Consider the following 72,089-nt stretch of genomic DNA (forward strand, 5'->3'; position numbering starts at 1 on the left):
AAAATCACCATTTCATGCTAAAAATGCAAATGAATTCACTTGAAAAATGTCATTTTGCTATGAGAGTTTTTAATGAAATGTGATTATGCACCATGAAAGTTCATATGAAATGTGGTTTTCTCAAAGAAAAATCAACCAATTTGGCCTTTCCATGTGAAAGTTATGGCACTTTGAATTTGGGCATTTTCTGAAAATGATTGGACCATATCTTGCCAACCACACATGGGAATTTCAAGTTCTCGGACTTTTTGGAATGGTGAGATCAAGATATTCAACTTTCATGTTGGACAAAATTCCATTTGAAGCTTGTATGATGAAGTAATTTTGAGGAGAACAACTTTCCATTTTGGGCAGTTGAAATTACAGGTCACCTGCCATTTTTGGAAACTTTTGATCTGACCTCCAAATCTTCAACCTTGGTCTTTGGTATGTCAAATGAGACTTGTATGGACATGAATGAGGCCTTTCAAACCATCTCACACCTTCCAATCCATAAAATCAGGCACAGTTGACCATAGTTGACTGTTGGGCTTTGATCATCCAATCTTTGGCCAAATCACTTCACAATGATCCTTAGACCATATGAACTTGATAAATCAAATCTAGGGCTTTGTCCCAATGAAAATGGCACTTGCTTGCTTGTTTGACCTGATCTCCTGACCAGTTTGACCTAATTTGTCAGTGGGCTTGCACTTGGGCAAATGGACAATGCAATGTTATGCAGTGGACTATGTTATGTTAATGACCTAACATGAAATGAATGTACAAAATGTAGGGTGCAAATTTGAGGTGCTACAGATGGTTGTTATTTCAATTTCCTCTCCCGTAAATTTTCAAGATGGAATTATTCCCCTTGAGTTATGTCCTCAATGGGTTGAGTTTTGATTGATTGTGTCTTTCTAGCTCTTACCTAGATAGATATTTTGGTCCCCTAAGTGTCTATTACCTAGTAGCTGGTAATATTCTTCTTAGTTTTCAGTTTGTTACTTCTTCCCCAATACCCGGAAAAAGTACCCTTTTTCTCCTCAATGGAGACCCCAGGAAGTATATCCTTGATATTTTCATCGTAACCGGTGACGAATATCTTTCTTTCCCTCGCAGGAGTCTATCCTTGATATGTTCACTTTAACTAGTGATAGATATTCTCTTCTTTGGTCTTCTACCTAGTAACCGATAGTTGTAAATCCTACTTTGTCCCCTCGCCGAGATAATCCTTGATATGTTCATCCTAACCGATGACGGATTTTCTTTCCGACGGTTTTCTATCCAGATTTCGATAAATGTAATTCCTACCCTTTTTGTTTAGTTCGTATATCCTTGATATGTTCATCCTAACCGATTACGAGTATCCTCCTTGACATTTTCCAGGCAAGTCTATCCTTGATATGTTTATCCTAACCGATGACGGTTTTTCTTCCCTGTTGAGTTTAACCTTGATATGTTCATCCTAACCGATGACGGATACTCTCATCTTTGGTTTTTTTCCCAGTGACTGGTAGTTGTAAATCCTATTTTCCGCAGTCTTCCCCAGCAAGGCTATTCTTACCTAGTAACAGGTAATGAATATTTCTTCCTAGCATTTCCTTACCGAGTCATCCTTGATATGTTCATCCTAACTGATGACGGATGGTTTCTGATAACACTGAAATTTACCGTATTTTCGACTCCGATTTGACATGCATTCTAGTTGTTTTATTGTTATTTTGTTGTATTATTACTATGTTTTTCTTTGTTTTCAGGTTTTTACTTTAATCGGAGCCCCGATCGAGAAAAGAAGCGAAAAAGAGCTAAAAAACCCTAAAATTTCAGCATTTTGTACTTGTGGCTTCCACCGTGGTTGGCGCCATAAATCCTGCCATGACGTGTCCAATCTCAACCTCCCTTAACTTCCATGTTCCCCACAACGTCCTCAATTTCATGCTAAAAATGCAAATGAATTCACTTGAAAAATGCCATTTTGCTATGAGAGTTTTTGATGAAATGTGATTATGCACCATGAAAGTTCATATGAAATGTGGTTTGCTCAAAGAAAAATCAACCAATTTGGCCTTTCCATGTGAAAGTTATGGCACTTTGAATTTGGGCATTTTCTGAAAATGATTGGACCATATCTTGCCAACCACACATGGGAATTTCAAATTCTTGGACTTTTTGGAATGGTGATATCAAGATCTTCAACTTTCATGTTGGACAAAATTCCATTTGAAGCTTGTATGATGAAGTAATTTTGAGGAGAAAAACTTTCCATTTTGGGCAGTTGAAATTACAGGTCACCTGCCATTTTTGGAAACTTTTGATCTGACCTCCAAATCTTCAACCTTGGTCTTTGGTATGTCAAATGAGACTTATATGGATATGAATGAGGCCTTTCAAACCATCTCACACCTTCCAATCCATAAAATCAGGCACAGTTCACCACATTTGACTTTCTAGGGTTTCTGAAGAAATTCAGCTTGACTGTTGGGCTTTGATCATCCAATCTTTGGCCAAATCACTTCACAATGATCCTTAGACCATATGAACTTGATAAATCAACTCTAGGGCTTTTTCCCAATGAAAATGGCACTTGCTTGCTTGTTTGACCTGATCTCCTGACCAGTTTGACCTAATTTGTCAGTGGGCTTGCACTTGGGCAAATGGACAATGCAATGTTATGCAGTGGACTATGTTATGTTAATGACCTAACATGAAATGAATGTACAAAATCTAGGGTGCAAATTTGAGGTGCTACAGCTGCCCCTATTCAATCAACTGGGAACCCGAACGGATGAGAGCAACGATTGTCAGACTTTCAGGGTAAACAGGGATTGAATACCAAGAACCGTAGAAATTTGCACACTGCTGGGAATTTTTTCTGTTTTCTTTCTCTTCAGAGGTACAACATATCCAGACATCGACACACGATGAATGGGAACAGAAATCTCAACTAGATGCCAACGGACAACTAGGAAAAACTCAACGTTTACCAAGACCAACGGAGAGGTAAATCAACTCTACTGGGGACGACCAGGAAAGGGTACAACCATACGTCTGCGGACGTCATGGGAAAAACTCAACATTTACCAAGACCAACGGAGAGGTAGCCAGACATCAATGGATAAATGGGAAGGCTCGACCAGACGTCATCGGACGAAAGGGAGACGCTCGACGTTTATCGACACCAACGGAGAAGGAGGATCAACTGGGACGACCAGGAAAACTCGACCAGACGTCATCGGACGAAAGGGAGACTACAACCGGACACCAAATAGGACGTCTACTGGGGATTCTGGCTGGGAAATCAACCAAACATTAATGAATGACTGGAGAATAGGGTATACAATCAAACGTCATCGGACGAATGAGAAAAACTCAACGTTTATCGAAACCAACGGAGAGGTAAATCCACACGGGGAAGGGTACAACTAGACGTCATAGGACGACTAGGAAAAACTCGACGTTTATCGACACCAACGGAGAGGAGGAAACTCTGAGGGGAATCATCGGGTATTACCAAATGATCTGTGGGGAATAAGCAACTAGACGTCATCGGACGCATAGGAAAAACTCGACGTTTATCGACACCAACGAAGAGGAGAAATCTTCTGGGGACGACCCTGTGGGGAAAGATATCAACCATACGCCAACAGACGCATAGGAAAAACTCGACGTTTATCGACACCATCGGAGAGGAGTAACTCTTCTTCACTAGGGAAGGAAAACGACGTTACGAACATCGAAAGATGAGGTTTACAGACATCAAAAGAAGACCAGACACTTACGCATGACTGGGAAAGCACCGAAAGATGGTGTTTACCGACACCAAAGAATACCAGACACTTACGCATGACTGGAAATCACCGAAAGATGGTGTTTACTGACACCAAAGAAACAACACACGTGGGTGCTGACAGGATACTGACACCTACATGTCAGGGCAAGGCTGAACACTTGCTGGGGGTCTCACTGGAAAGAAACATGCTTTCCTTTCACCAACGGATGAGGAAATAAACCTCTGTGGGGATTAATCCTGAATCTCATCAGGAGCAACTGTAGCAAACGTGCCGTACAGGTTGAACAAAAATCCGCCTCTGCCGGGGATACTGTCTGATAGGTTTCGAACACATGAATGCATATGTTTGAATTTTTCTATGGCGTAATGCTCCATTTCGAATGGAAATGCTACGCATTTTTGAGGATGCAATGAATACTACATGCAAAATGCAACACTGGCTAAGGATCCAAACTGATCAGATACTCCAACTCTGCAGGGAGACTCTGTTTGAAGAATACTCTGCGGGGAGACTCTTATTGGGGAATGCTTTGCGGAGAAAGCACCGACTTCTCACTCATGCTGGAGAAAACAACACTATTGACAGGACAGGATAAACTCCGCTGGGGAACATCCTTCACAATCCAAATCCACTCGGGGACTCTGCTCGGGAAGCAAACGATACTCCGCTGAAGAAGTAAATCAGGCAACTCTTCGGGGATAGTACTCGCCAGGGAGTAACAAGGCATCTTTACCAGGGATGATAAAGCGACTTCACTGGGGAAGATTCCACCAAACCTTAGGTAGAATAGATCTGCTTTGGGGAATAACTGTTACTCCACTAGGGACGACCCACACAATCCGCAAATTGGAATAAACTCAGCTGGGGATGCCACTCTGCTGGAGAAATATTTCATTGAAACCCGCTCCACTTGGGGAACTTGCTGAGGAAAAACCCGCACCCTCCTGCTGAGGAGAACAACTCTGGTGGGGAGATTAATAACTCTGTTGGGGATAAATTTCCATAATCATGCTGGGGAAGAAGCACTCACGACCACGCTGGGGATAACAACGCCACAAACCCGACTGCTGGAGAACAACATCCTCATGACAAACTCCGTTGGGGAAACCCTGGGGGACCACATCTACCAGGCATTCAGCGGGGATCTCAGCTGGGGAAATCTGCAAACACATACCTGCTGAGGATAGGAGGTACCACCCACAGACACCTCTGCAGGGGAACACAGCTCTGACGGCTCTCAAACTTGCTCTGAGAAGGACCTGCTGGGGAAATGCTCACAGATGACGACCTACAATACAGCAAAACACAATGCCCCAGGGGTACGGACAAAATACGCTCAAGCGTCCTCAACATTCAAAATGATTTTCAAATGTTTCATCATTCTACAAGTTATTGTCAGCCTTCATGTTTTATTATATGCAATGTTTATCAAAAATTCGGACGTTTTTGCAAACAAAACGGTAAAAATAAAAACAAGAGAGCTATTTATCTGAATAACGACTTTTATTGATTAAAAATATGCCTGAAAAGGCGAGTACATGGGGAAGCAATTCCTAGAAAGAGGTAATTGCGCACAAAAGGAAAATAAACTATCCTAATGGCAATGTGAATACGGCATCCACTATTTCCCAATTCTGTTATAACTCACAGATCATCAGTTTTCCTCCCAACTCCTTGCTTTCTGAGAAGACTGACTAGACCGATCACATCTTTTGCGATGGCAGCTGACGAAGCGCGATGAAGTACAGATAACTCAGATTGTAGCCTTCTCATTAATCTCTCTTTTGGCTGGATTGCCCTTTCGGGTTTTCAATCCACCGGGATACCCATTTTTGCCTAAGTCGCCCTCGCGGGTTTTCGACTTACCGGGTGTACAAATTCTTTTCATTTTATCCCTAATTTTTGCCCGAACCTTTTCTTTCTGTTTTTTGGTTCGTCGGAATGCCCTTTTTTGCCTGGACTCTTTTATTCTTTTTGTCCAGCGGGTCAATTTATGCGAAGTATTTTTTGACTACATCTGAGTTAACAGGGGACGGAAAATCTTCACCATCCATAGTTGTAAGCATCAAGGCTCCACCAGAGAAGACCTTCTTCACAACATATGGACCTTCGTAATTAGGAGTCCACTTGCCCCTGTTATCTGTACCGGGAGGAAGGATCCTCTTCAAAACCAGATCGCCAGTCTGAAATGTCCGAGGACGCACTTTCTGATCAAAGGCTAGCTTCATCCTTCTCTGGTATAACTGCCCATGGCACACAGCTGCTAGCCGTCTCTCTTCGATAAGGCTTAACTCATTAAACCTTGTCCGAATCCACTCGGCTTCGTCCAGCTTAACATCCATCAATACCCTCAGAGAAGGGATCTCCACTTCAACAGGCAGGATTGCTTCCATACCATACACAAGGGAGTATGGGGTTGCCCCGGTCGACGTACGCATAGAGGTACGATACCCATGCAAAGCGAAAGGCAGCATCTCATGCCAATCCTTGTACGTAACGACCATCTTCTGCACAATCTTCTTGATATTCTTGTTTGCCGCCTCTACAGCACCATTCATCTTTGGTCTGTAAGGAGAAGAATTGTGATGTTCAATCTTGAAATCTCTGCAAAGCTCTTTCATCATCTTGTTGTTGAGATTTGAACCATTGTCAGTGATGATTCTCTCAGGAACTCCATAACGACAGATGATTTCTTTCTTGATGAACCGGGCAACCACTTGTTTGGTAACATTAGCATAGGAAGCTGCTTCCACCCATTTGGTGAAGTAGTCAATCGCAACCAAGATGAAGCGATGTCCATTAGAAGCAGTAGGCTCAATCTTCCCAATCATATCAATGCTCCACATGGCGAACGGCCAAGGCGAGTTCATGACATTCAATGGGCTTGGTGGTACATGCACCTTATCAGCATAAATCTGGCATTTATGGCACTTCCGAGCGTATTTGAAACAATCGGATTCCATAGTCATCCAGTAGTAACCGGCTCTCAACAGTTTCTTTGACATTGCATGACCACCTGCGTGGGTACCAAACGAACCCTCGTGCACTTCCTGCATCAACATGTCTGCTTCGTGTCTATCCACGCATCTGAGCAAGACCATGTCAAAGTTCCTCTTGTACAGCACATCATCCTGATTCAGATAAAAGCTTCCAGCCAGCCTTCTCAGGGTTTTCTTGTCATTCTTTGACGCACCTTCAGGATACTCCCGAGTCTTGAGGAAGTTCTTGATGTCATAATACCACGGCTTCTCATCAATCGCCACAGACTCGGCTGCAAACACATACGCAGGCCTCTCGAGTCGATTCACTACAACATGTGGCACATGATTCCACCAATGAACTTTTATCATAGAGGATAATGTAGCCAAAGCATTAGCCATTTGATTCTCATCCCGGAGGACATGATACAACTTCACCTTCTTGAAGAACGTCAGTATCCTTCTGGTATAATCTCTATACGGAATCAAATGCGGATGGTTCGTATTCCAATCTCCGTTGACCTGATTGATCACTAGAGCGGAATCTCCAAAGATGTCAAGCGTTCTAATCCTCAAATCAATGGCTTCTTCTATCCCCATGATACAAGCCTCATACTCAGCTTCGTTGTTGGTGACATCAAACGTCAATCTGGCAGAAAAAGGCATATGAGCACCTTTAGGATTGATCAACACTGCACCAACACCATTACCATTCACATTTATAGCCCCATCAAACATCAATGTACACTTGTCATCAGGATCCGGTCCTTCCTCGACAAGCGGCTCTTCACAATCTTTCATCTTAAGATACATGATGTCAACATCAGGGAATTCAAACATCATAGGCTGATAATCGTCGATCGGTTGTTCGGCGAGATAATCTGACAATACACTACCTTTGATAGCCTTCTACGACGTGTACTGGATATCATATTCAGTTAAAATCATCTGCCAACGAGCAACACGTCCGGTGAGAGCCGGCTTCTCAAAGATGTATTTCACTGGATCCATCTTAGAAATCAACAAAGTGGTATGGTTCAACATATACTGCATCAGTCGGCGAGCAGCCCAGGCCAAAGCACAGCAAGTTTTCTCAAGCTGTGAATATTTGATTTCACAGTCGGTAAACTTTTTGCTAAGGTAGTATATGGAATTCTCTTTTCGACCAGACTCGTCATGCTGTCCCAATACACACCCCATCGAGTTCTCGGTCAGTAATAGGTACATTATCAATGGTCTCCCTGGAACTTGAGGAATCAGGATTGAAGGTTTCTGTAAATACTCTTTTATCTTGTCAAAAGCATTCTGACAATCATCATTCCACTTGATTGCCTGATTCTTTCTAAGCAATTTGAATATCGGTTCACACGTGGCAGTTAGGTGAGATACGAACCTTGCAATGTAGTTCAATCTCCCTAAAAACCCACGAACCTGCTTTTCTGTTTTCGGTTCAGGCATTTCCTGAATAGATTTGACTTTAGCTGGGTTAACCTCAATCCTTTTTTCACTGACAATGAAGCCTAACAGCTTCCCTGATCTCACCCCAAACGTACACTTGTTCGGATTCAGCCTCAGTTTTAACTTGACCAATCTGTCGAACAACTTCTGCAGATTTACCAGGTGCTCCTCTTCTGTCTGCGACTTCGCAATCATATCATCCACGTACACTTCGATCTCTTTGTGCATCATGTCATGAAAGAGAGTCGTCATTGCCCTCTGATAGGTAGCACCAGCATTCTTCAGCCCAAATGGCATCACTTTATAGCAGAATGTGCCCCAAGGTGTAATGAATGTCGTCTTTTCCATGTCCTCTGGCGCCATCTTGATCTGATTATAGCCCGAGAAACCGTCCATGAAAGAGAATACCGAGGATTGAGCTGTATTATCCACCAATACATCGATGTGAGGTAATGGGAAATCATCTTTCGGACTCGCCCTGTTCAGATCCCGATAATCGACACACATTCTGACTTTGCCATCCTTCTTCGGCACAGGAACAATGTTGGCTACCCACGGTGGGTAAGTTGTTACTGACAAGAAACCCGCATCGAACTGCTTCTGAACCTCTTCCTTGATTTTCACTGCCATATCAGGACTCGTTCTACGAAGCTTCTGCTTGACCGAAGGACAATCATCTCTGAGAGGTAGTCTGTGAACCACAATATCAGTATTCAGCCCAGGCATATCTTGATAAGACCAGGCGAATATCTCCATGTACTCTCTCAGCATCACAATCAACCTGCTCTTGACCTCAGGTTTCAAAGCAGCCCCAATCTTGATATCCCTTCTGGCGTCCTCAGTACCAAGATTCACAATCTCCAACTCTTCCTGATGAGGTTGGATGACCCTTTCCTCCTGCTTCAACAATCTAGCCAATTCTTTCGGGAGTTCACTGTCTTCCTCACTCTCCTCTTCAGCTTGGTAGATGGGATTGTCGAAATCATACTGAGCCATAACAGATTTGTTCATAGTGGATGCCATAAGATCACTTCTGCATGTTAATGCTTTATTTTAGAAAAAGAGTTCAATAAAGTCACAAAAAAAACAAAAACCTTGCCATTTTTATTTTTTGAAAATGAAAAACAAAAATAGAAAGACAGGGATCACAAAATTGTTTGCAAAACGTCCTTTATTAATGATAAAAATTGAAACATGAGGCCCTACAATGAACCGTTACGCCTTGGGCAGAACGTAGGGTTTTGTGCAGAATGAAAAAAACAAAAGAAAATTACTCTGTCTGAAGAGTAACTTGGACTATATCCTCTGCAGTCCAGTTGTTGATCACTTCCCCTGGTGCACTTGGGCGGACCCAGCAGTCGAGATCACAATCACTGTCAACATCTTCACCCTCAGTAGCAAAGACATCACCATGATTCATCAGCCAGGCGCTGGTGAAGGTACTAGGACCTGCTGCCCCCTGCTCTGCTCGGAGAGGCTCATACCCGATGCCAAATTTATCTTCTTTGACAGGCAAGTCCACCATCTTGCCCCAACCTTCAGCTCTACCAGAGTCAACCACCTCCTTAGCCTGCTTGTAAGAAGTAATTGAAGCACCTGGCTTCCTCTGTTCAGCACACGCCACTTTCTCAATAGCCACCGTCTCGAACTCCTGGCACAAACTTTCGTGGATCTCGCCATCCACCTCGACATATTTGAACGAGGACAGATGACTCACCAGAATATCCTCTTCACCGCACACGGTCACGATCTGACCGTTCCAGACGTACTTGAGCTTCTGATGGAGAGTCGACGAGACTACCCCCGCTGCATGTATCCATGGACGTCCCAGAAGACAACTATAAGCAGGCTGGATGTCCATGACATAGAAGACGATGTCAAACTCTTCGGGACCTATCTTCATGGGCAAAGTGACTTCCCCAAACACAGAACGTTTGGATCCGTCAAAAGCACGAACGATAAGATCACTAGGCGTCAGCACAACCCCTTCAATAGGTATCTTCTTCAAGATCTGCTTAGGCAGCACATTCAACGAAGAACCCGTGTCAACCAACACATGAGCAGCACAACCCCCTTACACTCCATAGTGATGTGCAAGGCTTTGTTGTGATTCCGACCCTCGGGCGTCAAATCAAGATATGTAAACCCCACACCGTGTCTGGTGCTTACATTAGCAATTACACCCTCAAGTTGATTGACAGAAATCTCCTGAGGTACATACGCCATATTTAACATCTTCAACAAGGCGTCTCTATGTGCCTCAGAGCACAACAGCAGGGAAAGGATAGAAATCTTGGAGGGAGTTTGATTGAGCTGATCTACGATCTTGTAGTCACTCTTCTTGATTATGCGCATGAACTCCTCCACGTCCTTCTCAAACGAGCCACCAGGCACATTCGTTTGAGCAGGCGCTTCATCAACTGCGGCCTGTTTGCCCTTAGCTCTGGCAGATGCCTCAGCATTGGCATCCCTCAATGGTTGAGGCGCAAACAGCCGACCACTACGAGTAAAGCCTCCTGGTCCACCCACATTGTCCACAGTTGGACTCACAACCGCAGGAGCTTTACTGACAGGCACACTAATAGTCACGGGCGCTTGATTTGAAGGCTTGACCCTGTTCTCAGCCCTTCTGTTGCTTCGATAGGCATTGTCGTACTTCCAAGGCACAACATTACTGTTCACGACCCTTCTTACTGGAGCAACGATTGTTGTTGGAGTGTTGGCAGAAACTGGTGCAGATATGGTAACTGGATTACCATTTGTTGTAGGCGCCCGTCCTTCGGACGACTTGAAGAAGATTGTGACAGTAGACACTGCCCCATGATCTCTATTGTCAGCCCGACCAAATTGCACACAACCCTCATCAATCAATCTCTGAACACCAGTCCTTAACAAATCACAACCATTATCAGACTCTGCACAACCCACACAGTCTTCACCACAGCCCGGATGAACACCACTACTCAGGAGACGACCTTTAACCCCCAGTAATGAAGTCTGAATCTCTTCGACACTGACCACCAGATCTTCAGATTCGACCCCTTCAACACAATTCACCCGATGAGCACCATGTGCGGGCATGGGGTTGTTCACAACATTGGGCACAGGGGCGAAGTTGATCGTCTTAGCATCGATCAAATCCTGGACTTTATGCTGGAAAGCCCGACACTTCTCAATATTATGCCTTGGTGCTCCAGAATGGAAATCGCACCGGACATTTGCATCATACCCAGGTGGCAAAACAGTTGGCGGAGCCATGGTTCTCAATTCCACAAAACCTAATCTGAGCAACTCAGGCAATAGCTCAGCGTAAGTCATGGGCAATGGGTCAAATCGTCTATCAGGATGCAGCCTCTGCCTTGGCTGATAAGGACGTTGCTGTTGTTGTTGTTGCTGTCTAGGTTGTTGCGGAGGTTGACGTTGTTGAGGTGCAGGAATGGTCACTGCAGCAACCTGTCTATATTGATTCTGGTTTCTATTCGTCCCTCGGCGGTGCTGAACAGCGTTAGTCTCACCCTCTCTACGGCGAGGTGCCCCAGAGAAAGGTTTCTTGGATGAAGAGGAACCCACATCGTTGATCTTCCCGACCTTGATTAAACTCTCGGTTCTTTCACCACAAATTCCAACATCAGAGAAGCTTCCAAATTGGCAACTCCCATTCGGTCCATGAACACTCCCTGCAGTGTGCCGATGAACATATCAATCAACTCCCTTTCCAGCATAGGGGGTTGAACTCTTGCAGCAAGTTCACGCCACCTTTGGTCGTACTCTTTGAAGCTCTCATTATTCTTCTGGCACAGACTCTGCAGCTAAGTCCGACTCGGTGCCATATCCATGTTGTGCTTGTATTGTCTGAGAAAAGCTTCTCCCAGATCCCTCCAACATCGGATAGAATCTCGTTTCAATTCCATGTACCAATCCAGAGATGCCCCAGATAGGCTATCTTGGAAGAAATACATCCACATTTTCTCGTCATCTGTATATGCCGAGATCTTCCGATAATAGGCCTGCACATGGGTGCGAGGGCAAGAAGTACCGTTGTACTTGTCAAAGGTGGGCGCTTTGAATTTGTGGGGGATTCTCAGACCTTCAACCAGCCCCATGTTAGTGACATCGAACCCCAGAGAGTTCTGGCACTCCATTGCTCTAATTTTTTCAGCCAGGGCATCGACCTTCCGATCTCTGTCCTCAATTCTGACAACATCACCATCATCTTCACTCAGCATCGTGAACATGTCCTCTTGTCTGTCGACAATAGGAGCTAGATGACGCACCGGAGCCCGGGTAGCTCTAGCATTAACCTCTGCAGCAAGAGGCTGGCCATTGATTCTGATACCTCGGAGTTCATCCCCCACAGCATAGTCATGCACGGGAGCAGCAGCAACATTCACAGTCTCATGAACAGGTGGCACGAGAATACCAGCAGGTGAACCACGGTTAGACGCCTGAATAACCGTCTCTTGCCTCTGAACCAAAGCACGGAGCTCCTCCTGACCCTGAGCAACCCCTTGCATCATAGTCAAAAACTGGGCCATGTTCGCCCTCATCTCAGCTAATTCAGTCTGAACCCGATCCATGCTTCTGCGCTGATTAAGTCTTGTAGAATACCGGTGTGGTCGGTGATCAGCTATCCTGCCTGACACAGGAACCAGAGTGAGAAGTCGGCACAAGAACACCTGTTATGCAAATGTTATGATTATAATGCTAATGCATATGATGCACATGATAATGATCATCTCTCAAGCATTCAAAGAGCCTGATTCATCCTCAAAAGATGGCAACCTGCAACAACACAAAGCAACAGGGAGATACAGAAAACATCATACAACAGGGTACTGAGTACAGAAAAAAAATCTAATCTATAAATGAGCAACAGGATCATACAACAAAGATCCAAATATCCAACGAAGTACAACGAGTGAAACCCACCCAACAAGCCTGGGGGTGATGCACAACGTTAACATCAGGAAATACAAGCTAAGACAAGTTACTTCCAGGAACGAGCGTCTTCAAGTAGTGACACTGGTCTATCAACAGTTCACACTCTGAATATTCTGGCAAGGGAGTGATCTTCTCCTTCAACTATCTTCTAAGCTCGACAACTTCTGCCCCAAGCTGGGTCTCTGATGCAAGTCTCTGGTCGACTTCTTTCTTCAACTGGATATCTCTGTCTCTGAGTTGCTTCTCCAAGTCCCTGATCTTCTTCAGGTAATTGGCTTCAGATCTCTGCAATCTCAAACACTCTCTGTGCTCTGCCTCTAACAAGTTCTCCATCTCCGAATAGGATCTCTTCTTGCTCCTCACCCCACCAACACCTGCACCCTGGGCATATCTGAATTGATGAGTCAAATTCAGCTTATCAGCTTTGGCTTGATACAACTCCATCTGGGCATCTTGCTCTTTCTCCTTCAGGCGACGATTCTCCATCAGGGCTTGCTTATACTGCTCAGCAGGCACAGTATCAGCAAGAATCAAGGGTGGTTGCACTTGCAACGAATTCATCCTATCATAGGGCAACAACAAAGTTTCCACTCTCTTCTTTACCCAATCAGTGTAATCAGGCATAGCAATGGCGAAGTTCTTCCCTAAGACAGATCCATCTCTAACACCAATAGACTTCCAAGCTCTCCCAATCTGCTCCAATCTAACAGGGTCAGTACGCTTCTCAAAATACACACTCTCAGCTATCTCAGCCTCAAGCGGTCTTCTACTCATCACGAACCCTAACTGGCGAAGAGAAAGAACTGGGTTGTAATTGATGCAACCCTTGGTCCCCACAAGTGGCACGTTCCGGAATTCTCCACAACTCATAATAACATCTCGCACATCCATCCGGTATGACTGCCATCTGATGTCATATGAAGTGAGAGACATCACCCTCTGAGTCCACCTATAAGTGCTCTGAGCATCGACAAACGGCCCACTGACTGGTAGGAGAGACATGAACCATCTGAGCAATAGTGGGAGACAACACCTGATAGCTCCACCCTTACCGTGCCTACTTTGGATAGCATAGTAAGAGTCAGCTAACAGAGTAGGGACTGGATTCCCTCCCATAAAGATGCAGACTGCAGCATAATCCACAAAGTTGGGCATACTCGGAAACAGAACGATCCCATAGATCATAACAGCAAGTTGGGCACGAAAAGCTTCCCAATTCCCCTTCTCCGCTTCTCCTCTAGCAGCTCTCAGCAGAAACTTCAAAGGTAGACCCACAACATCTCCACTGGTCTTCCAACTATCACTGATCTCTCTGATGCTCAGATGAAGAGCTCTGGCAATAACCCCAAAGTCAAATTCCTTCGGTACGTCCAAGAAAGGAATCTGATGCTGGATCGGGACACCCAACAGGATGGAATACTCCTCGAGAGTAGGCGCCAACTGATAGTCCTGGAAAGTGAAACATCTAAGCTCCGGGTCATAAAACTGAAGAAGAGTCTGCAACGGCACCGGATCGACTACCATCTTCAATAGAGTCAAAACATTCCCATACTGGTCAATGAACCCCTTCAGATGATCACTGGTCACAAAACTGCTCAACTCGATTAGAGACGTCAGAGGCTCACGGTGAAAACTATAGGAACAGGTCTTCCGCTTCGGCTCTGGGACTGTTGCCATCTCTATCAATGAATCAAGCTCTGGAATGTACCTGAGAAATGAGATGCATGCAGGGATTAGTTTTTTCTTTTTTCTTTTTCTTTTTTTCAATTTTTTTTTTCAAATTTTTTATTGCATTTCTTTTGAAAAATAAACATGCTATGATGCTCATGATGCAGACACGACTGGCAAGCTGTGCAATCTCTGAACACAAGACCGAAGCTTCGGCTCGAACTCTGATCATAATCATCTGAAACCCAAAGTCAATTGGTCAACTGTCATCTGAACCCAATCTGAGAAACTGAGTCACCAACAGAACCCTGAGTCACCATCAAGTCACCAACCGGTCACCAACAGTCACCATCTGTACCTATTAAAATGATCATTCCCTCCCCACTCACCGGTGTCGTCTAGGCCAGGGTAAGGTCGAAAGAAACACAACATAAATAACCTTTCGCAGAATACCATCATATACACACCTGAAGCATGTAACGATGATACCCCACCAGGGTCTGAACTGCTCGTGATGTCGATGTTCCGCTAAGTGGCGCATACCACCCGCTTCCCATGAATCACTCTATTCCTAGGTTTTCTAGATTGCACTCATAGCCTGGGTATTGGGCCTTTTACCTCGAGTAATTCCCACCCCCAATCAGATAAAACACAGCCAGCACAGCAGATGAAATGAATGAATGCAAACATTAATGCACACATTGAATGCAAACAGTAAAATGAAATTAATGCAATAAATAACAGCATATAGCAACCAAAGCCCTAACCTAGAGAGCGCTAGGAGAGACTCGCTTAGGGAAGATGGACCAGCATAGGTCAACTTCTCTATTCCCCAGCAGAGTCGCCAGCTGTCGCATTGCGCGAAAAACCGGCTGGAAAACAAGAACAACAGAGCCGCCACCGTGCGTTATTTATCCCAAAAGAGGGAAAGGAAACGCTCAGAGTAAACCTTGAAAAAGCATGGTCTCACGACCAAAGAGAATGGGATCGGGAGTCGGTTATGCGAAGGGAAGGTATTAGCACCCCTACGCATCCGTCGTACTCGACGGGATCCACGCACAATAGGAAGGAAAATGGTTGCTAAAACACTGCTCACACACACACAAACATCGGCTGAAAGAGACACAAGAGACAAACAAGACTGACTCGGCAGGATATCGCATCCTGGGCCTACTTAGTCTATCAAACATAGACATCAGAGTCTAAGTAGTTCGGACTGGGGAAACAACACATGCTCGCTAGGATATCGCATCCTATGCATACGTATCTCCTTTGGACGAAGGAGAATCAGAGCATCCGTAGCTCGGCTAACACGCACACAAACAAACACAGGCAAAGGCAAACGTGGAGCCTGAATGCCAATCACTGGACTTACATCAGCATCCGAACCCAAAACACACACAAAAAGGAAATCGTGGAGCCTGAATGCCAATCACTGGGCTTACATCAGCTTCCAAGCACACAACAACACAAAACAAAGACACAGGCGCCCGGAGAGATCTGCTCATCTCCTGCCTACGTACCTCATCTGGTATGAGGATCAGGGCGACGTAGTTCCCCTACGGAGGGACACAGGACTAGCCTAACCAGATGACAGAGGGAAACACAACTAGGGAGACTAACTCGAACCTAGATGTTATCATGCAAGATTGTCCCTAAGTCAAGGTTTCTAACTAACTTGCACAGGAAGCAAGCCTATCCTATTCAACACAAGCAGTAAATCAAGCATTCACAAGTAGCACACACTATATGCACACAAATGGGGCTCAATCAAAGGGTAAGACTGCAAGAGCAAGTCATCTGTACAGGGGTAGTGTTAGCTCTTAATCTTGCCATTGAGGGGCTAAGGTGAAGCAGATGAAAGGAGAGTGAAGATAAGACTTCACAGCTCTTATCCCTGGTCAGGGAGAGCTTAAGACAAAGGAGCGTGGGTTCAGAAAGGAGGAACCCTTCTACACTCAAGACTCTGACAGAACTGTACATTGTACAAGATCTTGGGTTTGTATCCCAATGCATCAACATAGTGGTGTGAGCAGAGGGAAGACTCAACAGAAGAGCGGGAGATAGATTGCTTATCTCTTTTATCCGCCAATTGCCTTAATTAAGGACTTTTCCTGCTTGGGGAAAAAAGTAAACAAGCACAAACATTGCCTCTTAAGGAGGACTTCAGACAGGTGCCTGGCCAAGTAACAGGCCAGGTCTTCCAGACTACATGGAGACAAGAATGTTATACCTCAGTGCAAATTGCTTATCAAGCAAAGCAAATCAATATTAGCAACTAATGTACCTGAAATCAATCAAATACAATCAGTATACCAATCACAGAATTAAACAGCAAATGGTTCACAATTAGCTATACACAGACAAACACAAGCCAATGCACCAAAGTGCAAGCCATTAAAGCTCAAACTCAAATATCAAACCCTGCAAAACAAAGCCAAAATTAGCTATACACAAGCCACAAGTCAACTCCAATGGAAGCACATCATCAAGCATAGGCCATTTGTGCTATTAACCTGAAACATAACTCAGAAGTGAGATCACAAACCACTAGTCCAAGACTAGGGCCAAAATGAAATGAAAAATCCAAAACAGCAAGTGAAAAATGAACAAAACCAAGATAAATCAATTAAGAAGCAAATCCAATTGGTTTCCTGTTCATACCATTCATCATTATCATATCATGAACAAAATAGCACAAGACATGGAAATTGGAACCTCAAAGGACCAAACAGAATGAGCACAATCAAATTCACATCAAAACAGTTCAATAAATTCTCAAAAAAATCAAGATCACACAGCATCCATAACATGTTAATCATACCAAATTTCAGCTCATTTGGACAAAGGGAAGTAGGTCAATGGAAATCATAAAGTCAACAGAAATCCAAGCAAGCTCATACATGGTAGCAAAATAAGCATCAACTTCAATCAAATGTAAAACAGAGCCAACAACTAAGAAATGAATGGGACCAAAACCAAAATGACATTGAACATGTTAAGAATCACTGCATCAAATTTCATCTTCATATGATAAGGTATGAGCATTTCACATAGCATGTAAGGCAATCACTCAAGCAAAACCCTAAAATGACTAAACAGCAAGCAAAAATCCCAATCAAATAGGAAATGGTTCAACAAGTCCTACAAAAAATCATGGCAAAACTAGACATATACAAGATATCACATGCAAAATTTGAGAGCAATTGGCAAAGCATAGGCATGGCAACAAAATTCATGAACACAGCATAACATAGTGTGACACACATTGTCACACTCAACTTGAGCACATCATATCTTGCAAACCATAAATTCAAAATTAGCCAACTACACATCAAAATCACCAGAAAAGAGTCAAGAACAAGCCTATAAAATTTCATGCATTTTGGCTAAGGCATCAAGATTTCATGTTAAAAATGGTGAAACATACACAAAATGTATACATGAACAAGATCAATAGGCAAAGTCAAAAATTCTCCAGGCACAACTTTGACTACTATGCCTAAAAAAAACTAGAGACAATTTGGAGATCATCAAAAAAATTCCCACTCAATTTGGATTAGAAATGAATTAGATGTGATTTTTTGAAGTTTATTGTGAAAATGAAATAAACATTTAAGTATTTAAATGAAATAATGTGAAGCAATGGCATTTTGGTAAATAGTGACAAGCGCGGTCAAAACGCTGAGTTCAAATAAATGGCGTGGCACGCTGCAATTGGCCAGTTCCGGCGGTAAACACATTTTCGAAATTGGAAGCGAGGAAACAAGATCAAACAACATCTGGTGAATGATCTTGAGTGTTCTTCACCATTCAATCTCTAGAAATCACACATGAACAAAATTCAACCAAAATTGACAAATGATACATGGATAGAACCATGTAAGCACGTACATTAACAATATACACATGAAATCATCCAATTCCTACTGTACAAAACGGATCGATCGAAAATAGGTTTTACATCAAATCTTCAATTCACGATTTCTCTCTCAAATCTTAATGGATTTTAATTCTATAACTTGCAACATGTTCTACGATCTACACTCTACAAGAACCACATCATGATTTTGAGAATAGTGAGAATTGAATTCCAACCATCGATGATGGCAGCTATGGATTTCGCGCGTTTCAGATCTCCAATGGTGAAAACAGCAGCAGTACAATGCCTAGGGAGATGATTGGAACACGTGTGGTAGCTCAACAATGCTCCAGGTTGAAGAATTCTTCAGCTGTCATGAACTGGTCCTTGCTTCAACAGTTGTGATTTGGCACGATTTTCCCTCCAATTGCTTCAAACAGCACTCCTAATACACCTGCAGATAAAGATTCAACCAAGAAAAGCCACGAGTATTGATGAATTATTGGTGAAAATGATGAAAACCAGTGTATGTGAAATGGTGAGAAAATGAGAGAATTGTGAGAATTTTTGTTTTGGATCTGAAAAAATGAAATGTGATTATCCATTTCTGTTACAATTAGGCTCTTATACCTCACACTAATCCACTTGTTAATCTTAATTAAGCAAATGGAAGTGATTAGCATAAAATGCATTTTCATGCCTTTGGCCAAAAATGCCCTTTTCCAAATCAGTCAATGTATCAGTCCAAACTTGGTTCAAACAAGTCCTAAATGTCATTTTGGATGTGTATGAAAAGGTCCCATGTGCATATGGCTTGTACTTTTGAAAATCACCATTTCATGCTAAAAATGCAAATGAATTCACTTGAAAAATGTCATTTTGCTATGAGAGTTTTTAATGAAATGTGATTATTCACCATGAAAGTTCATACGAAATGTGGTTTTCTCAAAGAAAAATCAACCAATTTGGCCTTTCCATGTGAAAGTTATGGCACTTTGAATTTGGGCATTTTCTGAAAATGATTGGACCATATCTTGCCAACCACACATGGGAATTTCAAGTTCTTGGACTTTTTGGAATGGTGAGATCAAGATATTCAACTTTCATGTTGGACAAAATTCCATTTGAAGCTTGTATGATGAAGTAATTTTGAGGAGAACAACTTTCCATTTTGGGCAGTTGAAATTACACGTCACCTGCCATTTTTGGAAACTTTTGATCTGACCTCCAAATCTTCAACCTTGGTCTTTGGTATGTCAAATGAGACTTGTATGGACATGAATGAGGCCTTTCAAACCATCTCACACCTTCCAATCCATAAAATCAGGCACAGTTGACCATAGTTGACTTTCTAGGGTTTCTAAAGAAATTCAGCTTGACTGTTGGGCTTTGATCATCCAATCTTTGGCCAAATCACTTCACAATGATCCTTAGACCATATGAACTTGATAAATCAACTCTAGGGCTTTGTCCCAATGAAAATGGCACTTGCTTGCTTGTTTGACCTGATCTCCTGACCAGTTTGACCTAATTTGTCAGTGGGCTTGCACTTGGGCAAATGGACAATGCAATGTTATGCAGTGGACTATGTTATGTTAATGACCTAACATGAAATGAATGTACAAAATGTAGGGTGCAAATTTGAGGTGCTACAGATGGTTGTTATTTCAATTTCCTCTCCAGTAAATTTTCAAGATGGAATTATTCCCCTTGAGTTATGTCTTCAATGGGTTGAGTTTTGATTGATTGTGTCTTTCTAGCTCTTACCTAGATAGATATTTTGGTCCCCTAAGTGTCTATTACCTAGTAGCTGGTAATATTCTTCTTAGTTTTCAGTTTGTTACTTCTTCCCCAATACCCGGAAAAAGTACCCTTTTTCTCCTCAATGGAGACCCCAGGAAGTATATCCTTGATATTTTCATCGTAACCGGTGACGAATATCTTTCTTTCCCTCGCAGGAGTCTATCCTTGATATGTTCACTTTAACTAGTGACAGATATTCTCTTCTTTGGTCTTCTACCCAGTAACCGATAGTTGTAAATCCTACTTTGTCCCCTCGCCGAGATAATCCTTGATATGTTCATCCTAACCGATGACGGATTTTCTTTCCGACGGTTTTCTATCCAGATTTCGATAAATGTAATTCCTACCCTTTTTGTTTAGTTCGTATATCCTTGATATGTTCATCCTAACCGATTACGAGTATCCTCCTTGACATTTTCCAGGCAAGTCTATCCTTGATATGTTTATCCTAACTGATGACGGTTTTTCTTCCCTGTTGAGTTTATCCTTGATATGTTCATCCTAACCGATGACGGATACTCTCATCTTTGGTTTTTTTCCCAGTGACTGGTAGTTGTAAATCCTATTTTCCGCAGTCTTCCCCAGCAAGGCTATTCTTACCTAGTAACAGGTAATGAATATTTCTTCCTGGCATTTCCTTACCGAGTCATCCTTGATATGTTCATCCTAACTGATGACGGATGGTTTCTGATAACACTAAAATTTATCGTATTTTCGACTCCGATTTGACATGCATTCTAGTTGTTTTATTGTTATTTTGTTGTATTATTACTATGTTTTTCTTTGTTTTCAGGTTTTTACTTTAATCGGAGCCCCGATCGAGAAAAGAAGCGAAAAAGAGCTAAAAAACCCTAAAATTTCAGCATTTTGTACTTGTGGCTTCCACCGTGGTTGGCGCCATAGATCCTGCCATGACGTGTCCAATCTCAACCTCCCTCAACTTCCATGTTCCCCACTACTTCCACTAAGGCACCTCAGATTAGCCTTGTGGCGGACGCCATGGCCTTGTGGCGGGCGCCACAAGAGGAAAAGTTTTCCCTCCCATTTTCAAGTTTAAGGGCATCCTTGTCATTTCCATCTTTTTACTTGCTTATAAATAGAAACTCGAAATCATTTTTTCAATCATCCAAACTTAGAGCAGAGGCAAACTCAGAGCAACTTTGTTTCACATAGGCATATATTCAGTATTTTAAAGTGGTAATCGCTTCGCATTGGAGTGTTACCACAATTTTGTAATCGAGTCTGTGATCGAGTCTGTAATCGAGTTTGGAGCACTGTGGAAGGAAGTTAATCCTGCCAACATTTTCATTTCCGCTTTGCAATTTATTCAACCCTCCGATTGGAGCAGGTTTTTATTACTTGTCTTTATCTTATTTATTTTCCCGCACTCACTTTACTTTTATTTATTTCCTCGCACTCGTTTTACTTTATTTATTTCCTCACACTCGCTTTACTTTATTTATTTCCTTGCACTCGCTTTACTTTATTTATTTTCTCGCACTCGCTTTACTTTATTTATTTCCCGCACTCGAACTACTTTTATTTACTTTCCGCACTCGCACTACTTTTATTTTAATTAATGCACTTTTACTTTACCATGTCTAACTAAATTTATAAGGTTAGAATGTAAGGATCGTAATTGAACCGATAATCCGTACAATTGTTTGTAGAAGCACTTAAGGGCTATTTTAACTTTCAACTTAAGTTTTCCCACACTTCAATTCTGTTGGGTAAGATCGAAAGACGTCCAACGTCTATCTAAACTTAATTGTTTTTTACTATTTCAGAAACAGCGAAAGTGCTTTGTTTAGTTCATTAGGAGATTTTAACTTAAGAAGAAAAGAGATTTTAAAACTATTTTCGGACGCGTTTATAAGTTTAGAGTCTGGTTCATAAGAATCTCTTTTGGTTAAGAAATCCAGGTTATAATACTTTTCAAATTAATCAAGATACTATATTTCTTAAAAATAGGTTTACTACTCTAACGCAATGCGCGCCTTTTTATAAGTGACAATAAGAGGGGTTGATTAGGGACTACAACTCGGTTCTGAATACACGAAAGCGACAGTTCCCGTTAAATTAGTTCTTTTCAAAGTAGGAAACATTGCCCATAAGTAGTTCTATCAGCAAGTACTTGGATTATTAATTGACTATGTGAATTACATTCGACCCTGTCTTTATTAATTAAACTTTATTCAATACTTTACTTTTCATTGCACACTCTAAAAACACCTATTTTGATTGTCTTTGGTAAACACCATAACAATAGATAACGATAGATTGACACTTGGTCTTTGTGATTTCGACAATGTTTTATATTACTCTGACGCGTTCGTATACTTGCAAAAAGCACGCATCAAGTTTTTGGCGCTGTTGTAGGGGACCAATTTCGTCAAATTTCATTTTCCTATTGTTATATCGTTTAGACTTAGGCTATTTCCCACCGGTCAATGCGAAGAACTTGCAGCACCGGAAGTTTAAGCTTAGTATATCCTCTGGCAGAAGCTGAACGTTACGCTCGCGCACGTTTATTCTTTCATAGAATTAAGAGAGCTATCTCCGAAGATCAAAACCAAAGATCTCTTAAAGATTTCGCTCAACCAGCAAATGAAGAACCTATTTCTAGTATAGTAAACCCAACCATCCCAGCTAATAATTTTGAACCTAAACCATCTCTGTTGCAACTAGTGCAACAGAGACAATTCGCAGGTCTCGCTACTGAGAACCCAAATCAACATTTAAAAATATTTCTTCAATTAGAAGACACTTTTAAAACCAATGGAGCTTCTCCCGAGGCAATACGTTTAAGATTATTCCCTTTTTCCCTCAGAGATAAAGCCCTATCATGGTTAGATTCCCTTCCACCCAATTCCATTACGACTTGGGATAACCTTAGAAGAGTTTTTCTTGCTAGATACTTTCCCCCGAGACCTAGTTATCAATCCCCAAGATCAAATCAACCTATGCAACCTGTACCACCAAAGCCGAGCCTTGAGAAAATAATGGAAAATTTTATCACCGCTCAAACTCAACAAAATAAGGAGTTCATGAACCAGAACATTCATGTTAACGAATTGATTACTCAGTTAGGAACCAAGGTTGACTAAATAGTTACTCATACTAAGATGCTTGAAACCCAGATCTCTCAGGTAGCTTTAAACCAAGCCCCTCAAACTACACCTGAAGGACAATTCCCTGGACAACCTCAACAAAATTCGAGAGGACAAGCCAATTCCATTACCCTACGGAGTGGGAATGATTATGATGAGCCACCAAACCCTAGATTGAGTGAACCCGAAACTTATAAGGAATGTACCGAACCCATGGACAATGTAAAGGAACCAGAGGAACCTGAAAACCAGGAAGGTCGAGAAAAAGTAGAGGAACCTAAAGATAAAACTTACGTACCACCCCCGTCATATAAACCACCTATACCATATCCGCAAAGACTCAAACAAACCCAGATCAATAAACAGTATCAAAAATTTATTAAAGTTATAGAAACACTTCACGTAGAAATCCCTTTCACAGAATCCATCACCCAAATACCTTCTTATGCAAAGTTTCTCAAAGACATCCTTACCAACAAACGTAGACTTGATGATCCGAAGCCTTTGGAATGTAATGCAATTTCCGAGGACAAATTAGCAAAGAAAGATAAAGATCCTGGAAATTTCTCCATTCCTTGCCTCTTGGGTAATTATGTCATCGAAAAAGCTTTTCTAGACCTAAGAGCTAGTGTGAGCTTAATGCCTTTAGCGGTTTGTGAGAGGTTAAACTTAGGAGAATTACAACCCACTAAGATGTCACTTCAATTAGCCGATAGATCTGGTAAGTATCCGATAGGAATTTTAGAAGATGTCCCTGTTAGGATAGGTCAGTTATTTATCCCTACTGATTTTGTTGTCATGGACATCAAAAAGGACAATGATATACCAATCCTTCTAGGTAGACCATTCTTATCGACTGCAGGAGCCATAATAGATGTCAAGAAAGGAAAGTTGACATTTGAGGTAGGTGACAAGAAAATAGAATTTATACTTTCAAAATTTCTTATGGAACCTGTGATGGGAGACGCGTGTTATGCCTTAGATATCATTGATGAATGTTTTAGAGAACTAGAACAAGAAGAAACTATAAAAACAATTAAGTTACCATCAACTCTCATAAGGGAAGATGATGACTCTAAGAAACCCTACATCGATGATAACCTTTACGAATGTTTATCCCTTAACCCAGATCCTATGCCATGCGCTAAGAAACCAACCTTAGAACTTAAGGAACTAGCTAAGAACCTGAGATATGAGTCCCTCGATGAAAAGATGAACCGTCCAGTTATAGTCAATGCTACCTTGAGCCAAGAGGAAACGAACCAACTTTTTGACGTTTTACGAAGATATCCCTCAGCCTTAGGATATAATATCTCTGACCTGAAAGGTATAAGCCCATTCGTATGCATGCTTCGGATTTTGCTCGAAGAAGATTCAAAACCCTCCAGGGAACATCAGAGAAGAATAAACCCTATAATGAGTGATGTTGTTAAAAAGGAAGTTCTTAAGTTACTTGAGGCAGGTATAATCTATCAGATCTCGGATAGTAAGTGGGTAAGCCCTGTGCATGTAGTACCTAAAAAGGGAGGTATCACAGTCGTGCAAAACGATAAAGGCGAACATGTAGCAAAACGTTTAGAAGGAGGATGGCGGATGTGTATAGATTATAAAGCAACCAGAAAGGATCATTTCCCTTTACCATTTATAAGCCAAATGTTGGAGCGTCTAGCCAGACACCCTTACTTCTGCTATCTAGATGGATACTCTGGATTCTTCCAAATACCTATCCACCCCGAAGATCAAGAAAAAACTACCTTTACATGCCCCTATGGAACTTTTGCCTACAGACGAATGCCATTCGGCCTCTGTAATGCCCCAGCTACTTTCCAACGTTGCATGATGTCAATCTTTGCAGATTTCCTAGATTGTATCATGGAAGTGTTTATGGATGATTTCTCGATTTGCGGATTTAATTTCCACAATTGTCTTGCTAACCTTGAGAAAATCCTGGAGAGATGCGTGGAGGTGAACCTCGTGCTGAACTGGGAAAAGTGTCATTTCATGGTGACCGAAGGAATAGTTTTAGGACATATAGTTTCTGAAAAAGGTATAGAGGTAGATAGAGCTAAAATAGAAGTTATAGAAAACCTAAAACCACCAAAAACCATCAGAGAAGTCCGAAGCTTTCTTGGACACGCAGGATTCTACCGACGTTTTATTAAGGACTTCTCCAAAATAACCAAACCTTTAACTGGACTTTTAATGAAAGATGCTGAATTCATTTTTGATGAAAAATGTAATGACGCATTTAATCTTTTAAAGCAAGCGTTAATCTCAGCACCCATTATGAAACCACCTGATTGGTCAGAACCTTTTGAGATAATGTGCGATGCTAGTGATTATGCAGTTGGAGCCGTTCTAGGACAAAGGAAAGATAAAAAATTACATGCCATTTATTATGCCAGTAGAACCCTAGATGTTGCCCAACTTAACTATGCGACAACTGAAAAAGAATTACTCGTTGTAGTTTTCGCTATAGACAAATTTAGATCTTGTCTAGTAGGAGCAAAAATTATAGTTTACACTGATCATGCTGCCATTCATTACCTATTAAGTAAAAACGATGCCAATCCTAGGTTACTCCGATGGATTCTATTACTATAAGACTTTGATTTATACATAAGAGATAAAAAAGGCACTGAAAATGTAGTAGCCGATCACCTTTCTAGGCTAGAACATCTAAAACCTGAACTAGTACCCATAAATGATGATTTCGCCTATGATAGACTGATAGCTAGAGTAGAAACCATTGAAGATGATAACCTAAGCCCTCATGAGCATCCCCAAAATTCCTTAGCAATAAGTAATATACCCTGGTATGCAGACTTCGACAATTACCTAGTTGCTGATATAGCACCCCCTGATCTTGACTACCACCGCAAGAAGAAATTCTTCCACGATGTGAGAAACTTCTATTGGGATGAACCGCTCCTTTTCAAAAGGGGTAAAGATGGCATTTTTCGCCGTTGTGTTCCGGAAGAAAAGGTAAATAATATTATCAAGCATTGTCAATCTGCACCTTATGGTGGACATGCGAGCACGTCTAAGACATACGCCAAGATTCTTCAAGCTGGCCTATTCTGGCCTACCATGTGGCGTGATGTCTATGCTTTCATTGTCAAATGTGATAGATGCCAACACACTGGAAACATTTCAAGGCGTGATGAAATGCCTCTAAGAAACATTCAGGAAGTAGAACTCTTTGACGTATGGGGTATAGATTTCATGGGACCTTTCCCACCATCCTTAGGAAATAGGTACATCTTAGTAGCTATAGACTATGTGTCTAAGTGGATTGAAGCTATAGTTGCACCCACAAACGACACTAGGGTAGTAATCAAACTATTTAAAAACTATATATTCCCTAGATTTGGAACACCACGTTTAGTCATAAGCGATGGAGGATCACACTTTATATCGAGAATATTTGATAAAATTTTAAGAAAATATGGAGTTAGGCATAGAGTAGTAACACCATACCACCCACAGACTAGTGGCCAAGTAGAAGTGTCCAATAGGGAGATAAAACAAATCCTAGAGAAAACTGTTTCTATTTCTAGGAGAGACTGGTCTCAGAAGCTTCAAGAAGCATTATGGGCCTATGGAACCGCTTTCAAAACCCCTATAGGAACTACTCCTTACCAACTAGTCTATGGAAAATCCTGTCACTTACCGTTCGAAATAGAGCATAAGGCCTATTGGGCCATTAAAACTTTGAATTTAGACTACCTAGCCGCTGGAGAAAAGCGTACCCTAGACATTCATAAACTAGAAGAACTTAGGCAATCGGCCTACGAGAATGCAAAAATATATAAAGAGAGGACAAAAGCCTATCACGACAAAATAATAGTAAAGAAAAACTTCAAAGTAGGAGATCATGTTCTCCTTTTCAACTCCAGGTTACGACTCTTCCCGGGAAAGCTACGTTCAAGATGGACTGGTCCTTTCGAAGTATCCAAGATTCTGAGATCCGGAGCCGTAGAAATCAAGAACGAAACTTGTAGTCCATTCATTGTAAATGGACAAAGACTGAAGCTCTACGAAGGAGGAGACGTTCCAGCATACTACTCAAGCCACACCCTGATTGATCCACCAATCCCTACTACTACAGGTGTATAAATTCTAATTGTCAAGCTAATGACGTTAAACAAGCGCTGCGTGGGAGGAAACCCATGGTTTTTCTTTCATTTTACTTTTTCGCATTTATTTAATTTTATTTTTATTTTATTTTATCATAATTTGCATCGAGTAAAAATTTGAATGGTTTGCATTTTCAGGATCACTTTCTTAACTTGTACAGGATACAAGATTTCGATGATATGCACGTGGCCTATAGAGATAATGCTCAAAGAGAGCGCTACATCGCTCTGTATCAGTGCCCTATGGGACCCACACGTTATCTTATTCAACATTGTATGGAGGCACTGGGTATCAAGCCGAGTATCCGATTCCTTAGCCACCAGCTTCACTGAGACGAGTTTGACGACGACTTGAGTAACACCTATAGAAACCCGAAATTGGAGTTCCTGAGATCATTCGACTATCACCCATACTCTGGACCAGATGGGTATGCTGCTTTCAGGCTCTTTGGAGTTGAGTACTCTTTCATCCAGAAAGAGTTCGGCGACCTATCGGGCTTCCAGACCACTCCTGATGCTATCCCGGAGACACCTATGGGATATTTTTTGGGTAAGGAGGTGGAGAAGTTTCTGAGTGATATATCAGGTGGCGAAAGCCAAGATCCGTCTACGCAACTGTCTCATGTTATACATAATCCCGCCTTTAGATACTTTCAGATGATATTGGCACATTCCTTCCTAGGAAGACCGGATGCAGAGACATTACTGAGTGAAGAGGAGATCTTCCTACTATTTTGTGCATCCCAGTCTCTCCCAGTAGCATGTGCAACTTTTTGTTATGTGGTCTCAGCGGTGTCTCCAGATCTACCGAAGGAGTCATCCATGTAGGCGGGATCATCACGCAGATTGCTGTCGCTTCAAGTCTGTCTCGCAAGCTGTCACATCTCTGGATCTACTGTGGGTACACTACCATGGACATCGACTTCTGTTTGACCAGAGGGTTGATGAGAAGAGCCTCTTTCCACCCATATCAGTTCCGATTGCTGTTCGACAGCGAGGCTATCCATTATTTCATACAGCCAGATCCTATGATGACCAGTGTGGATGATCTAGCGAATTGGAGTTATGCTCTAGAGGGCCAGGGAGAGACCGTCGAGAGTCCGAGATCACCACCCATTGCTGAGTACACGCCTACACCACCTTCTTCCAGGATCATTGTTTTCTCTAATAATCTTTCATTGCAGACCCCCGACATCCGTACCCAGATTGCTGAGTGTCGTAGAGAGATCGCAGAGCTTAGACAGGAGGTGGCTGACCTCACTTTACAGATGGGAGTGTCTGATCTCACCCACGCTACCGAAGCCGACTGTTTATATCAGGAGATCGCAGAGCTCTGGCAGGAGGTAGCCATGCTCCGTGGATCCACTCAGGAAGACGACATCCCTACTATATGATCTCACCATTCCATCTTATTTTATCTCTTTTTTATATTTCTCGTATTTACATAACTCAATTTATATCATCGCATTTGGAATATTGATGCGGTCTTTTCGCAAGTATACGAACGCGTCAGAGTAATATAAAATATTGTCGAATCCATAGAGACCAAGTGTCAATCTATCGTTATCTATTGTTATGGTGTTTATCAAAGGCAATCAGAATAGGTGTTTTTAGAGTGTGCGATGAAAAGTAATAATCCAAGTACTTGCTAATAGAACTACTTATGGGCAATGTTTCCTACTTTGAAAAGAACTAATTTAACAGGAACTGTCGCTTTCGCGTACTCAGAACCGAGTTGTACTCCCTAATTAAACCCTCTTATTGTCACTTATAAAAAGGCGCGCATTGCGTTAGAGTAGTAAACCTATTTTTAAGAAATATAGTATCTTGACTAAGTTGAAAAGTATTATAACCTGGATTTCTTAACCAAAAGAGGTTCTCACGAACCAGACTCTAAACTTATAAACGCGTCCGAAAATAGTTTCAAAATCTCTTTTCTTCTTAATGTTAAAATCTCCTAAAGAATTAAACAAAGCGCTTTCGCTGTTTTTGAAATAGTTAAAGACAATTAAGTTTAAAAGGACGTTGGACGGCTTTCGATCTTACCCAACGGAATTGAAGTGCGGGAAAACTTAAGTTGAAATTTAAAATAGCCCTTAAGTGTTTCTACGAACAATTATACGGATTATCGGTTCAATTACGATCCTTACATTCTAACCTTATAAATTTAGTTAGACATGGTAAAGTAAAAGTGCATTAAAATAAATAAAAGTAGTGCGAGTGCGGAAAGTAAATAAAAGTAGTGGGACTGCGGAAAATAAATAACTTAAAGTGAGTGCGAGGAAATAAATAATTTAAAGCGAGTGCGAGGAAATAAACAAAGTAAAGCGAGTGCGAGGAAATAAATAATTTAAAGCGAGTGCGAGGAAATAAATAATTTAAAGCGAGTGCGGGAAAATAAATAAAAGTAAAGCGAGTGCGGGAAAATAAATAAGATAAAGACAAGTAATAAAAACCTTCTCCAATCGGAGGGTTGAATAAATTGCAAAGCGGAAATGAAAATGGCGGCAGGATTAACTTCCTTCCAAAGTGCTCCAAACTCGACTACAGACTCTATCACAAACTTGATTACACAATTATGGTAACACTCCAATGCGAAGCGATTACCACTTTGTAATACTGAATATATGCCTAAGTGAAACAAAGTTGCTCTAAGTTTGCCTCTGTTCTAAGTTTGGATGATTGTAAAAGTGATTTCGAGTTTCTATTTATAAGCAAGTAAAAAGATGGAAATGACAAGGATGCCCTTCAACTTGAAAATGGGAGGGAAAACTTTTCCTCTTGTGGCGTCCGCCACAAGGCCAATCTGAGGCGCCTTAGTGGAAGTAGTGGGGAACATGGTAGTTGAGGGAAGTTGAGTTTGGACACGTCATGGCAGGGTCTATGGCGCCAGCCATGGGGTAGGCCACAAGTACAAAATGCTGAATTTTAGGGTTTTTAGCTCTTTTTCACTCATTTTATCGATTGGGGCTCCGATTAAAGTAAAAACCTGAAAACAAAGGAAAACATAGCAATAACACAACAAAATAACAATAAAACAACTAGAATGCATGTGAAATCAGAGTCGAAAATACGGTAAATTTCAGTGTTATCAAATATTATATAAACTATGTCTAAACATTGATATTTCTACTTATATATATATATATATATATATATATATATATATATATATATATATATATATATATGTCTTATGTTTGTTTTAATTACAATTTTTAGTTGTTTATTTATTTATTAATCTAATGTTTAAATTTTATTTTTATTTTTACTTTTACTTTTATAAAAAAATTATGCAAGCCAATGATACTAATAAATCACAAGACAAATGATATCCGGACCCCTCAAAGCCAAAAGACAAAGAGAAGCCCAAGCCAAAGGACCAAAATCTAGCCCAGCCAGATTTTGCCTTGTGGCGCCCGCCATAGACCCTGTGGCGCCCGCCACAGCGTCTGTAAAAGGTCGGGGCAGAACCCTTTTCTTCACCATTTTCACACCTTACAACCTTCCAAACCCATTTTTCCACCTTACAAAAATGTCCTTGAACCCACAAAAAGCTCATACCTTTCTAATCACCACACCATACAAATCATTTTTCTGATTTCTATTTTCATTTTCATCCGTCGGATTTCGTAAAAATCCAACCTTTTCACATTCCACTTCATCTTCTTCGTCGCATTTCAAGATCTACACAATGGAGTTTAATGGATTCATTTTTCGAGGAGGGAAACCGGGGGATAGACAAAGAAAAATCATCGAACGGTTGCAAGGTATGTTGACGAAAATTGTCTCTACACTTTAGGTATCTATCATAGCATATTTCATTTATTAGATAACTTAGGTTTGCATAATTTATTTTCCAACAAAGAACCTACCTATGAGCAATTGACAATCGAATTCTTGAGTTCTTTAATCTATATTGTCAATCCTAACACTTCTAGCACAGTTGGTACTGTCAAATTTAGAATGTTCGCTGTTGAATATGAATTCAGTACCGACGAACTAGCAGGCTTGTTAGGAATCCCTCATGGGGACGGTGCTATTTGTGATGCCCCTTTGGATTTGGATTGGTCAGTTGAGGTATTTTCCTTCTGGGAGCGATTATCAAACACTTCCATAAACTATTTTGAAGGAGTTCTTGCCTCGACTATCCATAACCCGACCATCAGAGTTTTTAAATATCTGTTGGCATGTACTATTTTTTCCTGGGAGAATCCAAATAAGGTTAATGCTAGAGAGCTTCTATTTTTGCAAGGAAGCCTCACAAATAGACGAATTAATTCGGTCCCGTTCATGCTTGCTCATATGAATTTAAGTTTAAATAAAGCGGGACCAATTTCTTTTGGTAGATTGATTACGTCTATTGCTCGGGCGCTTAACCTGGACAATGAGATGGCTACCCTAGACCCCTTACCTCCTCGCACAATTAACCTAAAATTTCTGAGAGACATGAAATTATGCCGTTTGAGGAGAGAAGGAGGCTATATTCTTATGGTTCATGGTGTAGCCATCCCATCTATTGTTTTACCATGCACTAGACGTACAGACGTACGAGATGAAAGGAATTGGACCTACGCTTTAGATGCCCCACATGTTTTGGGTCCTCTTCCTCCTAACATTCTTGATGAGGCAGGACATGACACTGATGATGAATATGATCGGAGAGAGAGATCTCCCGTACCCCATGTGTCCCCCCATCATCCTTCACCACCACACACCGCACCATCTTCTTCTTCTGCAGGTACCACTCTTGGCTAATATATTACGGAGGAGATGTGGCGTGACCACATGGCTAGAGAGAAAAGGCATGACGACCTACTCTCTACCATCCAACAACAACTGGCAAATAACATGAGCTTCATGCAAGAATCGCAGCGGAGGACAGACAGGTCATATGACACTATTCTACAGTCTCTGCAAACGATTACAAATGCGCAAGCCCGTCAGCAACAACACCACCAGCGACACATGGCACTCATCGAAGCCACTCAAGGTTCCATTTTGGGTAACCTTCGAGAGGTGAGGACCGCTCAGGATGCCCTGCAAGCGAGGACGGATCAGAGAGATCGTCGTCGTACCCGATCCCGTCGTACACCTCAGGATGGCGAAGGCACCAGTGGTCAGCAATAGATTGTCACGTAACTCTTCCTTTATATTATTTTGAAACATTGGGGACAATGTTCGATTTATGTGTGGGAGGAGACTCTATCGTCTTTTCTTTATTACCTTTCTCGTCTTTCCTTTATCGCTTTTCTTTGTTGTTTTTAGATAGCTTGTTTATTTTTATTTCCTTTTAGTTGTTTATTTTGCTTTTTAGTATAATGCATGAGTCTGACGAGTCACCAAATATAGTATATCTTTAGTACAATCTAATCTCCCCATACCTTTAGCCCCACCGATTTTTTTTTGCAAAATAAAACAGTGTTATTCTAAAAGCTTTCGGATTCTAAAGACAGGTTTCGAGTAAGGATACGGTGACTTGGGAGAACTTTGCGAAACATCAGTATCTGTTTTAGCACCATAAGCTTCGTAAATATAGGAATCATTCCCGAAACCCCATATGCCATGGCCTTAATCATCATTTCCGTATAAGTCCTCAGTAGTTTATCTCAACAGTCCGCTCCGGCCTATGCATCCTCTACGTAGGGGACCGATGCAAATAAGTGAATGATCCAGCAAAATTAAAAAATAAAAGAAATCAAAAAGGCAACTCCTGTATAGGTGACCCTCTCAAGGTCATTTAAACCGAAGAATTGTAAAAATCTGCTACAAAAAGAAAAAGAAAAAGAAAAAGAAAAAGAAAAAGAAAAACTTACCCGCTGTTAGTTGGCTCTAAGGTATCTGGCGCTGAACTCGGTAGGGCGGATTATGATCCGATCCCCCATAACTACAGTTGGGTCCAATAAAAGGGTTTACACATATTTATATGCCAGAAACCCCATGCTTAGATCATAATCACTAACATGCCACTCTACTATGAAGCATGTACGGATAACGAGCTTAATGTGATTGCGCCTGAATGAAAAGGACACAAAAAGAGATGAAGAGGCAGGCCTAGGTATTGTGGGATAATATGGGTTGGTTAATATAGGAATGAAGTTTATACCCGTATTTGGGGATTAGTGTCATCATGATACCCCTAGTTCACTTAGTTGGTACCTATCACTTCATCCCGACTTGAACTTAGAATTTTTACCTGAAGCTCTCATTTAGACCAGTTTTTCTTTTATGAGCTTTTAATGTTTTGCTTGAGGACAAGCAAAGGTTTAAGTGTGGGAGAGTTTGATAACACTGAAATTTACCGTATTTTCGACTCCGATTTCACATGCATTCCAGTTGTTTTATTATTATTTTGTTGTGTTATTACTATATTTATCTTTGTTTTCAGGTTTTTACTTTAATCGGAGCCCCGATTGAGAAAAGGAGCGAAAAAGAGCTAAAAAACCCTAAAACTCAGCATTTTGTACTTGTGGCTTCCACCATGGCTGGCGTCATAGACCCTTCCATGACGTGTCCAAGCTCAACCTCCCTCAACTGCCACATTCCCCATTACTTCCACTAAGGCGCCTCAAGTTGGCCTTGTGGCGGGCGCCATGGCCTTGTGGCGGGCGCCACAAGAGGAAAAGTTTTCCCTCCCATTTTCAAGTTGAAGGGCATCCTTGTCATTTCCATCTTTTTACTTTCTTATAAATAGAAACTCGAAATCACTTTTTCAATCATGCAAACTTAAAGCAGAGGCAAACTCAGAGCAACTTTGTTTCACTTAGGCATATATTCAGTATTTTACAGTGGTAATCGCTTCGTATTGGAGTGTTACCATAATTGTGTAATCGAGTCTGTGATCAAGTCTGTAATCGAGTTTGAATCACTACTTTTATTTAAATTAATGCACTTTTACTTTACCATGTCTTACTAAATTTATAAGGTTAGAATGTAAGGATCGTAATTGAACCAATAATCCGTACAATTGTTCGTAGAAGCACTTAAGGGCTATTTTATCTTTCAACTTAAGTTTTCCCGCACTTCAATTCCGTTGGGTAAGATCGAAAGCCGTCCAACGTCTATCTAAACTTAATTGTTTTTAACTATTTCAAAAACAACGAAAGCACTTTGTTTAGTTCATTAGGAGCTTTTAGCATAAGAAGAAAAGAGATTTTAAAACTATTTTCGGACGCGTTTATAAGTTTAGATTCTGGTTCATAAGAAGCTCTTTTGGTTAAGAAATCCAGGTTATAATACTTTTCAACTCTGTCAAGATACTATATTTCTTAAAAATAGGTTTACTACTCTAACAAAATGTGCGCCGTTTTATAAGTGACAATAAGAGGGTTTGATTAGGGAGTACAACTCGGTTTTGAATACGCGAAAGCGACAGTTCCCATTAAATTAGTTCTTTTCAAAGTAGGAAACATTTCGCATAAGTAGTTCTATCAGCAAGTACTTGGATTATTAATTGATTATGTGAAATACATTCTACTCTTTCTTTATTAATTAAACTTTATTCAATACTTTACTTTTCATTGCACACTCTAAAAACACCTATTTTGATTGCCTTTGATAAACACCATAACAATAGATAACGATAGATTGACACTTGGTCTCTGTGGATTTGACAATCTTTTACATTACTCTGATGCGTTCGTATACTTGCGAAAAGCACGCATCAGTTTCTCTGATAAATCTTTATTATCTCTTTACATAGTAACAGGTAGTAGATAGTGGATTTATGCTCCTCCTGTGTTGAAGTTCATTTCTCCCCAGTTGAGTCAAGTGTGCATTTCCTTAGTGAAATCGCTTTCCCCTTCATGATTCAAGTACCTCAGTTTTATCCTGACTTGGTCGTATCCCCTGCAGATGTTTTTGTTTCCTTGGATGAGTCTTTCCATTTTGTATGGAATCCCTCTAGTCACCAAGTAGTTTTAAGTCCTAGCATAGCCTACGCATAACTCCTTTTCCCCCCTGGAGTCTCTAACGCCCCAACGAGTTTTCCTTACGGAATGCATTATACTCCTGTGAACTTTCGGTCTCTCTGATTTCTTTTTCCTTTATGGCAATATTTCCCCACAGAGCATTAACTTTTTCATTCATATCATATGCACCATGAGGTCTCTTAGGGACCAAAATTTGTTTCTATATGTTGTTATTTAAGCCCATCCTACTGAGTCGACATGAAGATTTTAACCTTCGCCTCCTCAGTCAGAATGTCCTTAAATAGGGCCAGCTATAAGACCCTAATTTTGACCCTAAGATCCCTCATGCAATTTTATCATATGCATTAGCATTGGGATCATGTCTTGGCATCCTTCTTATCCCTTTACCAAAAATATGTCTTTGCATTTGCCTAACTCTTTTGTAGGTAGGGCATGATCTCATTATTTCATCAAGTTTACATATAGGGTTTGAGACCCTCGTGAACAAAGAGCACAACTAAGAATTGGTTCAAGCATGGTTATAATCATCACATATGAGTCTCAATGTTCTCTACATGTTATATTGATCAAGTTTTCTTCAAGAGTTTGAGGGTGATTTGCCTTGGAAACCCTAGTTTGACTGGGTATCTTGAGTAACTTCTCCAACAAGCTATCTCACCAATTGATCAAATTTCTCAAGGGACACTTAAAAATTCATCATCTTATGAATATATGATCTACCATGAGCCAATAAAGTCAAGAAAATTGGAAATTAGCAAGTTGCTTGATAGTGGTTGGCCAGATGAATTCATATGTATAAAACTAGGTCTCCCTAGACCCTATATCCTACAATTTTCACCCTATGAAAATGATTCTAAGATAAAACTTACTCTATATGACATTACAAACAACTTTGATGTTGAGACCTAGAGCTAGTTTTGCTTGGAAAAACATTTTCTATGTTGAAACAATATAGGTCATTTTGTCTAAACCCTAATTTGAAAGTCAACTTCCCAAGGCCATAACTTGCTCAATTTTTATGAGATGAAATATTTCCAAGTTTAAAAATCGAATTAAATGTGTCTCATTCAACTTTTATGTTTGGAGTGGGGGCTAATTCAACTTTTTTGAGCATGTGATATGAGGTTACATTATAGGTAACTTTTGACCTATACCATTGATCAAGTGATTTTTCCAAACATCAAAAATGCATAACTCTATCATTTCAAATCCAAATGACATGAAATTGGTGACCATTTTGAAGGTCATTGAGATAGCTACAACTTTTAGAAAGACATATTTCTCATTTGAAGCTCATATAAAAAGTTAAGCCAGATGGAATATTGACACATATGGCTTAACACTTAGAAAAAATTTGATATGTCAAAAATTTACAAACTTCCACCTCAAATTTCTCCAAGTTTCAAGCTCCAAATGAAAAAGTGTTGAACATAAAAGTTGTTCCTCTTGATCTCACCTTTCGAAAGAGCTCAAATTCATTCATTTTGGACAAGAAATGCATAGGCTGCGCATGGCTTAAACAGGGTGACATCACTTGGCAAGGATCAAGCTTCAAAGATCAATATGCATTTGCCTTGCAATCCATGCTTAGTTTAAAGCATCTGATATTCAATTATAGACCTCAAACAATCATTTGATGGGCCTATGCGCACCCATGCACCATTGCATCACCATTTGCCAAAATTGGAAAGTGAATGTGAGTGTGCAATTATCAACCATTTCAGCTATAAATAGAGCTTCAATTGCTCAGAATTTGGTACACATTGGCGCCAGCTTTGATCCCCCATTTCAAACCCTCACTTCTCAAAGGATAAGACTGAAAAATTCTCTTGAATTTGAGCTTCAATCTCCACTGTTTTGGGATTCAATTCTCCAGGAATCCATAACTTTTTAACCATTTAATCCTTCTCCTGCAAGCAAGTGGAGTGAGATCAAGCACAAGAAAGATCAAGATCCATCGAATCCAGACCTACATTGAATGTATTTTCCAGAAATTTTGAACTCTTCGATTCTCTCAAATCCTAGCTCAATTCTATCGATTCTTTGGTTGTCTGAAGTCCTACCAATGTATGTAAGAAGTTTGAGTTGCTTTGAGGTCAAATCGAAGCAACTCAGTTCATGCACCTCAAATTTCAATTCCATGTATCTCTCAATATACTTGGAATTGGAGTAAATGGAGGTCAGATTCGAGCTTAGTGCCATTTTTTCTTTAAGATCATGTCCTTGTTTTTCATTTTGGTGATGGTTCATGGTGGACAGTCCGGTGAGGTCCATCGGAGAAGATGACCGGAGCTCTGGCTCCGGCGATGAGTTGGCAGGGCTCTGAACCATATGATCCATTCATTACGTTTTAATCTTGATAGTTGGTTTTAAATACCAATTGTACAACATTGTTGACTAATGACTATGTGGAACGCGCATTTAGGACCATCTGATCTGCCACCTCAATTAATGAGGGAGATCTGATGGTCCACGTAATTTAGATTTTCTGAATTTTTATTTTAATTGCATTTCCTTCAATAATTCATATTAAATTCAATATTGATCCAAAAAATATGGAATTTTTTCTCCAAGGTCCTAAAAAGTTTCAAATACTTTTCCCTTTCATATGCTGAATTAAAATAATTTTTTGGATCATTATTAATATTTTTCATGAATTAATGGATTTTTCATTTGCTTTTAATTGTTTAAAAATATTTTTAAATGTCCAAAAGTTATGAAATTCTTTCTCCAAGGTCCTTTGACCTTGTTTGACCTATGATAAATCTCATGGCCATTTCTTTGGTGTTTTGATGAGATTTTAGGAATTGGACAAAACATATTTGATTTAAATGCATTATTTTATTATTTTTAATTGAATAAATGCCAATGATTTTTGTTGACCAATTGTATTGACTTGTTTGAGTTTGCTTATTACTGTTGGGCCTTGGTCAAAGTTGATTTGACTTTGTCAAATTAATATCATTGGATTTAGGGGATTGATGGAATGTACATTCCATCTCCCAAAATGAATGAATGATATTAATTTGGTAAAAGTCCTCCTTTGACCAATTTGTGATTTCATTCATCCCCTTTCCATTTCATCTTATTCCCCTTCTTAATCCATTCATTCCATTTGGCCTTTGACATCTCAAAGTCCTAATGCTAGTTGATTGAAAAATTGACATGAGTATGGATGAGATTAGGCCACACCTTTTGCATATTCTTTTTGTGTGTGGTATGTTTCATGAGCATATTTCATATTACTATGTCTCTAACATGCATTAACACCAACATTCTATTGCCCGACCTCAAATAGTTTTGACTTCTATATAAGTCCAATTACGATTGCTTAACATAGCACTAAATTTGTGACATAAAAGGAATAAGCTTTCTATTTATTGAGATTGTAAGTCTCCCCTCTTTCATGGTATTGTATGGAATCTTGGCCTTCTTTCCTTCCTTTGGAAGATGTTTTGGTTCAAGGATCCATGATTGTAATAAGTGGGTTGAGTGTTCTCGAATGAATGTCTTGAAAAGTAAAAGCAAAACAAAACTAACTTCTAACCTATTAACTATTAACTTTTAATATCAAGCTTCTACTTCAATGCAATTTACTTTTTGCACTTTATTTCATTTGCCTTTGTTCATATCATTCTAATTGTTTATGCTAATGTAATTTTCACTTTGTCCATTTGGATCATATTGTGTGATATATTTTGTTTGTGTACTTTGCTTGTTTGTGTGGTCTTTAACCATTAATGTACATAATAATAACAAAAACCCTAAAATACTTTTGAGTGGACTGTTGGCTTGATCTTGGACAAATGGACTTATAATCTAGGCAACCTCCTTTGCTAATGGACTTGGCCAAGGCCAGCTTATTAAATAACCAAGTGCTTGTAATTTGAAATTCACCTGATACACCCTTGAAGACCTCTAAGTTCATCTACAACATGATCATTGTAAAGTTGTTATTTTGAACATGTGACTTGTGGAATCCATCTGTTACATGGGCTATTTTGGAGAAGATCATGGAATGGATAAGCTTGGATATTTGATTTCTTGATCTTCAAGATAATAGAATTGTGCATTTGTGTGTTGTTTGATTCTAAAAAGTCCAAGGGAATTCTGGGTTTCTATTGACATACTTGTCTATTGGATTGCTACCCATTGGGTCAGATCTTTTCAACTCTAAACTTTTAATTTTTGTACATAGGGTAGTCTCTTCATCTTCTCCCCATTTTTTTAATTTCAAAATCTCTCCCTCCATTTTTCAAAATCTTCTTTGTGTGAACTACTTTTGTTCTAAACTTTGACCACTTTTGCAAAAAAAGATAGAAATTTTGGCCTTATGCCATTGCATTTTCAAACTTATTTTCTTAAATAAAACTTGTAAGTAAACTTAACTATACTTGACTTAAACTTTCAAAAAAGCCAAAAAAAAAGAACAAACCCATTCAAACCATTTTTAGGCCTTTGTTCCTTTCAAACTTAAATTTTGTTAAAATCAACACACTCACTTTGAAATTTGTATCATGAACTACGAGGTTTTGATCCCTCATTTTTATGTTGGTACGTAGGCACACGACTGAAGGTCTTGTCAAACACAAAAATAATTAATGAATTCTTTTCTCATCCCCCCATTCTATTTGTTTGTAAACATCACTTTGTATAAAATACATATGCACATAAAAAGGGCTCCCTAGGAGTACCTAGGACACTTTGGGTGCTAACACCTTCCCTCTGTGTAGCCACCCCCCTTACCTGTGATCTCTGACTTTTATTTGTTTTTATTTAAAAACTTCTTACTTTTTGGGTTTTGTTCGTACTTTTTGCCTTTTCCCCTGGAAACAATAAAAGCGTGGTGGCGACTCTTGTTAATTGATCTCTAACTCATAAATAGCTTGATGATCATGAATTTCCCGCTACAATATGATGAGCATAACATGAGGGATCTTAGGGTCAAAATTGGGGTCTTACAAGGGTTACTTGCAAGATTGGCTACAAAGTCCTAGACTTAGTCTTGAGTGTATGGTGGTTTAGTTGGGAAAGTCTTTGGAATTTTCAAAAGGAGTGAATATGACTCTCGGCCACCCATAATCGCTCGCTATCATGGAGTGATATCCATTGAATTCGACTAACCCCTTTTTATGCCGACCCTAGATTGTCAGCTTTTCCTCATCAACCTAATCTTCCGACAAACTTTTTAATCGACAATGATTTTCCTTCTTTGGCCGAAATTTGTCATCTAAAACGTTTCCCCCTAAAAAGGTTGGTTTCAACTTGAGCTCAACGTTGTTTCCCCTACACACCGCCATCATTATTAGCTACCCCTAGGTCTTGGGATTTCAACCAACACCACTAACACTCTCACTACTCCCTTGTTGGATATTTGTCAGACAATTAGTGCTTGACTATTCATCTGCTAGCTTATAAATATCTCTCTCCTCATCCTCCAAATTTTTCTACTTCCGTAACTGCGCATTTTCCCAACATTTTTCTTCAACAACTTCTGCAGTGAGTCTTTCATCCAAAACTCTAACCTCACCATATATTCTTCAAACTATTCCTTCATGGCTTCTTCTACCCATACTAAAGACGTTAGTTCATTCGCGACCGAGAATATACTCATCGCCTTTAAGCTTATTGCGAAGGAAAGTATGAACCACATTCCTCAATCTGCTTCTTCTGATGAAGTAGTGATGAAAAAATGGCATCGCTAGATGCTGATTCCTTTCGTGGTCGATAGGAAATTAGTTGCATTTCATAGGCCTCTTGTAACACCCCGATAATAATAAAATAATTATTTGAATTGAGTTAATAATTTATTTATTAATTTAATTAAATAATTGGAAATTTTATTATTATTATTATTGGATTATTATTTTGGAAAATATATAAGTTGGACTTAAGGAAATATCCCATTTGGTAAGAAAAGGTTTTACGTGAAACAGAGAACGATCGTGAAAGAAGAGGAAAAGGGCAAAGAGACAGAGCGAGGGCTGAAGGTTGAAGAAGGAAGGGCTTGAGCTTAGAGATTCGCCGGATTAACTCAGGTAAGGGGGGTTTATCGTCAATTAACGGGTATTATGGGATAATATGTCATGGGTAGTGATAAGCTGTTGATTGACCCTAATTGGGAATTGTAAATGCTGAAATTTTGTTGGATGAACCGTGTTAGAAGTTGAAATTTAGTCGGTAATTGAGTCTGTTGTAATTTCCCGATCGTATGGCTTTTTACGGAATCGGATTCGGAGGTCCGGAAGTCCTCCAATGGCGGAAAATGCGGAGAATTCTGCATTCTGCCTTGAGTTAGCGCAGGAACAGCTTCTGTCTTGCGTTAACCGGTTAACCCAGGGTGTTAACCGGTTAACACTGTGTTGGATTATGAATATGTGCTGTTTTGTCTGCGTTAACCGGTTAACCCAGGGTGTTAACCGGTTAACACTGTTGTAATTTCTGATATTTGGCTGTTTGTGCTGCGTTAACCGGTTAACCCAGGGCGTTAACCGGTTAACACTGTTAAATTTTGAGACAGAAGGCGTGTTGTGCTGCGTTAACCGGTTAACCCAGGGCGTTAACCGGTTAACGCTGTTGCAAAGTGGAAAAATGTTAATTTTAATGTTGTGTGCCTATTTGAGGGTTGGCCTATGTTGGCCTATGATGTAATAGAGATTAATTCCCGCTGTTTTGAGCAGTATAGATATTAGTGGAGTGTACTAATATTGTGGTTGTTGTTTGGCATGATATAATATGCTTTTGTGATAAATTGTGTTGATAATGTGGAATGGTATACATGATGTTGTGAATGTATGCATTTGTGAATAGACTATTCTATGGCTTAGAGTGTGAGCATGTGTCTATTCTTGATTATCGTTGAGGTTGCATTGCTAGGTGATTAGCATGCGTATTGTGGCCTTCGGGTGGTAGCTAATTCCCATGGTGAGGAATTAGTGAGTAAGTCATGTTGATTGTTGTTGTTGTTGTTTGCATGCTAGGTGATTAGCGTGCATATCATGGCCCATTTGGGGTGGTAGCTAATTCCCATGGTGAGGAATTAGTGAGTGAGTCATTATGTCTCAAATGAGTGGGACTAGTGAGCTTGGTAGCCGTGCCTGGATTTGGACGGTGAGGTTGAACTATATGTTCACAACATAGTCGGTACCGCATGCATAAGAGTCTCATTGCACAATGAATGTATGGCATATGATATGAATGGATGCATTCCAGTATCATATGTGTGTTGTGTGTTGTGTTGTTAATGTTGAATATGATTGAGATTTTTACTGTTGAATATGATGGTTGGATGGATATTGCCGTTGCTGAGTGCGTAGTTTGATTAGGGTGAATTAATGTGTTATTTACTTAGCATTACATGTTGTTCTATAATGCTTATTATATTGATTGAAGAACTCACCCTGACAACTATTTTTTTCAGGTAACGAGCAGTGAGTTGAGTAGAAGCTAGTGCTATGGAGTCTAGTGTCGTCCTTAGTGGGTCATGCTCTGGTAGATGTAACATCGGGAGGGGATGTTTGACTATGTTTTAATTTAGTTGTTGATCAACTTTACATGTAATGTAGTACATGCTTTGAATGTTGATGTTTTGTATCCGCTGCGTATTATGCAACTGTTTTATTTGATAAATAAATGAGCATGACCGGATGTTTTGATAAATGTTTGTGAAATGATTGTGTGACACCCTTCGGGGCATAATTACTCTGATTAACATGTTATTATTTTAATTAAATAATTTGGGGTATTTAGAAGGGTGTTACATTAGTGGTATCAGAGCATAGTCGGTCGTGTTGAGTCGTAGTTATTCTGTTCCCCTGTACGGGATAGGTGTTGTGTAACCCTATCAGTACTTATTTGTTTTAGTTGTTGGGTTTCAGAATAGAGATGGCTGGAAGAGGTAGAGATGATGCTGCGATTGCTGAGGCTCTGGGTATGCTAGCTGGAGTACTTGGAGGAAATCCGAATGTTGTGGGGATGGGAGCTGCTCGTCAGTTGAGTGAGTTCCAGAAGAACAATCCTCCGATGTTCAAAGGAGCATACGATCCAGATGGTGCTCAGAAGTGGTTGAAGGAGATCGAGAGAATCTTCCGAGTAACTGAGTGTGCCGAGAACCAGAAGGTCAGGTTCGGTACACATATGCTGTCAGAAGAAGCTGATGATTGGTGGGTTGCTACCCGCACTGAGTTGGAAACTGCTGGAAATGCTGAGATTACTTGGGCTGTGTTCAGGGAAAGATTCCTGAGGAAGTACTTTCCAGAGGATGTCAGAGGGAAGAAAGAGATAGAATTCTTGGAATTGAAGCAGGGTAACAGGTCTGTTACTGAGTATGCTGCGAAGTTCACAGAGCTGTCAAAGTACTATACTCCTTATAGTGAGGCTGCTGGAGAATTTTCGAAGTGTGTGAAGTTTGAGAACGGGTTGCGTCCTGAGATCAAACAGGCAATTGGATATCAGCGAATCAGGGTGTTTTCTGATTTGGTTGACTGTTGCAGGATTTTTGAACAGGATTCCAAAGCCAGAGCAGAGAGCTATCAACAGAGGGTTGATAGGAAGGGTAAGAATCAGGTTGATCGTGGGAAACCGTATGCAGCTGGCAAAGGTTTTCAGAGGCAGAGTGGAATGAGGAGGCCTAGTGGAGGAGATTCTAGTGCTCCTGCTAAGTGTTACAGATGTGGTCAGGCTGGACATCGTATCCATGAGTGTACCAGTAATGAGAAGAAGTGTTTCAAATGTGGAAAAGGTGGTCATTTGGCTGCAGATTGCCGGTTGAAGACTGTGACTTGCTTCAACTGTGGAGAGGTGGGTCATATCAGTCCACAGTGTCCTAAGCCAAAGAAAGAGAATCAGTCAGGAGGCAAGGTCTTTGCTTTATCGGGTTCTGAGACTTCTGCAGATGATCGTTTGATCCGAGGTACGTGTTATATTAATGGCTTTCCTCTTGTAGCTATTATTGACACAGGTGCGACTCATTCTTTTATATCTTTGGATTGTGCTGTGAAACTTAAGTTAGAGATATCTGAGATGTTGGGTAGTATGGTGATTGATACTCCTGCGAAGGGTTCAGTGACTACTACGTCAGTTTGTTTGAATTGTCCTTTGAGTATTTTTGGTAGAGACTTTGGGATAGACCTTGTGTGTCTTCCACTAGTGCAGATTGATGTTATCTTGGGAATGAACTGGTTGGTGTTTAACCGAGTTTCTATTAACTGTTTTGATAAGACTGTGATATTTCCTGAGATTGAGGAAGGCAAGAGTTTGTTTCTATCAGCGAGGCAGGTGAATGAGGAAGTAGCAGATGGGGCAGAGTTGTTTATGCTGTTAGCGACTTTGGAAGCTAAAGATAAACTGGTGATCGGTGATCTGGCTGTGGTGTGTGATTTTCCTGATGTGTTTCCGGAAGAGGTGAATGAATTGCCGCCAGAGCGTGAAGTTGAGTTCTCGATTGATTTGGTACCTGGTACTAGACCGATATCGATGGCTCCTTATCGTATGTCTGCTGTTGAGCTAGCTGAATTGAAGAGTCAGTTGGAAGATTTGTTGGATAAGAAATTTATTCGTCCGAGTGTGTCACCGTGGGGTGCACCAGTGTTGTTGGTTAAGAAGAAAGAAGGTACTATGAGGTTGTGTGTGGATTACAGACAACTGAATAAAGTGACGATCAAGAATCGGTATCCTTTACCGAGGATTGATGATTTGATGGATCAATTGGTTGGTGCTAGTGTGTTCAGCAAGATAGATTTGAGATCTGGGTATCATCAGATACGTGTGAAGACTGAAGATATTCAGAAGACTGCTTTCAGAACAAGGTATGGACATTATGAGTATTCTGTAATGCCTTTTGGGGTGACTAATGCGCCTGGAGTATTCATGGAGTATATGAATAGGATTTTTCATCCGTATCTAGATCAGTTTGTTGTGGTGTTTATTGATGACATTTTGGTGTATTCGAAATCTGAAGAAGAACATGCTGAGCATTTGAGAGTGGTGTTGGAAGTTCTACGAGAAAAGAAGTTATTTGCTAAACTCTCAAAATGTGAATTTTGGTTAGAAGAGGTTAGTTTTCTTGGTCATGTGATTTCAAGAGGTGGTGTTGCTGTTGATCCTTCTAAGATAGAAGCGGTGTCTAAGTGGGAAGCTCCGAAGTCAGTTTCTGAGATAAGAAGTTTTCTTGGACTTGCAGGTTACTATAGGAAGTTTATTGAGGGATTCTCTAAGTTGGCGTTACCGTTGACAATGTTGACCAGAAAGGGGCAAGCGTTTGTTTGGGACTCAAAATGTGAAGAAGGGTTCCAAGAGTTAAAGAGAAGGTTGACTACTGCTCCTATCCTGATATTACCGAGTTCGTCGGAACCATTTGAGGTTTACTGTGATGCTTCATTGTTGGGTTTAGGTGGTGTGTTGATGCAGAATAAGCAGGTTATAGCTTATGCTTCGAGACAACTAAGGGTTCATGAGAGGAACTATCCGACGCATGATTTGGAGTTGGCAGCTGTGGTATTTGTTCTGAAGTTATGGAGGCATTATTTGTACGGGTCAAGATTTGAGGTTTTCAGTGACCATAAGAGTTTAAAGTATTTGTTTGATCAGAAAGAGTTGAATATGAGACAGAGGAGATGGTTAGAATTTCTGAAGGATTATGATTTTGGTTTGAATTACCATCCGGGTAAAGCAAACGTTGTGGCTGACGCATTGAGTCGGAAATCATTGCATATGTCTATGTTAATGGTTAAGGAATTGGATTTAATTGAGCAGTTTAGAGACTTGAGTTTGGTGTGTGAGAGTACTCACAATAGTGTTAAATTGGGAATGTTGAAGTTAACAAGTGGTATTCTGGACGAGATCAGAGAGGGTCAGAAATCCGATATGCTTTTGGTTGATAAGTTGACGTTAGTGAATCAAGGTCAAGGTGGTGAATTCAGAGTTGATGAGAATGGTATTTTGAAATTTGGTAGTCGGGTGTGTATTCCGGATGTTACTGAACTTAAGAAGAGTATTCTGGAAGAAGGACATCGTAGTGGCTTGAGTATTCATCCTGGAGCTACGAAGATGTATCATGATTTGAAGAAGTTATTTTGGTGGCCGGGAATGAAAAGAGAAATTGCGAGTTTTGTTTATTCTTGTTTGACTTGTCAGAAGTCAAAGATTGAGCATCAGAAGCCGTCTGGGCTAATGCAACCGTTGGCTATTCCAGAGTGGAAGTGGGATAGTATCAGTATGGATTTTGTTTCTGGTTTGCCGAAGGCAAGTAAGAATTTTGAGGCTATATGGGTAATTGTTGATAGATTGACGAAGTCGGCTCATTTCATTCCGATCAGAATGGATTATCCGTTAGAGAGGCTAGCTGAGTTGTATATTGAGAAGATTGTAAGTTTGCATGGTATTCCGTCTAGTATTGTTTCGGACAGAGATCCTAGATTTACATCGAAGTTCTGGGAAGGTTTGCAGAAGGCTTTGGGAACTAAGCTGAGATTGAGTTCTGCATATCATCCGCAGACTGATGGTCAGACTGAGAGGACGATTCAGTCATTAGAGGATCTTTTGAGAGCTTGTGTTTTGGAAAAAAGGAGGTGCTTGGGATTGTTATTTGCCTTTGATTGAGTTTACCTACAACAATAGTTTTCATTCGAGTATTGGTATGGCACCGTTTGAAGCTTTGTATGGTAGGAGATGTCGGACACCTTTATGTTGGTATGAGTCCGGTGAGAGTGCGGTGGTTGGACCGGAGATTGTTCAACAAACTACGGAAAAGATTAAGATGATTCAGGATAAGATGAGAATTGCTCAGAGTCGTCAGAAGAGTTATCATGATAAGAGGAGGAAATCACTTGAGTTCCAAGAGGGAGATCATGTGTTTCTTCGTGTTACTCCGATAACTGGTGTTGGTCGAGCCTTGAAGTCGAAGAAGTTGACACCTCGATTTATTGGTCCTTATCAGATTTTGGAGAGGATAGGGGAAGTAGCCTATCGTATCGCTTTACCGCCGTCGCTTGCGAATTTGCATGACGTTTTTCATGTGTCTCAGTTGAGGAGGTACATTCATGATCCGTCGCATGTAGTCCAAGTAGATGATGTACAGGTGAGAGATAACCTGACTGTTGAAACATCACCTATGAGGATTGAGGATCGAGAGTTGAAGCAGTTGCGGGGTAAAGAGATTGCCTTGGTGAAGGTAGCTTGGGGAGGACCAGCAGGTGGCAATGTGACTTGGGAACTTGAGAGTCAGATGAAAGAGTCTTATCCGGAGTTATTCGCTTGAGGTATGTTTTCGAGGACGAAAACTCTTTTAGTGGGGGAGAGTTGTAACACCCCGATAATAATAAAATAATTATTTGAATTGAGTTAATAATTTATTTATTAATTTAATTAAATAATTGGAAATTTTATTATTATTATTATTGGATTATTATTTTGGAAAATATATAAGTTGGACTTAAGAAATATCCCATTTGGTAAGAAAAGGTTTTACGTGAAACAGAGAACGATCGTGAAAGAAGAGGAAAAGGGCAAAGAGACAGAGCGAGGGCTGAAGGTTGAAGAAGGAAGGGCTTGAGCTTAGAGATTCGCCGGATTAACTCAGGTAAGGGGGTTTATCGTCAATTAACGGGTATTATGGGATAATATGTCATGGGTAGTGATAAGCTGTTGATTGACCCTAATTGGGAATTGTAAATGCTGAAATTTTGTTGGATGAACCGTGTTAGAAGTTGAAATTTAGTCGGTAATTGAGTCTGTTGTAATTTCCCGATCGTATGGCTTTTTACGGAATCGGATTCGGAGGTCCGGAAGTCCTCCAATGGCGGAAAATGCGGAGAATTCTGCATTCTGCCTTGAGTTAGCGCAGGAACAGCTTCTGTCTTGCGTTAACCGGTTAACCCAGGGTGTTAACCGGTTAACACTGTGTTGGATTATGAATATGTGCTGTTTTGTCTGCGTTAACCGGTTAACCCAGGGTGTTAACCGGTTAACACTGTTGTAATTTCTGATATTTGGCTGTTTGTGCTGCGTTAACCGGTTAACCCAGGGCGTTAACCGGTTAACACTGTTAAATTTTGAGACAGAAGGCGTGTTGTGCTGCGTTAACCGGTTAACCCAGGGCGTTAACCGGTTAACGCTGTTGCAAAGTGGAAAAATGTTAATTTTAATGTTGTGTGCCTATTTGAGGGTTGGCCTATGTTGGCCTATGATGTAATAGAGATTAATTCCCGCTGTTTTGAGCAGTATAGATATTAGTGGAGTGTACTAATATTGTGGTTGTTGTTTGGCATGATATAATATGCTTTTGTGATAAATTGTGTTGATAATGTGGAATGGTATACATGATGTTGTGAATGTATGCATTTGTGAATAGACTATTCTATGGCTTAGAGTGTGAGCATGTGTCTATTCTTGATTATCGTTGAGGTTGCATTGCTAGGTGATTAGCATGCGTATTGTGGCCTTCGGGTGGTAGCTAATTCCCATGGTGAGGAATTAGTGAGTATGTCATGTTGATTGTTGTTGTTGTTGTTTGCATGCTAGGTGATTAGCGTGCATATCATGGCCCATTTGGGGTGGTAGCTAATTCCCATGGTGAGGAATTAGTGAGTGAGTCATTATGTCTCAAATGAGTGGGACTAGTGAGCTTGGTAGCCGTGCCTGGATTTGGACGGTGAGGTTGAACTATATGTTCACAACATAGTTGGTACCGCATGCATAAGAGTCTCATTGCACAATGAATGTATGGCATATGATATGAATGGATGCATTCCAGTATCATATGTGTGTTGTGTGTTGTGTTGTTAATGTTGAATATGATTGAGATTTTTACTGTTGAATATGATGGTTGGATGGATATTGCCGTTGCTGAGTGCGTAGTTTGATTAGGGTGAATTAATGTGTTATTTACTTAGCATTACATGTTGTTCTATAATGCTTATTATATTGATTGAAGAACTCACCCTTACAACTATTTTTTTCAGGTAACGAGCAGTGAGTTGAGTAGAAGCTAGTGCTATGGAGTCTAGTGTCGTCCTTAGTGGGTCATGCTCTGGTAGATGTAACATCGGGAGGGGATGTTTGACTATGTTTTAATTTAGTTGTTGATCAACTTTACATGTAATGTAGTACATGCTTTGAATGTTGATGTTTTGTATCCGCTGCGTATTATGCAACTGTTTTATTTGATAAATAAATGAGCATGACCGGATGTTTTGATAAATGTTTGTGAAATGATTGTGTGACACCCTTCGGGGCATAATTACTCTGATTAACATGTTATTATTTTAATTAAATAATTTGGGGTATTTAGAAGGGTGTTACACCTCTCGCGGAGCCAAAATCCTCACCAAGAGTTATCGCAGTTTTTTTCCCTGGCTATGCACCTGCTTCTCCTCCATCCTCCGACAAGTTTGGTGTTATCGATGTTAAGTTTATAAAGGCTAAAGCTAGAGTCTTCACCTCCGTAAGACCCCAATTTTGACCCTAATATCCCTCATGTAATCTCATCATATGCATTAGCATTGGGATCATACCTTGGCATCCTCCTTTCCCCTCTTTTATTGGGTTTGTTTTGGGAGAGATCACCAAGCACCATGTGATTGTATCATACGTGTATTTTATCATTTCACTAACCAAAATACCAAAAATATGTCTTTGTATTTGCCTAACTCTTTTGTAGGTGCGACATGATCACCTTTGATCCATCAAGTTCAAATATAGGGTTTAAGACCCTCATTGCTAAGAGCTCAACCAAGGAATAATCCACCATGGCCCTAGGCATCATATATATTCCACCATGATCTCAACATGTTATTTTGATCAATATTTCTTCAAGAGTTTGGAGTTGGTTTACCTTGGAAACCCTAGTTCATATGGGTATCTTGAGTAACTTCTTCAACAAGCTTCTTCGCCAATTGATTAAATTTATCAAGGGACACTTCAAATTTCATCATCTTATGCATATATGATCTACCATGAGCCTAAAAATTCAATATAATTATAAGTTAGCAAGGTGGTTGATGGTGGTTGACCAGAGGAATTCATCTGATCAAAACTAGGCCCCCATAGACCCTATCTCCTAAAATATTTATCATATAAAAATGATTCCAAGAGAAATGTTACTCTAAAATACATTCCAAACAACTTTCATGTTGAAGTCTAGAGCTAATTTTTCTTGGAAAGTCATTTTCAATGTTGAAACATTATAGGTCATTTTGTGTAAACCCTAATTTGAAAGTCAACTTCCCAAGGCCATAACTTGCTCAATTTTTATGAGATGTAATCTTTCCAAGTTGCACGATCAAATTAAAGGTTTCTACTACCACTTTTATGTTTGGAGTGAGAGCACATTAAACTTGTATGATCATGTGATATGAGGATACATTATAGGTTATTTTGGACCAATACCATTGAACAAGCGATTTTCCTCAACTTCAAAAATGCATAACTCACGCATCCCAAATCCAAATGATGTCAAATTTGTGACCATTTTGAAGGTTTTTAACTTTGATGAAGACACTTTTCTCATTTGGAGCTCACATGAAAAGTTAGGAAAGGTGGTATAATTGAACATGTGGCTTGACACTTAGAAAATATTTTGACATGGTGAAATTTCCAAACTTCCACCTTAAAATTCGCCATGATAAAACTTCCAAATGGAAAAGTGTTAAACATAAGAGTTGTTCCTCTTGATCTAAGCTTTCCAAAGAGTCCTAATTCTTTCATTTTGGATAAAGTTTCAGGGGTATGCGCATGGATTAAACAAGGATGTATTAGTTGGCAAGGATCATGCTTCAAACATTGAAATATATTTGCCTTGCAATTCAAACTTCATTCAGACCTCAGTTAAGTTGATTGTGGACCTAGTAGAGTTGCTTCATGGGCGAGTACACGCCCATACAAGCATATACACTGCATTGCCAGTTTTGGAAGTATTTTCAAGTGTGCGAATAACACTCATCTTTTGCTATAAATAGAGGTCCAATGCTTCAGTTTGAAGACCTTGTGCGCCATCTTTGCCCCCAACCATTGAGACCCTCTCAAATCAAAGGAAAACCTGATAAATTTCAATTGAAATTTGAGTTTGAATCTCACTGTTTGGAGATTCAAAAACTCCAGGATCCAAATCTTTACACCACTCTTAATCCACTTCCACATGCTCCATAAGCAAGATCAAGCACGAATTGAAGCAAGAGAGATCCAGTTCTGTACAACATTGAAGGTATTTTTCCAGATTTTTCTTCTCTTCTATTCTCTCTCAATTCTCATCAATTCTCTTGGATCCTTGGTTGTCTGTATTCCTACCAATGTAGGCAAGAAGATTGAGTTACTTTGAGGTCAAATCGAAGCAACTCAATTGACCCACCTTAAAATTCAACTCCACGTATCTTTCTATATATTTGGAGTTAGGTGAAATTGAGGTGATATTCGTGATCTACGCCATTTTTTCTTTAATGGCATGTCCTCCTTTTTCATTTGTGATATGGTGATGAATGAACCAGTCCGGCCAGGGTGATCGGCGAAGATGACCGACCTTTGACTCCGACGATGAGTTGGAAGTGTTCATAGCCATTGATTTGATTTAAAATGTTTTAATCTAGCGCGCTCATTGTGATTACCAAACATGTGGAATGCTGACTAGCACGCACCATGGAACGCGTGCCCTCCACCACTTGATATGCCACCTCAATTAATGAGGGAGATCAAGTGGTCCACGTTTTTTTTATTATCTGATTTTTACTTTTATTCCTTTGTTTTTCATTAATTCATATTAATTTTAATATTGATCAAAAAAATATGAGAGTTTCACCAAAAAAAATTAAATAAAATCCTCTTTCATTTTCTGAATTAAAAATATTTCTTGGATCGCTATTAATATTTTTCATGATTTAATTGATTTTGTGAATATTTTTAATTGTTTAAAAATACTTTTAAGTTTCCAAAAATTTTGAAATTTTTTCTCCAAGGTCCTTTGACCTTGTTTGACCTAGGATGAATTTCATGACCATTTCTTTGGTGTTTTGATGAGGTTTTAGGAAATTGACCAACCATATTTAATTTAATGTATTATTTTTATTAATTTTAATTGATTAAATGACAAATTAATTGTGTAGAGCCTTTTTAATTGACTTTGTGTGTTTAACTTGTGTTGTCGGGGCATTGGTCAAGGTTGATTTGACTTTGTTGGGTTAAGATCATTGGATTTAGGGGATTAATGGAATGTACATTCCATCTCCCAAAATGATTGAATGATCTTAACATGGTAAAAGTCCTCCTTTGTCCAATTTGTGTTTGATCCATCCCCCCCCCCCCCCCCTCTTCATCTCATTCCCCTTCTTTATGCATTCATGTCATGGACCTATAATATCTCAATATCCTAAGGGTAGTTGATTGCAAAACCAACATAAGTATGGATAAGATTAGGCTCCCCACTTTGCGTATTCATTTTGTGTGTGGTATGTTTCATGAGCATAGTTCATTATACTATGTCTCTAACATGCATTAATACCAAAATTCTATTGCCTTACCTCAAATAGTTGTGACTTCTACATAAGTCCAATTACGATTGTTTAACATAGCGCTAAATTTTGACATAAAAGGCATAGCATTCTAGTTAGTAATATTGTAAGTCTCCCCTCTTTCATGGTATTGTGTCAAAACATGGTCTTTTTTTCCTTCCTTTCTAAGATGTCTTGGTTCAAGGATTCATGCTTGTGATAAGTGGGTTGAGTGTTTTCCAAAGAATGACTTAAACAAAAAGCAAAGCAAAAGTAATACTAACTTATAACTCATTAGCAACTAATATTTAATTTCATGTCATTTACTTTTAATGCAATTTAATTTTTGAGCTTTATTCATTTGCCATTATTCATACCTTTCAAATTGTTTATGTTAATGTCATTTTTAATTTGGCCATTTGGACCATATTTTGTGATATATTTTGTTTGTGTATATTGTGTTTGTTAGTGTGGTCTTTGACCATTAATGTACATAATAAGAACAAAAATCTTTAAAAATATCTTGTGTGGACTGTTGGTTTGATCTGAGACAATTGGGACTAGAATTTAGGCAACACTCCCTATGCAAAGGACTTAGTCAATGCCAACTTTCATGTAACCAAATGCTTGTAATTTGAAAATTCATCGGATACATCATTGAAGATCCATATGAGTTCATCTACAACATGGGAAAATTCATCTGCTACATGGGAAAATTTGAAGAAGATCATGGAGTTGCTAAGCTTGGATATGGCTGTCTTTATTTGATGTCTTTCTCTTCAAGTTGCTATTTTGTGCATTGTTTGTTGCTTGATTCTACAGTCCAAAAGGAAAATTGAGTTTCTATATGACATTCTTGTCTATTGGATTGTAGCCCATTGGTCAGATCTTTTCAACTCTAAACTTTTAAATTTATGCTTAGGATTAGCCTCTTAAACTCCTCCCTACTTCTTTAATTTCAAAATCTCTCCCCCCTTTTTTAAAATCTTCTTTGCTTGTGTTTGTTGAGTTCTAAACTTTGACCATTTTTGCAAATTAGAAACTTTTGCCTTATGCCATTGCATTTTCAAACTCTTTTCTTAATCAAACTTATAAATATACTTAATTATACTTGACTTAAAATTTTCAAAAGCCAAAAAGAACTAACACTCATTCAAACCATTTTTAGGCCTTTGTGCCTTTCAAACTTAAATTTTTGTTAAAAGCAATGCACTCACTTTGAAATTGATACCATGAACAACGAGGTTATGATCCCTCATTTTTATGTTGGTACGTAAGCACAAGTCTGAAGGTCTTGTAAAACACAAAAAAATAATTAATGAATTCTTCTATCATCCCTCCATTCCTTTTGTTTGCTAAGACCTTCCTTCTGTGTAACCAACCCCCTTACCTGTAATCTCTGAAAATTTATTAGTTTTGATTTGAAAACTTCTTATTTTTGGGGTTTGTTCGTACTTTTCCCTTGGAAACGATGAAAGCGAGGTGGACACTCTTATTTATTTGACGTCTAGCTTACCTATAGCTTGATGATCATGAATTTACCGCTACAAAAATTAAGTGGCGACTCTGCTGGGGAGTAGTCTCTAGTGGGTTTAGCCTACTTTTCTGTGTGTATATAATTGTATATATATGATGTATGTATGTTTATTTGTGTGATATTATTTGCTTGTTGTGCTTGGTGATCTCGGAGTGGTGAAATAAGTTCTAACTCAAACATGAGTTCAATTAAGATAGGAGGATGGTATAGTCATGTTCGACTTGTGTGGAGTAGTCCTTAACAAGTTGGCTTGAGACCCATCTACTTAGTTGAATCCCGTTTAGATTTGGGAATGCCACACAAATATTTATGGTTAGGCATTACTATCTCTAATTTGGGGTTCGAGAAGCTGAGGACCGTAGAACATCTAACCCCTCTTGGCGTATTTAGGATGTAGTGCAGAGACTGTTCAAGTGTAGACTTGATAACAGTTGTTACATGATACTACACTCAGACGAGTTTCTCTTGAGAATATTATGGGTTGATGAGCCATTCATCCTAACCTGTAATATCCGATAGATGGAATTAAGACTCTGGTAACTTTTTAGAACATGATCTACAAGTTTTATCCTTACTTCACTCCTTTGGGATGGTTCATACCCAGACTCCATGCTCGTGACTTACAACAAACCCTTGATTCTTGGTTGATCCAATCAAGTCTTGTCAATATCAATGGAACTTGGGTGTCGATGTGGTGTAAACCATAATCCACCAAAATGGATGATTGATCTTGACAATGACTTAATTCATCCCTTGACCTTTGTTTGTTTGCCTTGTGTGTGATCCCTATTTGTGATTGTTGCATTCATACGTATCATAACATTCATCACACGAAAATTTAAAGGAACTGAGGTATTATTTGCAAATATTTTCAGACCATAGATTATGGACGAAGGAACACTAAGAAGTACAGTTTTAGATGTCCCGACTTGAAATAGTTAACGAAGCTAGCATATTTTGTATTAGATGCCCTGGACTTCAAATAACGTCATGGGAAGCTTTTGTCTATCTTGTTTGTTGATGTGGTTGAAGGACTTTTGAGTGTGTTGATTCAGTTATATGACCCTCTCTACCGTTGCTTCACTTTTCCCGATTATCAGCTTGTGCCTATGTTGGAGGAGTATGCCCATCTCTTGGGAATACATATTTCTAACAAAGTGCCCTTTAATGGATAGGAAAAGATTCCCAGATCTCATTTTATTTTTGAAGCTCATCACTTGAAGAAGTCTGAGATAGAGGCTCATTGGGTGACAAAAGGGGGATTATTTGCGTTGACTTCTGAATTCCTCATCACAAAAGCTACTACCTTTGCTCAAGCCGGTAGTATGGACGCTTTTGAAGCTATCTTTGTGTTGCCCATCTATGGATTAGCTTTGTTCCTAACATTGACGACTTTTTTTGATGTTAGCGCCATTAGAATTTTCTTGATTAGGAATCTTGTGCCTACTCTGCTAGGTGATATGTACTTCTCTTTACATCTAAGGAATTCTAAAGGTGGTGGAACGAATTTCTGTTGCATTCCTCTTCTGTACAAGTGGTTTATTTTGCACTTTCCTTAGACATCTGCTTTTATGGAGAACAAACAATTTCTACGGTGGTCTCAGAGACTTATGTCTCTCACTAATGATGATATAGTTTGGTATGATCCTTCTTTGAGCAGTTTGGATATTATTCATTGTTGTGGTGAATTCTCTAATGTTCCTCTCATTGGTACATAAGGAGGAATCAACTAGAACCCTGGTTTGGCTCGTCGTCAACTTGGGTTCCCCTTGAGAGACAAACCAAATAACAATTTGTTAGAAGGTCTTTTCTATCAAAAGGGTAAAGATCCCCAACATTTGAAGCAAAAGATTGTGCATGCTTGGCATAATGTGTATAGGAAAGGAAGATCCGAGCTTGGTCTGCGTAATTGTGTAGCTTTGGAAGCTTACACTCTCTGGGTGAAGAAAAGAGCTTTGGAGTTGAAGATTCATTATCCTTGTGAAAGACCTATGTCTATGGTTATGGTTGAGCCATTAACTCTCCCTAAACAAGATGTAAAGGAGTTGGAAGATGCGCTAGCCAAGATGAAACGAGAGAAGGATTTACGGGAAGAGCGTTTCTATGCTTTGAGCAAAAAGCATGAGGAGTTGCAGCTTGAGTCTAAGGACAAATACACACTTATTGAGTTGTTTGAAGACCGAGTGACAAAGAGACAGAGAGAGCCAGAGGTTTCATCTCCCTCTAGTATACCTCACCCTTCCGTTGGTTGGAAGAAGATTGTTGATCAGCTTGTCCTCGAGAAGACTCAGATTGAGGCTTCTTTTGAGACCGAGTCCGACGCATTCGAAGGAAGTACGCGCCTGCAGCCAGCTCTTCTGACATTGTTGTTAGGGATCCTTAGGATGACTAGTCTTCTTTTCTCTTGTATTTTTCATTTAGTTTCTGAAATTGTACCAAGTGTAATCCTTCCAATTATATAAATAAAAGAGATTGTTATGGACATATCAAATTGTTGCAATTATTGTTATATATATATATATATATATATATATATATATATATATATATATATATATATATATATATATATAGTAAGTTCCTTGAAAATAAAAAAAAATCAAGTTGACTCATCGATATAATACACGCGCCTAGGGGTGTTTGCAGTGCGGTTTGGGCGGTTTTTGCAATAAAAATCACCTGAACCGCAAGAGAAAAAAGCATGCGGTTCGGTTTGGTTCGGTTGACTTTTAGATATAAAACCAAACCAAACCAAACCAAATCAATGCGGTTTGGGTTGGTTGGGTTGGTTCGGATTTTTATAATATTTTTATTGAGCCATATATACTCCTATAAATAATGACATAACTTTATGGTTAGTCATTCATATATTACTGAATAACATCAAAATTCATCATATTTAGACAAAAACGTTTCATTCAATATACAAAAAACCAAATTAGACAAAAGTGGAATAAAAGACAAATATAAATAGTAGCATAAAATAATATCAAAGACATTATAATAAAATATTTAAAAAAAACATATGAGATGAGAGATTAGAGAAGATGAAAAAAAGAACATAAGAGATGCGAGATTGAGACGAAAAGTGCAATAAAAACGTAATTGGAAGAGAAAATAGTAACATAAAAGATAAAAAAGAAAGAACATAATAGAGGACTTATTAGAGTAGAATAGGCGAGACCTACATGGAAAAGAAGATGAGAAGAATGTGTGATACTACTATGAGAGATTTAAGAAAGTTGAAATTGAAACCCTAAGTGTGATTAAGAGAAAATCGTTTGTAATTTTAAGGTTAAGGCATACTAGGTTTGAGGTTTGGGTTGGATGCGGGATAAGTGAATTTTGGGTTGTAACATAATGCAGTTTGGTTTGGTTTAGTTCGGTTTGCAAAATACAAACCGTAAACCAAACCAAACCGTGCGGTTTTATTAAAAAATGACCCAAACGAATCCGAACCAAATGCGGTTTTTTGCGGTTTCGGTTTGGTTTGGTTTGCGGTTTTCTTTTGGGTTGGTTTGGTTTTGAACACCGCGACTCGCGCCAATCACTCCAAAATCATGGAACATCTCAAGCAAGAGAATAGAGACTTGAAAGAGGAGATCGCCCGCCAGACTACCATGATGGAGTCAATGTTTGCTGCTCAGAGCCAGTCTTCTCCAAGATCCGCAACTCCTCCTCCTCTGAGGACTGTCATATCAGAGGTTGCTACCTCTACCATTCCTGCAACTGCTGCTCACTTCTCACTCAACATGCCTACTGGATTCTCGTGGGGGATACCGACAAACATTGTGCCTGAAGGCTTTGCACCTACCTTTGCTTCTATGCCGACATATAGCTCGGTCATGTCTGTGTCGTTGCCTGTTGTGGATACCCTACCTCGTGTAGAAGACACCATCTATCATTCTGAGTCGTCTGAGGGCCTTGATGTGTATGAGAAGATGGATGAGATGAAGGATCAATTTCTTGAGCTGCGCAAGGAATTGAAAAATTTAAGAGGTAAAGACTTGTTTGGGAAGAGTGCTGTAGAACTGTGTTTGGTCCCAAATGTGAAGATTCTGGTGATGTTCAAAGTGACTGACTTTGAAAAATACAAAGGGAATACCAGTCCACTCAGTCATTTGGTGATGTACGCCAGATATATCTCTACTTAAATGGATAATGATCAGATGTTGATCCATTATTTTCAAGACAGTCTGACTAGTACCGCTCTGAGGTGGTACATGGGATTGGATAGTGCGAGCATCCGCATGTTCAAAGATTTGGGCAAAGCATTTATGAAGTAGTATAAATACAATGTTGATATGGCTCCCGATAGAGATCAATTAAGATCATTTTCTCAGAAGGACAAGGAGACATTCAAGGAATATGCGTAGAGATGGAGAGAGCTTGGTGCTCAGATCACCCCTCCTTTAGAGGAAAAAGAGATAACTAAAATTTTTCTGAAGACCCTGAGCTCATTTTACTATGAGCGGATGATTACCAGTGCCCCCAATGACTTTACTGAAATGGTAAACATGGGGATGAGGCTAGAAGAAGGTGTCCAAAAAGGACGATTGTCTAGAGAGGAGGTGTCATCCAACAAGAGGTATGGCAACAATTTAAGTAAGAAGAAGGACAGTGAAGCTAATGCAATTTCAAGTGGGAGGCAAAGGAGGCCTCAGATTAGAAGAAATCAACCACCCCGTCAACATCATCATCAAGTATCTTCAGTCATTCCTGTATTTTCATCAAATCAATCAACACCAGTTCAGCAACAACATTGTCGACAACAACAACCACAACAACGAACAAACACCTACAACAACAACAATACAAACAATCATCAGCAACAGACTTTTGAGAGGAAGAAGGTCTCTTTCGACCCAATTCCGATGACATATGCAGAACTATATCCCTCTTTGGTTCTCAAGAGCCTATTCCAACCAAGAAATCCTCCGCAAATCCCTGAACCACTTCCCTGGTGGTACAAATCGAAACTCCGTTGTGCTTTTTATCAAGGGCTCTCGGACATGATATAGAGAACTGTTACCCATTAAAGTATGAAGTTCAGAAGCTTGCTAAGACTGGAATGGTGTCCTTTGAGGACCGTGCGCCGAATGTTAAAGTTAACCCACTACCTGCCCATCGAAATTCATATGTTAATATGGTGGACGGTTCTCTGGGCGAGTTCAAAGTATTCGATGTACGCTTAATTAGGAGGTCCTTCGTTAGGATGCACAAGGACATTTTTTTGGTTAGAGATTGTGGGTATGATCATGATGTTTGTGCTATCTGCAGTGTCAACCCTAAAGGTTGTATGATTGTGAAGAGAGACATCCAGCGCTTGATGGATGGGGGCTTAATCCAGATTGTTCAATCCCGTCACATAGATGACGATGTCAATGTTATAGTACTAGTTTTCAAGAATCCTGAGAGAATGGTTATTCAGTATAAATGTGTTGGTGTAAGCCCTATGTAACACCCCAAAATTTTCCCTCCTTATTCACGCATTCATTTTTAGGTCATTTAACATTAGATACATTGCATTTCATCATGTCAATCAGAATCAGATCCAAGAAGCTTTATTGTAAAAAAAAAAACGATTTTTTTTTATTAATTAATTAATTAAATAAATAAATAAATAAAAGAAAAAATCTCAGACTTGGACCTCTCTCAAAAGCCCACTAAGCTACCAATATTAGGCTATAAATACTAGAGTTTTCATTGAAACAAAGGCCACACAGAAAAGAGATAGAAAAAGGAAGAGAAGCAAAACACTCTGAGGTTTCCTTGGAACAAAACCCTGGACAAAACCTGAAGAGAAACCTAGACAGAGAGAGTGAGAATTAATCTGCAGCAACCTCCAGGCAACTCTGAAAGGTTCATTCTGACTCACACACTTTCAGCTCAAGCAAACCCTAACATTGGTTTGCAAATCAAGCCGTGCCATTTAATTTCAACCGATCTCTCCAATCAGGTTTGCCCTATATCCATCATCTTTATGCCTTTAATTTGAATGCTTTAAATGTATGAGGTATTATGGGTGAATTTGATACCCTTTTAATGCATGTGTTTGACAAGAGGTTTAGGCCTCCTACCCTTGGTTTCTTTTTGTGAGATTTTTGTGAATTTTAATGGCATGATTCATGTGGTTACATTTTGATTTTGGGGCAACTCTGGGTTACCCTATTTTGTTTCTCTAACCTGTTTGTTGAGTTTTTGTGAGGGCTCACATACTCTTGCAGAGATGGTTTGCCTGGTGTTCCACTTTATTTGTGGGATACCGCCTGGAGGTTTCATTCCGATTACCTGTACTGACTCACTTTCTTTGATGGTGTTAGCTTGGGAGGATCTCAGGGTTTCCTTGTTTCGTTAATTACTGTTACTTTGGATCTTTATCCGTGTGGTACTTTTACATTTTCCCGTATTTTTACCGCTTTCTTAGCTGGAAGACCTCGATAGGAGGCAATGTTTTGTGTGTTTACTTTATGCAGGTTCCTTCGTCTAGGATTTCCCTTCTACATGAGCATCCCAAACCCTAACCGTTCATTAATTTTTCTTCTCCTAAACGCACGTTAACTCCTTCTACTACAGGCGAGTAAGTCTCCAAAGGTCGAGCATCCGGTAGATTGCGTAGTAACGTCGTTCGTCCAAAACCCAATCCATAACCCCGTAGTTAGCCGAACTACGGCTTGCTCTGATTCTCATTCCAGATGAGAGACATAGGCATAAGACACGATGTCTTAGTGAGCACAATTACCCTTAACCCCTAGGTAGCCGAGCTACGAAGACTCTGATTCTCATATTCAGATGAGATACGTATGTAGTGGATGCGACATCCGTGCGAGTCATTTTCTTTTGACCCCTTTTTTTAGTAAATAACACATTAGATAAACCCACACCCTTTAGACAAGAACTACAAAAGTGGATCCCGTAGAGTACTACGGATGCGTAGGGGTGTTAATACCTTCCCTTCGCATAATCGACTCCCGAACCCAAGATTTGGTTGCGAGACCCCATCTTGTCCTTTCCTTTTTCCAGGTTTACTTCGAGCGTTTCCTTTCCCTCCTTTGGGATAAATAACGCACGGCGGCGTCTCTCATGTCTTTCTTCGCCGATTGTTTTTTTCGCATTCCATTTTTCAGGTTGCGACAGCTGGCGACTCTGCTGGGGACCCGGTTTCCCTAAGCGAGTCCCTCCTAGCTTTTGTAGGTTGTTTGTTTATTGGGTGTTTATTCTTTTGTACAGTTATTTATCTTTCAGCATTTACCTGCTTTATTGCATTGTGTACATATGACTGCCGGATCTGCTGGTTCTGTTTGTGAGATGAGTTCTATACCCGAACTCGAGTGCACTTAGGATAGGAGAATGGCATAGTCTTGTTGACTTGTGTGGAGTTATTCCTTAGCAAGTTGACTTACAAGCCCATTCACTTGGTGGAGGTCATGTTGGGATCAATAATGTCACACAAGTAAGTTGTGGTTAGACATTACTTTTTCCAGTATAGACCTTAGAAGCCAAGGACCTTAGTTTACCAAACCCATCTTGGCCTATTCGTAGGACGTAGTGCGAAAGTCATTCAAGTGTAAGATTTGATACGATCGTTACACGATACTACACTCCTAAGAGTCTCTCTTGAGAATATTTTTGGAATACGAGTAGTCGTTCCTCCGATAATATCCGAAAGATGGGATTATGACTATGGGAACCTTTTGTAGAACATGTTTGGCCGGTTTAAACCTTAGTACACTCCCTTTGGGTGGTTCTTAACCTAAACTCCATGCTCGTGACTTGCAACAAACCCTTGATTCATGGTTGATCCGTTCAGGTATCCTTAATATCAATGAAACTTGGGTGTTGATAAGGTGTAAACCATAATCCACCAAAAATGGATGGTTGATATTAAGGATAACATGATCCATCCCATGACCTTTGTTTGGTGTGCTTTGCTTGATCCTCTTAATTTCTCTCCAGGCAGTGCAACCTGACAGATGTTCAAGCGGATCCAGCAATTCTGATTGACATGCCATTGCATTGCATAACATCATCTGCATATTTGCATCCAACATCTCATGCTTATTCATTTGCAGGGTATTCCCTTATTAGGGGGGGGGGGCTTAAAATCGAATAAGCAGTGCATCGCATACCATGCATACTAACCCTTTTTTGTTTTACAGGTGTCACCGCAGTGTCAAAGGTTTGTTCCTCTAATCAGGCAGTTATTGGTCCTAAGCGAGTTCACAGGTACCCGACAAAGGAAAACCGTCCACGACTAGCAATGGACCAGATACAGAAAGAACTGGCTGATATGAGTGAAAGGATGGATCAGTTAATGACATTGATGACTGGTATGGCAGAAGGCCAGGCGAAGCTGAAGGAATTGGTTGAGCAACCGAGGCCCGACCTAGAGGTGGAAATACCAAGTGCTGAGGGGAACCCTGGTAACCCTAGGAACCCTGGTAACCCTGGGAACGCTGATAACCCTGTGAACACTGGAAACGCGGGTAACACAAATATTGATCGAAACCCGGGTAATGTTGGCAACACGGGAAATGTGGGGAATGGTATTGGCGGAAGGTACAATGTGAATCAAGGGATTCGGATTAACGGGCGCCCCATTACTGAAGATTGTCAGTATGATCAATTTTCTTTGCACGATGAGGCCCTCGAGACCACTCGCCGTATGGATGAGCTTGCTGAGAAGCTCAAATCTTTTGAGTCTCAAAATTCCTTAGGTTTTGATGTCACCAATCTTGGTCTGGTTCAAGGAGTAAGGATCCCTCACAAGTTCAAACCCCCTACTTTTGAGAAACACAACGGGGCTTCTTGCCCACGCACTCATCTCCAATCTTATCTGGGACGGTTGGGAGCTCACACTGAAGATGAAAAGTTGTGGATGTACTATTTTGAAGACAATTTAACTGGAGCTTCTCGTGAATGGTATTCTCATTTGTCTCGTACTACCATCAAGAGCTGGAAAGACTTGGCAGAGGCTTTTGTCAAGTAATATCAATACAACTTGGACATGGCTCCAAATCGGATCTTGTTGCAAGGAATGTCTCAGACTGCCAAGGAAACCCTTAGAGAATATGCTCAGCGTTGGAGACAGATTGTTGCATCCGTCCAACCCCCTATGTCTGAAAGGGAGATGGCAGACATGTTTATGAAAACTCTTCAAGGCAATTATATCGAGAGATTGGCTGCTTGCCCGTCAATCAGCTTTGCAAAGATATTGATTGCTGGAGAAAGGATCGAGAGTCTGTTGAAGATGGGCCGAATTCAAGACAACAGTGCTTCCAACTGATCAGTTCCCAAGAAACCGTTTGCTGGTAACGGTCAGCGAAGAAGAGAAGGTGAGACGAGCGTTATATATGCCGGCAGAGGTAGGGGCAGAGGACGCCCTAATTATTATCAAGATCAAGTGGCTGCAATCACTATTCCAACACCCGTTCCTCAACCGCACTATCATCTGCAACAGCAACCCAGGTACAACAATCAACAACAAGGAGGTAATTCGGGTCAGCAGAGACCCTATCAACAATGTCCAAGGCAGGCGGACCGGGTCATTGAGCCAATTCCAATGCCTTATTCTGTATTACTTCCCAAGCTGATTGACATGAATCTGGTTATGTTGAGAACTTTGGCCCCACCAGTTGATCCCAACAATCTGCGTAGAGGTTATGATGTCAACGCCAGATGTGCTTTTCACTCCAACGCACCTGGCCATACTACAGATAATTGCAAGGCTCTCCAGCTAAAGGTACAAGATTTTAGAGATGCCCAGGCCATCAATTTTTCTCCGGTGCCTAGTGTTATCCAAAACCCGATGCCATCTCACGGGGGGCAGAGGATTAATGTTGTTGATAGTGGGGAAACTTTGAATTTGGTTTCTGATGTGACTAAAGTGAAGACTACGCTATCGGTGGTCAAAGACCGACTCTTGAAAGGACGGATTTTCCCGGGCTGTGGGGAAGAGTGCAGAAATTATCAAGACGTCGAGAACGGATGTGATAGTTTGAGAAGGGGTATTCAGCAACTGATAGATGAAGGTTGTCTTCAGTTCGATCAGACTCGTCCAGTGAAGAATGATGTGTCGACAGTAACGTTTTATTTCACTCCTGAAGAAATATATGTTCCCGAGAGACCCGCTCCGACAACAATATATTTCCCAAAAAGTCCAACACCAATTTACTCTGACAACCCTCAACCGACTTTGATTGGTCCGGTCACCATCACGGTACCAGGACCTGTTCGGTATGAGAAGGACAGTGCTATCCTGTGGCACTATGAGGCTGATATCTACTGCCAGGGGCAGAAAGTTAATGAAGAAGACATTGACATTGGTAGCTCCGCTGTAGACAATGTCAGAGGAGTTGGTGGCTTCACTCGCAGTGGATGCCTGTTTGCACCATCAACATTGCGCACGAATACTGAAGCTGAGGCAGCTGCCAAGGCTATAGGAAAACAGGTAGCCATCGAAGAGGTTACTACTGAGGAAGCCCTTCCTAAGACTGCGTTCGAGAAGGAAGTGGATGAGTTTACGAGGATTATCAAGAAAAGTGACTACAAGGTAGTCGACCAGCTAAGTCAGACACCCTCAAAGATCTCCATTCTCTCATTATTGATGTGCTCTGAGGCTCACAGAGCAGCCTTGTTGAAAGTACTGAATATGGCATATGTTCCACCAGAGATAACTGTTAAACAGCTTGAGTCGGTAGTTTCGAATGTACACACTAGCCATTCGCTAGGTTTCACCGATTATGACCTAACATCTAAGGGTAGGAATCACAACAAAGCCTTGCATCACAATGGAATGCAAAGGGACGGTGCTTTCCCATGTTTTGGTTGATACAGGTTCTTCTCCGAATGTTCTCCCAAAGAAAGCCTTAACGAAGTTGGATTGCGATGACGCCACCCTGAGGCCGAGTAATTTAGTTGTAAGGGCTTTTGATGGCTCTAAGCGAGCTGTTTGTGGCGAAGTTGAGTTGCCAGTTAAGATTGGACCGCAGGTATTCAAGAGTACCTTTTATGTGATGGATATCCAGCCTGACTATAGCTGTCTGCTAGGTCGACCCTGGATTCATGCTGCTGGTGCTGTTACTTCTACTCTCCACCAGAAGCTCAAATATGGACTAGAAGATCAGATCGTCACCGTTTGTGGTGAAGAGGATATTTTTGTTAGCCACCTGTCTACATTTAAGTATGTGGAGATGGATGGCGAGATGCATGAGATGTTGTGTCAGGGCTTCAAAGCCATAAACATCAGTGAGGTCGCACCCGAAACTGTCTTTTCACCTGAGTCTGAGAAGGTCGGGACTTCTATCTCTTCATACAAGAAAGTTGTTGAAGTGGTTAAGGCTGGTAATGCCCAAGGCTGGGGCAAATTTGTGGAGCCAATCATAAAAGAAGACAAGTTTGGATTGGGGTATACTCCGGGGTCTCAGAAGAATGAAGTCGGTACTTTCTCCAGCGGGGGTTTGGTTTCTCCCCACACCTTCAATGATGCAGATGAAGACAAGGATGACAACGACTGTGACTTAGATAGCTGGATTCGCCCGTGTGTCCCAGAAGAAAAGCTCGACAATTGGTCGTCTGAAAAAGTCGTCCGGTTTACTCTACTGAAGGAGTAATTTTTATTGTTTTCCTTTTATCACATGCATAACAAAGTCTTACACTTTGACCAAGGTGTAATGACTCGTCTGTAGGGCCATCCATTTAGTTACATTTCACAATTATTTTCATCATCAATAAAGGACATCTTTTGCAAACAATTTTATGTTCTCTTTCTTTCAATTATTTTTACTTTTACAAAAACGACAATGTTTCTTTTTCATGTTTCTTTTTCGTTTTTCTTTCCAAAAAAACACCTCGTAAAATTGATCACCTGGATCTCACTGCTAAGGACACTGCTATGGCCAAGTATGACTTCGACAATCCTATCTATCAAGCCAAAGAAGGGGTTGAGGAATATTGTGAATTGCTTGAGGAGTTAGCCAGGTTGTTGAAATAGGAGGACCGAGCTATCACACCTTATCAGGAGGTGGTTGAGACCATCAACATTGGCATCGAAGACGACAAGAAAGAGATCAAGATCGGGGCCAGTCTACAGGCCGAGAGGAAAAGACCGTTGATCATGTACTTGACTGTGTTAGAAAGGTCAATGGGTTGTGTGCTCGGTCAGCATGACGAGTCATGTCGAAAAGAGCATGCAATATACTACCTTAGCAAAAAGTTTACCGACTGTGAACAAAGATACTCACTGCTCGAGAAAACCTGTCGCGCTTTGGCATGGGCTGCTTGCCGACTAAGCCAGTATATGTTGACTCACACGACTCTATTGATATCAAAGATGGATCATGTCAAGTATATTTTTGAAAAGCCAGCAGGGTTGCTAGGTGGCAAATGATGCTGATAGAGTATGACATCCAATACACTTCACAAAAAGCCATCAAAGGAAGTGTCTTGTCAGACTATCTTGCCGCGCAACCGATTGATGACTACCAACCTATGAGGTTCGACTTTCCTGATGAGGACATCATGTTTCTCAAATCGAAAGATTGAGAGGAACCACTCCCGAAGGAGGAGCCTGACCCTGAATCCAAATGGATTATGATGTTTGATGGGGTGGTCAACGTCAATGGTCACGGAGTTGGTGCAGTGTTGATCACACCAGAGGGGGTTCATATGCCATTTTGTGCCAGAATAACTTTTCCCTGCACCAACAATGTAGCCAGACGAAGTAGAATGGGTCCGTTCTCGATACAATCAGCTAAGCCTAGTTGAGGAAAAGAGACTAGCAGCTATATGCCATGGCCATCTATTTCAGAGACGGACGAAGAGAGCGTTTGATCAGAAATTTCGCCCTCGGGAGTATCGAGTCGGTGAATTGGTACTCAAAAGAATTCTACCTCCCAACACAGATCACAGGGGCAAATGGACACCGAACAACGAGGGTCCATACGTGGTTAAAAGAGTGTTCTTTGGCGGAGCCCTAATGCTAACAACCATGGATGGCGAAGACTTCCCGTCCCCTATCAACTCAGACGTAGTTAAAAAAATACTTCGCATAAAATAGACCCGCTGGACAGTAAAAAGAATAGTCCAGGCAAAAAAGGGGCATCTCGACGAACCAAAAAAAAAGAATGAAGAGGTTCGGGCAAAAATTAGGGATATAAAAATAAAAAAAATGTACACCCGGTGAGTCGAAAACCCGAAAGGGTGGCTCAGGCAAAAAAGAGTATCCCGGTGGATTGAAAACCCAAAAGGGCGGTCCACGCAAAAGTTAGGGAATAAGCGAATAACAGCGATCTGAGTTCATCCGTGTTAAATCACCGTTTCATTCAATCCGGCAATCTTCGAAGGTAAAATATCGACTAATCATCCACTTCAGAAAGTAATATGAGCAGAGCGTCTTGAGGACATACGAGCCATAGCAGAGTCGAAACTCGGTGGGACCCCGTTTCCACATTGCCATTAGGATAGTTTCTCTTGTTCAATTTATAGCGATCGCCTCTTTCTAGGGATCAACTTCCTGATGTACTCGCCTATTCCTGGCACAAATTTTTCAACCAACAAAAGTCGAATAATTCAGTTAAAAAGCCTCTTTACTTTTCATTTATCGGTTTGTTTGCAAAAGATGTCTGAATTCTTGAGGAAACATATTGCATCTGAATGTAATGGTGGCTTTTGCATATGACTTGCGCAAGAAAACAGTCAAAATTGCTTTGAATGTGCTTAATCCCGGACGGTGAATTCAAACCGAGTAATTCCCCAGGGCATACGTGTATTTTTTGGTTACAGGTCACAGGAACTGGATGCCAAGTCATGAATCCTCACCCCTAAGCGGTTGACAAAGCCTCTCCTCTGCAAAGCAGGTTCCCCAGTAGAGTTGACAGTATCCAGATTGTATCTTCCCAGCAACAGCGGAGTAGTCGCATACCCAACAGACAAGAGGGTGGTGTTCCTAGTGTTCATCTCGTCCCCAGCAGATTATCTTTTTTAATAGATTTGCTTTAATCCCCAGCCTGAGGATGATTAGCAAGTTCATATCCCCAGCAATGGTCGATTCCTACGACATTTCCCCAGGAAGTTCTTTCCTCACAGACTATCCTCGCAAAGCCTCTCCAAGCAAAGTTTCCATAGTTGATACTTCCCCAACAAGGTCAACTTTTAAAAAAAAGCCGATTTATTTTCGGTGGCTCCCCGGTCCCGGTAGACGTATCGTTCCCCATAGAGCATTCAAGGATTGATACAGCGATCCGCTCCCCACAGAATTCTTTTTTTTTGCACCAAGCATAACATTTGCATTTGCATTTGCATGCATATCAAACATACACATAAGCTGATAAACAGGTTCTTCAAAGCAGACTGAAAAATTGCTTTACAAACAAAGTCATGAGATTCGGCCAGAGGATCAAGTGTGTGTGTGACCCAGCATGAGGGTCATTTTGAAGATTCAGCCCGAGAATCGTTTTCCAGAGATCCAGCCTGAGGGCCATTTCGAAGATTCAGCCAGAGAGTCGACTACGAGCGTTATTTCCCCAGCAAGCCAGCTGGAGGAATAGATTGACAGCTCAACAGAAAATCAACCTAGAAGAGGATCCAGCCCGTGGGTCGCATTAAAAAAACAAAGTCTAATCGAAGAGTCATTATAACATGTTCTAGCCTGAAGAATATGTACGAAGCCCAAAAGTGGGATATTCTCGAAGCTGCATATCTAACATGAAGACTGTAGATTTCGAAAGAGGGTCAACCAACGCATGCCCCAGATGCGAGATCCTGATGATGGGAATTTATCATCAAAACAATCTAGATCTAGCCAGAAGATCAAAGTCAGGTCTAGTCCGAAGACCGAAAAATAGATAGATTCAGCTAGAGAATAAAAGAAAATAGATTCAGCCAGAGAATCAAAAGAATTTAGATCTAGCCAGAAGATCGAAATAGATTCAGCCAGACAATCGAAACAATTCAGATCTAGCCAGAAGATCGAAGAAGATCTAGCCAAAAGATCGAAGTCAGGTCTAGCCCGAAGACCGGAAATAGATTCAGCCAGAGAATCGAAACGATTCAGATCTAGCCAGAAGATCATAGTAGATTCAGCCAGAGAATCAAAGGAAATAGATTCAGCCAGAGAATCGAAACGATTCAGATCTAGCCAGAAGATCGTAGTAAATTCAACCAGAGAATCAAAGGAAATAGATTCAGCCAGAGAATCAAAACAAAGGAGATCTAGCCAGAAGATTGAAGAAGATCTAGCCAGAAGATCGAAGAAGATCTAGCCAGAAGATTGAAACCGTATCCAGCCCGAGGATCAAAATTAACATCCAACCAGAGGACTAAATTGAGTATAGATTCAGCCAGAGAGTCGAAACTCCAGTTTAAGTATGAAGACTGATTCAGATTCAGCCAGAGGATCGGAAGAGAAATAAACAACGCGGTGTATTTCAGCATTTTTGTGGCGTTCTCGGAGCGCAAATTTTTGGTCTGTCTTTGGTATTCAATCACAGCTCACCCTGTTTGTCTGATAAGCTGTTCGCTTTCATCCTGCTCGGGTTAACTGATGACTGAATAGGGGAAGTTGTAACACCCCAAAATTTGCCCTCCTTATTCACGCATTCATTTTTAGGTCATTTAACATTAGATACATTGCATTTCATCATGTCAATCAGAATCAGATCCAAGAAGCTTTATTTAAAAAAATTTAAAAAATTTAAAAAAAACGAAAAAAAATATTTAAAAAAAAATTAATTAATTAATTAAATAAATAAATAAATAAATAAAAGAAAAAATCTCAGACTTGGACCTCTCTCAAAATCCCACTAAGCTACCAATATTAGGCTATAAATACTAGAGTTTTCATTGAAACAAAGGCCACACAGAAAAGAGACAGAAAAAGGAAGAGAAGTAAAACACTCTGAGGTTTCCTTGGAACAAAACCCTGGACAAAACCTGAAGAGAAACCTAGACAGAGAGAGTGAGAATTAATCTGCAGCAACCTCCAGGCAACTCTGAAAGGTTCATTCTGACTCACACACTTTCAGCTCAAGCAAACCCTAACATTGGTTTGCAAATCCAGTCGTGCCATTTGATTTCAACCGGTCTCTCCAATCAGGTTTGCCCTATATCCATCATCTTTATGCCTTTAATTTGAATGCTTTAAATGTATGAGGTATTATGGGTGAATTTGATACCCTTTAGATGCATGTGTTTGACAAGAGGTTTAGGCCTCCTACCCTTGGTTGCTTTTTGTGAGCTTTTTGTGAATTTTAATGGCATGATTCATGTGGTTACATTTTGATTTGGGGGCAACTTTGGGTTATCCTATTTTGTTTCTCTAACCTGTTTGTTGAGTTTTTGTGAGGGCTCACATACTCTTGTAGAGATGGTTTGCCTGGTGTTCCACTTTATTTGTGGGATACCGCCTGGAGGTTTCATTCCGATTACCTGTACTGACTCACTTTCTTTGATGGTGTTAGCTTGAGAGGATCTCAGGGTTTCCTTGTTCCGTTAATTACTGTTACTTCGGATCTTTATCCGTGTGGTACTTTTACATTTTCCCGTATTTTTACCGCTTTCTTAGCTGGAAGACCTCGATAGGAGGCAATGTTTTGTGTGTTTACTTTATGCAGGTTCCTTCGTCTAGGATTTCCCTTCTGCATGAGCATCCCAAACCCTAACCCTTCATTGATTTTTCTTCTCCTAAACACATGTTAACTCCTTCTACTACAGGCGAGTACGTCTCCAAAGGTCGAGCATCCGGTAGATTGCGTAGTAACGTCGTTCGTCCAAAACCTAATCCATAACCCCGTAGTTAGCCGAACTACGACTTTCTCTTATTCTCATTCCAGATGAGATACGTAGGCATAAGACGCGATGTCTTAGTGAGCACAATTACCCTTAACCCCTAGGTAGCCGAGCTACGAAGACGCTGATTCTCATATTCAGATGAGATACGTATGCAGTGGATGCGACATCTGTGCGAGTCATTTTCTTTTGATCCCTTTTTTTAGTAAATAACACATTAGATAAACCCACACCCTTTACACAAGAACTACAAAAGTGGATCCCGTAGAGTACTACGGATGCGTAGGGGTGCTAATACCTTCCCTTTCGCATAATCGACTCCTAAACCCAAGATTTGGTTGCGAGACCCCGTCTTGTCCTTTCCTTTTTCCAAGTTTACTTCGAGCGTTTCCTTTCCCTCCTTTGGGATAAATAACGCACGGTGGCGACTCTCCTGTCTTTCTTCGCCGGTTGTTTTTTTTTGCATTCCATTTTTCAGGTTGCGACACCCTAGAGGCCAATACTTTTGGTACTTGTATCGAATTATTTATTAATAATAAAAAGGATTTTTCTTTATTAAGTTTGTTTAATAAAGTCCCTAGAATAGCAAGTCCGTTTAATGTATCCAGTATGACTTAATCATGAGATCAC

Source organism: Lathyrus oleraceus, chromosome 2 (assembly GCF_024323335.1).
Source record: "Lathyrus oleraceus cultivar Zhongwan6 chromosome 2, CAAS_Psat_ZW6_1.0, whole genome shotgun sequence".
Classification (NCBI taxonomy): Eukaryota; Viridiplantae; Streptophyta; class Magnoliopsida; order Fabales; family Fabaceae; genus Lathyrus; species Lathyrus oleraceus.